This window comes from Salvelinus sp. IW2-2015, linkage group LG18 (genome assembly GCF_002910315.2).
Source record: "Salvelinus sp. IW2-2015 linkage group LG18, ASM291031v2, whole genome shotgun sequence".
In the NCBI taxonomy this organism is placed as follows: Eukaryota; Metazoa; Chordata; class Actinopteri; order Salmoniformes; family Salmonidae; genus Salvelinus; species Salvelinus sp. IW2-2015.
This window is the reverse complement of record NC_036858.1, coordinates 39,448,896-39,520,984: the sequence shown is the minus strand read 5'-3', so window position 1 is coordinate 39,520,984 and position 72,089 is coordinate 39,448,896. Positions and strand designations below refer to the sequence as shown.

Genomic DNA, 72,089 nt, shown 5'->3' with positions numbered 1-72,089 from the left:
TTGTTTTTTGTTTTTTCAAGATCCCTGAAATGGTGGCGATAAAGTAAATGCAAGACCCCAGAAAGAGGGAAGTGAAGGCAACTGCATGCATATTTTGATTTATGAGCAATAGAGTTAATTTTGCTATGGCTCATCGACAGGGGTTGCAGTGACTCATGTGCATCACTAACATAATTAACTTCTCTCTGATGGCAGAAATCCAACATCCATCACTTAATGTACTGTTTAACTTGAAAAAAAAGTGATAACCTCTTTTTCTTTTGTGTGCATCATGAATATTGGCAGGCTGTGCGTGAAAGATTATAAAAAATAATACACTGTATACAGTATACACCATAAAATCTGTTGATTGTGGGTGGATTATTGGCATGGTGTTTCCTCTCTACTGATAAGGACACGGTAGATGATTCAGTCTATCTTGCCCTGTGGGAACCCAGGTTATCTCTTTCTGTTGGCTCCTCTGGGTCTGTGCCTCTGTGCAATATGGTACATGAAGGAAACGCAGTTGTGTTTGAAACATGATTGTCCTTATTCAATAAGTAGAATGCAATGAAAACGATTAGAGTGCAGTGTTGTAAGTTTGAGTATTTGTTTTCTGGAACATTTACTTAATGTACAACAATACCCCTAAAACTCAATGGGTACCCCAACGAACATACACTGATAGAACATACTGTAAAATTGAATACATGTTTAAATATGTTTATTCATTATACATACATATGCTCCTTGTTAATCTGCACAGCTAATCGATTATGCATGACTGAATTATAGCCTACATAATAACATCAAGCATCCTCCATGGAGATACAAGCCAGCTGCCTCACTACATAAGCATGAAGTAATAAACATGGAATGTCAAATACATGTAAATGTATGTGGTGGGATTAAAGATTGGAATGATCTCAAAACTGTTGTACATTGACACACGTGTACAAAATTGATGAAACAAGTATTTCCCAATAGGTATATTTTCTTTCCATGAGAAACTGTACATGACTCCAACTTGTAAACAATTAAATCTGTATTCAGACAAGAAACAGTAGCTAGTCCAAAACAAGTATATTCATAGCCCTCTTCTATCCTTCTTGCAAAGGATTTTTTTGAAAGACCTCCTAAAGTCATTGTTGAAAATAGTGTAAATGACTGGATTCAGCGAGCTATTGCAGTATCCGAACCAGAAGAAGAAATTGAACAATGTCTCAGGGACACAGCAGGACTCACATATGGCGGTGAGTGTGTACGTGAAGAAGAAGGGGAACCAGCAGACAACAAACACTCCCATGACCACAGCCAGAACAAAGGTGAAGCGCTTCTCTCTGTTCTGCCTTCCTTTCCACCGGCTCACTTTCACACACTGGTGTGCATCATAATCTTTAGGGGACGGGTCTTCTAGTTTCACCTGACTCACTTTGGTCTTTCCCTTTCTCAGCTTCATTTTGATGGAGCACTGGTTCTCATTCCCATCAGACGAGGAGCACTCTTCCTCCACGTCGATTCCATTGACCTCCTCACCCTCCTCCACTCCATCTCTACGTCCTTCTCTGTTCCTTCTCTCCAGGGGGTCCTGCTGAACTAAGCCATACTGACTTTTATCTGGATTATTGTTTTCCCTTCTCCTTTCACCCGGAGGGGCCCTAGTTCTATTCTTTGCAACCTGGTAAATTCGAACGTACACCAGAATCATGATCACACAGGGGGCGAAGAATGAGGCGGTGCTGGAGAATATGATGTACCACTTCTCCTCATTGATCTTACATGTGGGACCCTCCTCTTTGGCCCCTTCCTTCTCCATTGAAATGAGAGGTGGGAATGATATAATAGCAGCCAGCACCCACACGAATAAAACTATACATTTGATCCTGCGTGGTGTCCTTTTCGAGTTGTACTCAATGGCTTGAGTGACTGACCAGTATCTGTCCAGACTTATGGCACACAGATGCGTGATGGACGAGGTGCAGAACAGAACATCCAGGGCCAGGTATATCTCACACCACACTTGACCAAAGTACCAATATCCCATCAGTTCATTAGCCAGAGAAAAGGGCATCACCAGAGTGGCCACTAGAATGTCTGCACATGCTAAGGACACTAAAAACAAGTTCTGAGGGGCTCTTAGGGCCCGGCTGGTGAACACAGCGATGACCACTAGGACATTACCGAACACTGTGAGAAGAATAAGGATACCCACCAGTATTGTCAGAGGCACAGAAGTCTGCACAGTGTAAGGGAGCCTGCCAGGCAAAGTCTTGTTGCTGTTGGTCAAGTTATCACACCCCATAAGGATGAAGCTGGGGTCCTTACAAGATAAGTCAACCAATCCACTATTATGGCACATTCGTTAATTAAGCGTCCCACGATAACGTAGCCTTTAATTTTTGCCCACTGGGGAAAATGTCATATCAACAATCTCACATACAAATGATCTCAAAATGTGGTTTTACTCCTTTGTTTTCCAGCATCCAAAAACGTAGTTTTCTCCATTTACACATTCAGGATAAAAGTGGTAATTCGTTATCCTCTGCCTTCGAGCTTCAAACACTTCAAATTGTCCCACGTTGTGCATGGAATAGCATCGACAGGATTATATTTCTCTGCCACTGAAACAGTAGTTGGTGAAGCAGATATGTATGTGGCAGAGGAGGGGATTGCCGCTTTTTATATGGTGTTGAGCCTCATCTCCCTAGTCAGTATATCTTAGTAGGAATAATGGGCGGGGTCCAATTACTATCGGAGCAACAGAAGAGTTTCATTGTTGCTTTCCAAATTGTACATTGACAAAATACCTTGTCATTCCAAATATTCTGCAGATATATCTATATATTTTGTATTTTGTGACTACGTCTAGGCTAGTGTTTATTAATGAACCACATGAGATATTAGTAATCTTATTTCATAATCTCAGGTAGCCTAGTTGTTGAGCCAGTAACCAAAAGGTCGCTGGTTCCAATATATACCTTTTTTAAATGTAACCTTTATTTTAAAAGGGAAGACATATTGAGACCTGGGTCGCTTTTACAAATGCACCCTGTATATACAACGCAAATATACACATTGAACCCAAACTATATATATATATATATATATATATATATATATATATATACAGTGCTTTCAGAAAGTATTCAGATACTTCACTTTTTCTACATTTTGTTAAGTTACAGCCTCATTCTAAAATGTATTACATTTTTTCCCCCTCATCAACCTACACACCATACCCCATAATGACAAAGCGAAAATAGGTTTTTAGACATTTTTGCTAATTTATTCAAAACAAAAAACGAAATGCCTTGGGGATGCTGTGGGGATGTTTTTCATCAGCAGGGACTGGAAGACTAGTCAGGATCGAGGGAAAGATGAACAGAGCCAAGTAAAGACATATCCTTGATGAAAACCTGCATTAGAGCGAAGGTTAATCTTCCAACAGGACAACGGCCCTAAGCACACAGCCAAGACAACGCAGGAGTGGCTTCGGGACAAGTCTTTCAAGGTCCTTGAGTCGGCCTGCCATAACCTGGACTTGAACCCGATCAAACATCTCTGGAGAGACCTGAAAAATAGCTGTGCAGCAACACTCCCCATCCAACCTGACAGAGCTTGAGAGGATCTGCAGAAAAGAATGGAAGAATCTCCCCAAATACAGGTGTGCCAAGCTTGTAGCGTCATACTCAAGAAGACTCAAGGCTGTAATCACTGCCGAAGGTGCTTCAACAAAGTACTGAGTAAAGGGTCTGAAAACGTATGTAAATATGATAAACGTGTCTAAAAACCTGTTTTTGCTTTGCGATTATGGGGTATTGTGTGTAGATTCAAAAACTATTGAATACATTTTAGAATAAGGCTGTAACGTAACAAAATGTGGAAAAAGTCAAGGGGTCTGAATACTCTCCGAATGCACTGTATATACACATTAAAATACAAAAACACAGTCATGCGAAGCACTAATAAACCATCACGAAACACCCAGAAAAACAGTTACATTACTCCACAAATAAGTCACCAATCAATACTTGAAATTTCCTGAAAGGACACCAGAACATTAAGATGAAATGCATTTTGAATTTTGTTCCAGTAATACGGTGCATTAAAACTAAAAGCAGATTTACCTGGCTCGGTGGAGACGCTAGGAACCTTGAGTTAATCCAAGATTCCCAGAGCCAACTAGGTGAAAGATCTGTTGATTTGCCCTTGAGCAAGGCACTTAACCCTAATGGCTCCTGTAAGGCTCTCTGGATAAGAGCGTCTTGTAAATGACTTATTTTCATCTTAAAAAATGCTAATGACAGCAAGTAGCCTAAGTTAATTGCTGCAAACAGTAGGCCTAAATAATAGCTTCATATATTATTATGCACTCTAATCTACTCCGATTTCAGAGCACTCTCTTCTGAGTGTGCCAGAGCACAGAATAACTGATTCATTTACGAAGGTGCAACACCCATTGAATATGACTTGTGTCAGTAAACCATTCTCCTCAGCCAGAGCGTCCAGTGTGCGCTCTGAACACTGAGAGCAAAACACTCTGAATTTATGAACAGACAATCTGACAATGCTCTGAATTTACTTTACGTAACAGACACACTGGAGGCAATTTACGAACACACCCTTATATGACTTGTTGAAGACATACTGACGGCTCTTATTTAATGATGCGTTTGTAAATTCATTCTGGCTATCTACTGTGACTTTAGAGTACTCTCGTCTAAGTGTGCCACAGTGCAGAATAACTTATGAATTTACGAACCTGCAACACTGGTCAAATATGACCGGTGTCAGTAAACGTTGGCAAAAAAACAGCACAGTTAACACTAACGCTCTAGATAACATGAAAACAGCCTAACCAGCTCTGCTAGTGGAGTAAAATGGTCAGAGAAAGGTGCTCTCTCATTTGTTTCTGGAGGTAGCTACTAACAAGCTAGCCAACTTTAGCCAGTTAGATTGGGTGCTCCTGGAGCGAAACACTCTGAATTTACAAATGGACAATCTGACAATGCTCTGAATTTACAAACGGACAATCTGGCAACGCTCTGAATTCCTAACGCCCAGAGCGCACTCTGGCACTCCAACTGGAAGTTACGAATGCACCCAACATATTATAGAATAACTGTGCGTTCGTAAATTCACTCTGGCTATCTACTCCGACTTCTGAGCACTCTTGTCTGAATGTGCCATAGCGCAGAATAACTGATGAATTTACATACACACAACACCGCTGAATATGATCGGTGTCCATAGTCAGCAAAAAAAATAAACGTCATTCAGCTGCAGTTACAGTCACCAATGCTCTAGGTAACATGAAAACAGCCTGACCACCTCTGCTAGGGTAAGTACAATGGTCAGCGTGAGGTGTTCTCTCGTTGTGTTGCTCATTTGTGTCTGGAAGTAGCTAGCAGCTAGCCAAATTTAGCTGACTGCCGTTGTGAGGTCAAAACGCTCTGATCAACCCTACTCCTCCACCAGAGCGTCCAGTGCGTACACCGAGAGTGAATCACTCTTAATTTACGAACGGGAAAAGATTGAATTTACGACCGACCCAGAGCGTACTCTGACACACTGGAGACAATTTACGAACACACCCTATGAGTTACAGTCAGAGTTGACCTTTTACAGTGAATTCGTTAGTGTCGATTCAAATACCAATTGTCCATTTTAAGTACCATGGACAGAATTTATTGGGATAAAGCCCCATCTGCTGACAAATAGCGATATTACACTTTGGCAGACTACTATCGCGAGAATAACATGTTATAAGAAATAATCGACATTTCCGGTTTATTTTTAAGATATTTATTTTTGCTGATTTATGAGAACCTATTTCAGTCAAATCTGAATATCGTTATTTATTCAGTTGAAACAAATACAGAAAGGTAAGATTATTAATGAACATTTAGCCGTTTTGAATGTGTTTTATTTTGCAAAAATGTCACTGTGTTGTGATGATGGCCTACAAATTAACTAACTTTAGCTATCTAGCGGTAACGTTAGTTAGCTGACATTCTTGCTAGCGATGCCTATTTGAAATGTATTTGAAAGTCGATAACTAGATTTGATACCTATAAGAGTAAGGAAATAAAGAGAACTAACGTTAGTTACCTGAGAAACGAGTGCTGTAAATGCGTTAACCCTCCACCGAAATGTAACTAGTTACGCCAGATAGCCAATTAAGCTAACTAGCCAGCTGGAATTTGTGTAGCTACACATGGCCAAAAGTATGCAGACACCCCTTCAAATTAGTTTATTCGACTATTTCAGCCACACCCGTTGCTGACCGGCGTATAAAATCGAGCACACAGCCATGCAATCTCCACAGTCAAACATTGTCAGTAGCCCATACTGAAGAGCTCAGTGACTGTAAAATGGCATAGTCATAGGATGCCACCTTTCCAACAAGTCAGATTGTAAAAGTTCTACCCTGCTGGAGCTGCCCCGGGCAACTGTAAGTGCTGTTATTGTGAAGTGGAAACATCTGAGAGCAACAGACGAGAAGTGGTAGGCCACACAAACTCACATAATGGGAGTGCTGAAGTGCGTAACACCTAAAAATCGTCTGTCTTCGGTTGCAACACTCTACCGAAGCAACATCAGCACAAAAACTGTTCATGAAATGGGTCTCCATGGCCAAGCAGCCGCACACAAGCCTAAGATCACCATGTGCAATGCCAAGCCTTGGCTGGAGTGGTCTAAAGCTCGCCACCATTGGACTCTGGAGCAGTGGGAACTCGTTCACTGGAGTGAGGAATCATGCTTCGCCTTCTGGCAGTCTGACGGACAAATCTGGGTTTGGCGGATGCCAGGAGAGTGCTACCTGCCTGACTGGAAAGTTTGGTGGAGGAGGAATAATGGTCTGGCGCTGTTTTTCATAGTTCGTGTGAGGCCCCTTAGTTCCGGTGAAGGGAAATTTTAACGCTACAGCATACAATGATCTAGACTATTCTGTGCTTCCAACTTTGTGGCAATAGTTTGGGGAAGGCCCTTTCCTATATCAAATCTTATTTGTCACATGTACCAAATACAATAGGTGTAGACCTTACCATTAAATGCTTCCTTACAAGCCCATAACCAACAATGCAGTTCAAGAAATAAAGTAAAATAATCAAGTCAAAAAGTAACACAAGAAAATTACATAACAATGAGGCTATATACAGGGGGTACCGGTACAGAGTCAATATGCAGGGGTACAGGTTAATCGAGGTAATTTGTGACTATGCATAGACGATAGATAGCGAGTAGCAGCAGTGTAAAAACTAAGGGGGGTCAATGTAAATTGTCTGGGTGGACATTTGATTAATTGTTCACCAGTCTAATTGCTTGGGAGTAGAAACTGTTAAGGAGCCTTTTGATCCTAGACTTAGCGTCTCGTTACTGCTTGCTGGGCGGTAGTGGAGAGAATAATCACTTGGGTGACTGGAGTCTTTGATGATTTTTTTGGGCCTCCCTCTGATACCCATCGCCTAGTATGTAGGTCCTGGATGTTAGGAAGCTTGTCCCCAGTGATGTACTGGGCTGTACTCACTACCCTCTAGCGCCTTTATGTTCAGATGCCGAGTAGTTGCCATATCAGGCGGTGATGCAACCGGTCAGGATGCTCTCGATGGTGCAGCTGTAGAACCTTTTGAGGATCTGGGGACCCATGCCAAATCTTCTCAGGCCTGAGTGGGAAAAGGTGTTGTCGTGCCCTCTTCACAACTGCCTTGGTGTGTTTGGACCATGATAGTTTGTTGGTGATGTGGAGACCAAGGACTTTGAAACTCTCGACACGTTCCACTTCAGTCTCGTCGAAGTTCGGCCCTCGACGCGTTCCACTTCATTCTCGTCCATGTTAATGGGGGCCTGTTCGGCCCTCCTTTTCTTATAGTCCACAATCAGCTCCTTTGTCTGTATCACATTGAGGGAGAGGTTGTTGTCCTCGCACCACACTGCCAGGTCTCTGACCTCCCTATAGGCTGTCTCATCGTTGTCGGTGATCAGGCCTACCACTGTTGTCGTCAGCAAAGTTGATGGTGTTGGGAGTCGTGCTTGGCCATGCAGTTGTGGGTGAACAGGGATTATAGGACTAAGCGTGGACCCCTGAGAGGCCCCAGTGTTGCGGATCAGCTTGGCAGATGTGTTGTTGCCTAACCTTACCACCTGGGGCTGCCCGTCAGGAAGTCCAGGATCCAGTTGCAAAGTGAGGTGTTTAGTCCCAGGGTCTTTAGCTTGATGAGCTTTGTAGGCACTATGGTGTTGAACGCTGAGCTGTAGTCAATGCACAGCATTCTCACATAGGTATTCCTTTTGTCCAGGTGGGAAAGGGCAGTGTTGAGTGCGATTTGAGATTGTGTCATCTGTGGATCTGTTGGGGCGGTATGCGAATTGTAGTGGGTCTAGGGTTTCTGGGTTGATGGTGTTGATGTGAGCCATGACCAGCCTATCAAAGCACTTCATATCTACTGAGTGCTATGGGGCGGTAATCATTTAGGCATGTTACCTTCGCTTTCTTTGGTACAGGGACTATGGTGGTCTGTTTGAAACATGTAGGTGTTACAGACTCAGTCAGGGAGAGGTTGACGATGTCAGTGAAGACACTTGCCAGTTGGCCCGCGCATATCTTGGTAATCCGTCTGGCCCTGCAGCTTCATGGCTGTTGACCTGCTTAAAGGTCTTGCTCACATTTGCTACGGACAGCTTGATCACACAGCTAGTATGAAAGCTAAACAGCTTTTATCCACAGAGCCCTTTTGCCCTTTGTTAGGTAACGTAACAATTAGAGGTCGACCGATTAATCGGCAGGGCCGATTTCACGTTTTCATAACAATCGGTAATCGGCCTTTTTGGACGCCGATTATGGCCGATTACATTGCAATCCATGAGGAAACTGTGGCAGGCTGGCTACCTGTTACGTGAGTGCAGCGTCAAAAGGACCTTGTGGCTGCAAGAAGCCAAGATACTTTGCTAGCTAGCATTAAACTTATCTTATAAAAAAAACAATCAATCTTCACATAATCACTAGTTAACTACACATGGTTGATGATATTACTAAGTTAAACTAGCTTGTCCTGCGTTGCATATAATCAATGCGCTGCCTGTGAATTTATCATCGAATCACAGCCTACTTCAACTTCGCCAAACAGGTGATGATTTAACAAAAGCGCATTCGTGAAAAAAGCACAGTCGTTGCACAAATGTACCTAACCATAAACATCAATGCCTTTTCTTAAAATCAATACACAGAAGTATATTTTTTAAACCTGCATATTTAGTTAAAAGAAATTCATGTTAGCAGGCAATATTAACTAGGGAAATTGTGTCATGGTATATGCAACAGTTCGGGCCACCTGGATCATTGTGAACTATGTGACCATAATTGATTTGCCAGAACTGTACATAATTATGACATAACATTGAAGGTTGTGTAATGTAACAGCAATATTTAGACTTGGGTTTGCCACCTGTTCGATAAAATACGGAACGGTTCTGTATTTCACTGAAAGAATAAATGTTTTGTTTTTTCGAAATGATAGTTTCCGTATTTGACCATATTAATGACCTAAGGCTCATATTTCTGTGTGTTTATTATATTATAATTAAGTCTTTGATTTGATATTTGATAGAGCAGTCTGACTGAGCAATGGTAGGCAGCAGCAGGCTCGTAAGCATTCATTCAAACAGCACTTTACTGCGTTTGCCAGCAGCTCCTAGCAATGCTTGAAGCACAGCGCTGTTTATGACTTCAAGCCTATCAACTCCCGAGATTAGGCTGGCAATACTAAAGTGCCTATAAGAACATCCAATAGTCACAGGTATATGAAATACAAATGGTATAAAGAGAAATAGTTGACATGTTATAATTCCTAAAATAACTACAACCTAAAACTTCTTAACTGGGTGTATTGAAGAACTGGGAATATTGAGCCACCAGCTTTCATATGTTCTCATGTTCTGAGCAAGGGACTTAAACGTTAGCTTTTTTACATGGCACATATTGCACTTTTACTTTCTTCTCCAACACTGTTTTTGCATTATTTAAACCAAATTGAACATGTTTCATTATTTATTTTAGACTAAATATATGTAATTTATGTATTATATTAAGTTAAAATAAAAGTGTTCAGTCACTATTGTTGTAATTGTCATTATTACAAATATATATTATATTATTACAAATATCTGCTTTTTTTGGTCCTCCAATAATCGGTATCGGCGTTGAAAAATCATAATCGGTCGACCTCTAGTAACAATTCTCTATGATGTGCAACACTTAATGATGTTATTAGGCTATGTGTGCTTGTTATTTGCTGTCATTGCTTTGTTTCAATTGTATCGTTTTACCCCCCTGCCCTCTCTTTCATTGTGAATTTTCAGATGTCAGAGGATTTGTTGAAACAGTTAGGCAGCTACAAAGCACAGTTGCAACAAGTGGAAGCCGCCTTATCAACCGACCCTGAAAATGAAGACCTTCTCAAATTACAGAAAGACTTATCGGTAACTAGTTGGCCATGTGTCACCTGTATTGGCCATGAACATTTGAGATTTTACATCATTTGTACATCATTAAGTGTCAATATGTTTCTTAGTGTGTCTGTTGTCTAATGTGATTATTATCCAGGAATTGAATGACCTCAATTACGTATCCTTCACAGGAAGTCATAGACTTAACAAAAGACCTCCTGACGTCGCAGCCCTCCGAAGGTACTGCTAGTGCCAACAGCTCAGATGCAGCCCCCCTGAAACATAGGTGGAGCGTTGGGGACAGGTGTATGACTGCGTGGAGTAAGGATGGACAGTGAGTATCACCCAGAAGCTCCTCAGTCCATAGTCAACCTGAATATTCAACTGTTTCGTTACCAATTTTACAATGTCATCTTTGTTCGTCTTGCTTGCACATATAGGGTCTTGACTTCATTTGACCTACACTATTCAGATGTATGTGAAGCAGTGATAGACATGACAAGACTATTTTGCAAGAAGGGCCTAGCCCATGAATAAGAACAATAACAGACACTCTCAAAATCTGTAATTCTTTATAATTGTGTAGAAGGGCTTGAGTCTTGCTTGTACTCACCTGCTTACAGCCGGGATTCTTTGACAGGGTGTATGAAGCTGAGATTGAGGAGATAGACGGCGAGAACGGCACGGCGGCCATCACCTTCTCCGGCTACGGGAACGCAGAGGTGGTGCCACTGCAGAACCTCAAGCCTGCCGAGGAGGGCAAGCACTCTGAGGATGACGGGAAATCCAAGTCTAGGTAGGAGAGACAGCGTATATGTTAATTAAATAGGTCCTGTGTTGGGTCAGGAGTTTCACTTGTTTCCAGTTCTTGATGTCCAGAAGAGTCCATGGCTGATCTAAAATCTTAATTTTGTGTGTGGGTGTGTGCGCCATGACAGGAAGGAGCAGATAGCAGACCAGAGGGAGTACAAGAAGAAGAAGGCCCAGAAGAAGGTGCTGAGGATGAAGGAGCTGGAACAGGAGCGAGAAGACCAGAAATCCAAGTGGCAGAGTTTTAACAACAAGGCCTATAACAAGAACAAGAAAGGACAGGTATATTCATTCATTCGCATATTCATCTACTTTACACACTAGAAATGCCGGGCCTTGAGCCACCCCGTTCTGAGCCAATAACATCCTAACAGTCTAATAAATACATTTCATATATTCTATTGCAAAAATAGTGCTTTGGTTGTGTTTATGAAGATCTTAGGTAACATTGGAATATGCATTTCCCCCCCCAAAGAATACAAAAGCATTTTCATTAGTTTGTTCTAAATCAAATCAAAGGTTATTGGTCGCATTCACATATTTAGCAGATGTTATTGAGGGTGTAGCGAAATACAGTGCAGTAATAGCTAACAATACACAATAATACACACAAATCTAAAAAGTAAAAGAATGGAATTAAGCAATATTAGGAAGAGCAATGCTGTAGTGTTAGTGGTTATGGGATGAAGAGACAATATGAATAGAATATGTAGTACATTTGAAGAATAGTATATGTACAGCAATAGTTAAATAGGATAGGCCTTGACTAGAATACAGTATATGCATATGAAGTGGGTAAAACAGTATGTAAACATTTTTTTAAGTGACCAGTGTTCCATGACTATGTACATAGGGCAGCAGCCTCTAAGGTGCATGGTAGAGTGCCCAGGTGGTAGCCGTCTAGTGATGGTGACTAAAATTCAGGCCGCTGGCTAGTTGTCACTGTCTAACAATCTGATAGCCTTGAGATAGAAGCTGTTTTTCCAGTCTCTCAGCCCCAGCTTTGATGCACCTGTACTGACCTTGCCTTCTGGATGGTAACGGGGTGAACAGGCCATGGCTTGGTTGGCTGAGGTCCTTGATGATCTCCTTGGTCTTTCTGTGACACCAGGTGCTGTAAATGTCCTGGAGCGCAGATAGTGTGCCCCTGGTGCTCTATGGGTAGACTGCATACCAGACGGTGATCTCAATGGTGCATTTGTAAAAGTTTGTGAGGATCTTAGGGGCCAAGCCAAATTTCTTCAGCCGCCTGAAGAAATTCACTACACTATCTGTGTGGACCATTTCAGATTGTCAGTGACGTGTACGCCGAGGAACTTGAAGCTTTTCACCTCCTCCACTGTGGCCCCGTCGATGTGGATGGGGGCGTGCTCCCTCTGCTATCTCCTGAAGTCCACGATCAGCTCCTTCGTTTTGTTGAAGGGAGGATATTTTCCTGGCACCACTCCGCCAGGGCCCTCACCTCCTCCCTGTATGCTGTCTTGTATTTGTTGGTAATCAGGCCTACCACTGTTGTGTCGTCAACTTGATTTTTGAGTTGGAACAGGAGGGGGCTGAGTACGCACCCTTGTGGGGGCCCTGGTGTTGAGGATCAGTGTAGTGGCGATGTTGTTGCCTACCTTCACCACCTGGGGGCTGCCTGTCAAAGTCCAGGACCCAGTTGCACAGGGTGGGGTTCAGACCCAGGGCCCCGAGCTTAATGATGAGCTTGGAGGGTACTATGTTGTTGAATGCTGAGCTGTAGTTTATGAACAGCATTCTTACATAGGTATTCCTCTTGTCCAGATGGGATAGGGCAGTGTGCAGTGCGATGGTGATTGCGTCATCCGTGGATCTTTTGGGGCGATATGCAAATTGCAGTGGGTCTAGGGTGTTGGTTAAGGTGGTGATATGATCCTTAACTAGCCTCTCTAAGCACTTCAAGATGACAGAAGTGAGTGCAGCGTGGTAATAATCATTTAGTTACCTTTGCTTTCTTGGTTACAAGAACAATGGTGGATGTCTTGAAGCAAGTGGGGACAACAGACTGGGATAGGGAGATATTGAATATGTCTGTAAACATTCCAGCCAGCTGGTCTGTGCATGCTCTGTGGACGCGGCTAGGGATGCCGTCTGGGCCAGCAGCCTTGTGAGGGTTAACATGCTTAAATGTCTTACTCACGTCGGCCATGGAGAACGAGAGCTCACAGTCCACAGGAGCAGTGGTGACCCACTGTGTTTCCCTCGAAGCGGGTGAAGAAGGTGTTTAGCATGTACGGGAGCAAGACGTCAGTGTCTTGCCATCTAACCACGGTTTTTGGTTTTAATAGGTTTTAATCGTCAGTGGGAACAACATCCCCTATACACTTCCTGACGGACTCAGTCACTGTGTCAATGTTATTCTCAGAGACAACCTGGAACATATCCCAGTCCATGTGATCAAAACAATCTTGAAGCATGGATTCCGATTGGTCAGACCAGCATTGAACAGACCTTACCACTGGTACTTCCTGTTTGAGTTTCTGCCTATAGGAAGGGAGGAGCAGGATGTAGGTGTGATCTGATTTGCCGAAGGGAGGGTGGGGCAGGATCTTGTAGCTTACCCCGAAGGGAGAGTAGCAATGGTCGATAGTTTCTGAAGCACGACTGGAGTGGGCGACGTGTTGATAGAACTTTGCTAGTGTTTTCCTCAGATTTGCTTTATAAATGCAGCTACAATAAATGCGGTCTCAGGATATGCGGTTTCCAGTTTGCACAAAGTCCAGTGCAGTTCCTTGAGAGCCATCATGGTATCGGCTTGAGGGGAATATACACGGCTGTGATGATGACCGAAGATAATTCTCTCAGGAGGTAATGCGGTCGGCATTTGATTGAGGTATTCTAGGTCGGGTGAACAAACAGACTTGAGTTCCTGTACATTAAAAACGTTAACACAAACGCCACAATTCAGTGTTATATCCATCGCAAAGAAATCCATTTTTTTTGGCATGTCTTAAATGTCCAATGCAGTCGTTAATTAATTAACGATATTACTGTGATTTCAGTTAAAATGTTCAAAAATAGTGTCTTAGCAAAGAGCAATTTCTCAAGAAAGAATTTTGTTAGGTATGTCTGAGTGGGAGGGGAAAACTAGAAATGAGCTGTTATTGGCAGAGAGGTTTGGAGCTCTTTCGTATTGGTTGATTAACTCATTTACTGCCTGTTGATGTCACCAGGCAGGCCAAAACTCCATCCCACCAAAACAATCTGAAATATCAGGTGGTCTTTTCAAACAGCTCTTACGCTAAAAGGGCATTATGATTTTCACAGTATTATTCCACATGATCCTAAGACAATGCATTTTAAAAGAACAGAATAGCATATTTTAAGTGTCATGTTACCAATCATTGCTTTGTAGCCTAGGCAATATGTTGCAGGGAGTGCTCACATGGTGAAAGCATGGATTTCTAGTTATTCATGGTAAAAGTTATCTTTAGAAATACAGCCCATCCACTCAAATTTGAGTTTTGTGAAAAGTTAGTTTTTTTTAAACCATAGATATGCTCTCTGATGGGTAATATTAATCTGAGCTGCATGAACCTCTCTGTAAAATGATTTGGAAAAGTAGCTTTTTGGTAAGCTCTGTTCTCTTTGTCAATTACACATGCCTCGCTGTTCATCAGTTTCTTCATTGACAATTGATAATATGGTCACCCATCAGACTTCTGTCAATTTAATCTTGTCTTTAGGTTACATCCAGGCTGTATCACAACCGGCCATGATTGGGAGTCCCATAGGGCGGCACACAATTGTCCCAGCGTCGTCCGGGTTTGGCCGGTGTAGGTCGTCATTGTAAATAAGAATTTGTTCTTAACTGACTTGCCTAGTTAAGTAAAATAAAATGTCTGTGTGAAGTTGGTTTAGCTGTAGTTTCGATGGGCTATAATCAGATGGGCAGCGAACTCTCATGTGAAGGAAGGGCAGGGGAGAAAGTGACATGTCTTCCTAAGACTTCTTATAACACGATCGGTTTGTAATCAAAATTCTAACAACGTCATTGTGTTGAATATTCCTAAATAAGTCTATTTAAGGATGGAGGGGGACATGACTTAAAAAATTGCAGAGGTATTACCATCTTAAATTCATATGAAATCAAGATGACTGTCTGCGCTTCGTGTAAAACGAAGTAACTTTTCAAATGTTATTTGCACATTTTCAGCTGTTGCTTTTTCGCAGGAGAAGTACCATCACATGTACCATTATATGGTTTTATATTGTTTATGTTGTCATTTATCTTTTTAGGTTTAGAGATGTAACAATTTACTGAGATTTCCATTGTCCGTTGCAGGTGAAGAGGAGTATATTTGCATCGCCGGAGAGTGTAAACGGAAAGGTGGGAGTAGGAACATGTGGCATTGCAGACAAACCTATGACCACGTATCACGACACATCCAAATATAACGTCAGGCATCTAATGCCACAGTGACCGAACATTTTATCTTGGTGTAAAAGTATCCTATTGTATAGTAGCAAGATCATTGCTTACCGTTGTGTTTTTATGGTTTGGGTTACCCCAGTAAAGGAGATTTGAAACAAATTGCTTGCTCACCATTGGTTGCCTCATTGGGAAATTGTCCTTACCAGTATATCACATAGAACAGCAGAATTCTTAATAAAATAAATTACCACTGTAATGGAGTTGCAGCACAAATAATGGTTGTGGTGAAATGAGTCTGGGTTGCTTTGTCCTTCTGAATGCAACAAAGGCCAAAAAACTATTTCCATGTTTTCAATGTTACACATTTATTATAGATTTATCAGGTTGAACTAGACTATAATATACATTTTTACAATTTAGTGATAAGACCCTTTTTTTAAAGCAAGTCATAAAGCTAATTTTACATCTCAGTTTTGTACATTTACAGGGAAACAAATAGTGTTTTTTGTTTAGAGGTAAGATGTTCCTCTCATTTTTCCCTGAACTTGGGCCTTAACTTAAGTCTGAAGAATGTTTCATATTGGTACTGAATGTTGTTTAACACAGTTCCTCCAGATGGCACTAATGTATTTTTTACCATCTTTGTTCTGTGATGTATGTCAATGACCTTATGCCACTGCTGGTGATAAGCTTTTTTTTAAAATTAAAATCAGGGATAAGTTGTGGATTCTCCTATTAAACCTTCATGTTTGTGTGATTTATTGTGAGGTTTTGTCTATGGTGCTTGTGCATAAGTGTGCAATCTGCAGATATAAATGTATTGTATAGAGAATACATGATTTCAATCATGAAGAGTATATATCTTATAGCTTTGGACACCACAATAACAAGGAATAACGGAACACTGTATAGGTACATATGGTGGTAGAGGTTTATTGATCAAGTTTTCAAGGGACCATTACCATGAACCACACAAAATAGTAGCAGGGGACCAGCAATATATTCTTTGTAAAAGTCACCTTTGATGGCTGATTTAGCACAGGAGAGTGTTCAGAGACACTTTCTTAGTCCAAGTCTTTTTCAAAATGCATTTGACAAATTACCCAAAACTGACATTGAATAAATTCCTGGAACTAAGAAACCTGTGCAAGAGTCAATTTAGCCACGTTAAGACACAGTTGGTGGTGATAATCTTTTTAGTTGTACCACAAAAATATGGGTATGGTCATACGATGAAATGTCCAATTTGGTTAGTGGAATAGTCTTGCAGTGTGATTTTTGTAGACAAATACTCAAAATATACAGCTTCAGGGTTTTAACTTTGGAATGCTTCTCAACTACAATACAAAAAATAAGTTACTAAATAAGGATGTGATTCAAAACTCAAATTACATTCTGCCATGTGCTATTGTTCATGCTACAAAGACATGAGCTCTCAAAACGGGTCAATCCAAAGCACATGACAATACAATTGAAAGTTACATTCAATACACATGCACCATTACTTTTTTGTTCCAACTTTTACAGCCATTTTATCTTACCATTGATTACTATTTGTAATTAATACATCTATTGAAGTTGCATACAAAACAAGCAAGTGGTGTTGGACGGACAAAATTGTGTGCCAAAAACAGCCAACTCAAGAGTTGACATAACTGTCAATAAGTGTTATTGCTTCAGAATTGTGCTTGGGAAGTGCGGGATAGCTTATAGCTGCCTACCGTATACAAACAATATTACTTTTTGAAATCTCAAGGGGGATTGATGTCAATCATCTCACAAAAGAGGCCACTGAGTGATACTTTTAGCCTGTCCTGTACCATTGCACTAGCTTTTGTCTGGGATAACTTGTCAAACAATGCTCAGTTCAAAACCACAACAGACTTAACTTTACATTTGTCAACACATCTAAATAATAATTCAAGTGTGACCAAGACATACAGTACAACACAATAAATATTGGAAAAATAAATACTACATTTCTCAATTATATTCTAATAAATTAGGAATAACATTGGTGACTTGTGTCAAAGATTTCAGGTGTAATTGTGGTTTATTCAACCTGTAGGTACCGTATTAGAGAACCGGTTTGGAGTGCAGATATAGAAGCGCGACTGACCTGCTTGGTGATTGATGAGAATAGTTTTTTTTATTAGAGGGTCATCTGCTAGAGGTTTCCAAAGTGGGGGGGAAAGTGGCACTGGTGAGCTTCTGGCTGGTTTTGTGGTTTTTGTGCTGGTTTTAGGAGGATACAGGTAACATTAGACTGTAAGTGCAGTCGCCCACATCAGGGGCAAGATTTACAGTTGTTGTAGTAGGATTAGTCCACTTTAAAACTGCAGGTGGGGTTTAGCTTTAAACTACTGGTTCTTGGGAGGAGAAGGCTAGTTTAGACTGCAGGTGGTTGATTTTTAGGCTGATTAATAAGAGTGGTCCAGTTTTAAACTTCAAGAGGAGTTGAACTTCAGGCTGGTTCTTTGTACAGTACCAGTTATAGACTGCAGGTGGAGTGGAGTTTTAGGCTGGTTCTTAGTAGAAGGCCAGTTTAGACTGCAGCTGTGGATGAGGAGCTTCAGGCTGGTTCTTAGGAGGAAAAGGTCTGTTTAAGACTGCAGGTGGAGTAGCCCTCGTCGCTGGCCAAGCTCTGCCGACTGCTGTGGTCATCCAAGTCACTGCAGCCACTGGTGCTGATACTGTCCAACTCTCCATGGGAGAACTCAGTGCTTTCCACGTCCACCTCGATCTCTTCTACAGAAATTGGGGTGAGATAAATGTTTTATTATGATCATCCCACACTTAGTAATCAGATAATCATATTGATTGACAACTAATGCTTGATGACACCAAATGCTACATTATAGACTGTAACAAATGTAAATTATATTTACTGGTTTGAAATGGAACTGAACCAAACCGTTTCTTAGTATAATATACAGTGCCTTCAGTAAGTATTCATACCCCTTGACTTATTCCACATTTTGTGTTACAGACTGAATTCAAAAAGGGTTACATTGATTTTGTAGGTTAGCCTGCCCTCTTGTGGATTCATGTATAACTACATGTATGAAACATATTTCTCTACATAAATTAAGTCTAAAGGCCTCCGCATGCTTCCCATCCGAAACAGTTCGGAACAGTTTCTGCGTATATTATGATGACATTTTGTGACATTTTTGTTCATTTTGGTCTTCACCAAAGGATCTCTCTGTACTTTGCTCCATTTGTCTTTCCCTCGATCCTGACTAGTATCCCAGTCCCTGCTGCTGAAAAACATCCCCACAGCATGATGCTGCCACCACCATGCTTCACCGTAGGGATGGTGCCAGGTTTCCTCCAGACGTGACGCTTGGCATTCAGGCCAAAGAGTTCAATCTTGGTTTCATCAGACCAGAGAATCTTGTTTCTCATGGCCTGAGAGTCCTTTCGGTGCCTTTTGTCAAACTCCAAGTGTGTCGTGCATTTTACTGAGGAGTGGCTTCCGCCACTCTACCATAAAGGCCTGATTGGTGGGGTCCTGCGAAGATGGTTGTTCTTCTGGAAGGTTCTCCCATCTCCACAGAAGAACTTTGGAGCTCTGTCAGAGGTACCATCGGGTACTTGATCACCTCCCTGACAAAGGCCCTTCTCCCCGGATTACTCAGTTTGGCCGGGCGACCAGCTCTAGGAAGAGTCTTGGTGGTTCCAAACTTCTTCCATTTAAGAAAGATGGAGGCCACTCTGTTCTTGGGTACCTTCAATGTTGCAGATATTTTTTGGTATTTTTCTGTGCCTCAACACAATCTTGTCTTGGTGCTCTACGGACAATTCATTCGACCTCATGGCTTGGTTTTTGCTCTGACATGCACTGTGAACTGTGCGACCTTGTATAGACAGGTGTGTGTCTTTTCAAATCATGTCCAATCAATTGAATTTACCACAGGTGGACTCCAATCAAGTTGTAGAAACACCTCAAGGATGATCAATGTAAACAGGATGCACCTGAGCTCAATTTCGAGTCTCATAGCAAAGGGTCTGAATACTTATGTAAATAAGGTGTTTCTGTTTTTTATTTATAATGCATTCTCAAAAAGAATATTAAAACCTGTTTTCGCTTTGTTATTATGGAGTATTGTGGGTAGATTGATGAGCATTTTTTTATTGATTTAATCCATTTTAGAATAAGGCTGTAATGTAACAAAATGTGGAAAAAGTCAAGGGGTCTGAATACTTTCCGAATGCACTGTACATGTACATATTACATTATCTCGACTATCCCGTACCCCTGCACATTGAGTTGGTACCGGTACCCCTTGTATATATCCTCGTTATTGTTATTTTTATTGTGCTACTATTTTTCCTTATGTATATTCAGCAAATTTTTCTTATTAACTTTTTAAAAACTGGTTATGGCTCGTAAGTAAGCCTTTCACAGTAAGGTCGGCGCATGTGATAAATACAATTTATTTGAACAGTAGGGATTATTCAATGAAGTGTTTGTTGATAATGAGACACATCATTGTAATGCAATTTTTTTACATGAGAAATACTGCACCAAACATCTAAGTTAGATTTGAAATTTCACAACTAAGACCTCGGGCAAAAACGTCAATATTACTGACAGATTTCTTGAGTTATCTTAGATTAATTCTGACTATTTTGAGGAAGTGTACAGTGCCTTAAAAAAATATGCACTTCCCTTGACTTTTCCCCCATATTTTTGGTGATACAGCCTGAATTCAAAATGGATTCAATTGATTTTGAAATACAGAAATATCTAATTCCCATAAGTATTCACACCCCTTAGTCAATATTTTGTAGAAGCATACCTTCTGGGTATGTCTCTATGAGCTTTCCACACCTGGATTGGGCATAATTTACCCATTATTCTTTTCAAAATTCTTCAAGTTCTGTCAAATTGATCATTTCTAGACAACCATTTTCAGGTCTTGCCATATATTTTCATTTAGATTTAAGTCAAAACTGTAACTCGGCCACTCAGGAACATTTACATTTACATTCAAGTCATTTAGCAGACGCTCTTATCCAGAGCGACTTACAAATTGGAAAGTTCATACATATTCATCCTGGTCCCCCCGTGGGGAATGAACCCACAACCCACAACCCTGGCGTTGCAAGCGCCATGCTCTACCAACTGAGCCACAAGGAACAGTCACTGTCTTCTTGGTAAGCAACTCCAATGTAGATGGACTCGTGTGTGGCGCAGTGGTCTAAGGCACTGCATTTCAGTGCAAGATGTGTCACTACAGTCCCTGGTTCATATCCAGGCTGTATCACATCCGGCCGTGATTGGGAGTCCCATAGGGCGGCGCACAATTGGCCCAGCATCATCCAGGTTTGGCCGGGGTAGGCCGTCATTGTAAATAATAATTTGTTATTAACTGACTTGCCTAGTTAAATAAAGGTTAAATAAAAACATGTAAATTAAATAAATTGTCCTGCTGAAAAGTGAATTAATCTCCCGGTGCTGGTGGAAATCAGACTGAATCAGGTTTTCCTCTAGGATTGTGCCTGTGCTTAGCTCCATTCTGTAAAAAAATGTATCCTGAAAAACTCCCTAGTCCTTAACGATTACAAGGACACCCATAACATGATGCAGCCACCACTATGCTTGAAAATATGGAGAGTGGTACTCAGTATTGTGTTGTATTGGATTTGCCCCAAACATAACACTTTGTATTCAGGACAAAAAGTTAATTGCTTTGCCACATTTTTTGCATTATTACTTTAGTGCCTCGTTGCAAACAGGATGCATGTTTTGCAATATTTGTATTCTGTACAGGCTTCCTTCTATTCCCTCTGTCAGTTAGGTTAGTATTGTAGAGTAACTACAATATTGTTGATCCATCATCAGTTATCTCCTATCACAGCCATTAAACTCTGTAACTGTTTTAAAGTCACCGTTGACCTCATGTTGAAATCCCTGAGCCGTTTCCTTCCTCTCCGGTAACTGAGTTAGGAACGACACTTGTATCTTTGTAGTGATTGGGTGTATTGACACGCCATCCAAAGTGTAATTAATAACTTCACCATGCTCAAATTAATATTCAATGTCTGTTTTGTATGTTGACCTATCTACCAATAGTTGCCCTTCTTTGTGAGGCATTGGAAAACCTCCCTGATCTTTGTGGTTGAATCTGTCTTTGAAATTCACTGCTCGACTGAGGGACCTTACAGATAATTGTATGTGTATGAGGTAGTCAATCAAAAATCATTTTAAACACTATTATTGCACACAGAGTGAGTCCATGCACGTTATTATGTGAGTTAAGCACATTTTTACTAATGAAGTTATTTAGGCTTGCCATAATATTTCAGCTTTGAATTTGTATGAATTTGTAAAAATCTCGAAAACATAATTCCACTTTGACATTATGGGGTATTGTGTGTAGGCCTATGACCAAATAAATCTCAATGTAATTAATTTTAAATTCAGGTTGTAACACAACATAATGTGGAAAAAGTACAGGGGTCTGAATATTTTCTGAAGGCACTGTAACATTGCCACTGTCAGCCGAAATATGCTGGGAGTAACTAAGCTCTGTGGAATGGTTGGCTCACCTCGGTCCGAGTGTTCTAAGGCCAAAGGGGAACCTACGCTGTCCATACGAACTCTGTCCCTGTCTCCGCCTCCAGGGGTCTGCAGGTGGACCAGCTGCCTCTGCAGGTGCCTCTGCTCACGCTCCAGGCTCTCCAGCTGGTGCTGACTCCTCCGGTCCATCTCCTCTAGTTTCTACACACAAACAGAGGAGAGTTAATCAACCTTAGAATTGTTTGGTATTTTATGGTGGTGGAAAAAGTATTCAATTGTCATACTTGAGTAAAAGTAAAGATACATTAATAGAAAATTACTCAAGTAAAAGTGTAAGTAACCCAGTAAAATACTACTGAGTGAAAGTCTAAAAGTATTTGGTTTTAAATATACTTAAATATCAAAAGTAAATGGAATTGCTAAAAGTAAAAGTATAAATAATTAAAAATTCTTTATATTAAGCAAACCAGACGGCACAATATATATTTTTATTTATTTATGGATAGCCAGGGGCACAATTGAACACTCAGACATAATTTACAAATGAAGTATTTGTGTTTAGTGAGTCTACCAGATCAGAGGCAGTAGGGATGACCAGGGATTTTCTCTTGATAAGTGCGTGAATTGAACCATTTTTCTGTCAAAATGTAACGAGTACTTTTGGGTGTCAGGGAAAATGTATGGAGTAAAAAGTACATTATTTTGGGGGGGAATGTAGTGAAGTAAAATTAAAAGTTGTCAAAATATAAATAGTAAAGTACAGATACCCCCAAAACGACTTAAGTATTTTTTACTTAAGTACTTTACACCACTGGTATTTTATGAATAATAATTGCATATAAATAAATGGTGTAGGATAAGGAGCAGCTATTTATCACATTTTGTGATCACATCTGCACATAGTATGACAAAGATATTCAGTTTTACTGTACAAATTATAGAATCTTCAACCGCTGCCATTTGCAAACATATTTAAAATCGAATAATGTTTTTATTTTTGTTTTACAAATTCTGCCCATTCAAGATTGAGGGACAGACTGTGTGTGTTCTTCTGAGCCTGAATAATCATATGTGAATTTATCCACATCAGACCAGGCTAAAAATACCAACAGATCCAAACAGCTGTAGTGGCAAAGTAATTCCTGACATTTTTGTTCAATGGCCAAATGTAGAGCTGGATTTGCTGCTTGCAGGAAAACAAGGGCAACGGCTGGGTTGGTTCAGGCTAAGCATACAAGTCACACTTTCTTTCACTTTTTATTTCTTTCTGAAACACAGCAATGTACCAAACATTTTTCAGATCAATTGGAAATTATTTTTCAGAGTTCACAAGGGGGTGACAAATAGGTCCCAGACTATATCTACACCTGGATAAAATGGGAAAATTCAAGCTTTCTAACCAATCATGTTTAATAAATCAGTTATACCCATTAAAGGTATATCCTCATTTCTGTTGCATTTGCTTGCGTTTCCAGGCCCACAAGTGTGCAGCCAGGAATAGCAAGTGATTTGTAGGCTGAGGAAGTAGACCACATTGTGTTTGTGTGCCGCAGTGCTGTGGCAGGTCATGGGAGCACACAGCTTCTCTATCCATATGCAAGGGGCTTCCATTGAACCATTCACTATTCACCAAATCCCATAACACCATGGTCCCCATGACACCACCATGGTGGCATTGTTGACTACAGTACCTTAATGTGCCCCTTGGCCTTGTTGAGCAACCCCAGGGTAGTGTGCCGACTGCAGTCTGGTCCCAGTGGGATCAGTGTCTTCAACCTCTCCAAACACAGGCGGAGATGTGCTCGTCTAAGAGGGCGAAGAAACAACAGACTACTCTTTAGTGAAACCAATAATAGGAATGGTCTCTCTACATCCAGACGAAATTCCTGGATTTGAATGACATGATCCCGCTCCACATCGATTGATGAATATCTTTGGACGTAATTAGTTATTGATCTGGTTATTATACTGAACAAAAATACAAACACAACATGCAACAATTTTAACGATTTTACTGAGTTACAGTTCATATGAGGAAATCATTTAATTTAAATACATTCACTAAGCCCTATTCTATGGATTTCACATGACTGGGAAAACACATACATTTTGCATCTGTTGGTCACAGATACCTTAAAAAAAATGGGCCTCACAATGGGCCTCAGGATTTCATCACGGTATTTTTGTGCATTCAAATTGCCATTGGTAAAATGCAATTGTGTTTATTGTCTGTAGTTTATGCTTGCCCATACCATAACCCCACAGCCACCATGGGGCACTCTGTTCACAACATCAGCAAAACCCTTGACATCAGCAAAACCCTCGCCCACACGACGCCATACACATGGTCTACGGTTCTGAAGCCGGTTGGACGTAATGCCAAATTCTCTAAAACGACGTTAGAGGCGGCTTATGGTAGAGAAATTAACATGAAATTATCTGGCAACAGCTCTGGTAGACATTCTTGCAGTCAGCATGCAAATTGCACGCTACCTGAAAACTTGAGACGTCTGTGCCATTGTGTTGTGTGACAAAACTGCACATTTTAGGGTGGCCTTTTAAATCTCCCCAACTTCTTAATATGCCACACCTATCAGGTGGATGGATTATCTTGCCAAAGGGAAAATGCTCACTAACAAGGATGTAAACAAATCTGTGCACAACATTTGAGAGAAATGTGTTTTTTGTGCATATGGAACATTTCTGGGATCATTTATTTCAGCTCATGAAACATGGTACCAACACTTTACATGTTGCATTTCTATTTTTGTTCAGTATAGTAATAGATTGACCTACAAAAGCAGACCATTTATATTATTTTCCATTTTGTTGGATAGAAAGATTTAATAGTCTGGGCCCAGAGCTGCTGAGGTCAGCCAGACTGACAGGCATACAGACAATCTTGTTTTAAGGTCATGGCCTTTGCTCCATAAGAACTGAACATTCTAGTGTCTAGAAAACCCCTGTGTAGTGCAATCTGAGATTAAGCTATTATCATCCAGAGGCCTGGGCCTTCCCTCTTCTGTGTTCAATGATGATTCCCTCACTGGCAGCTCTCTACATATTAGCTCTCATCACTGCACAGAAAAGCTTAGTTTACGGGGAGGGAAGCACACTGTCTGAAACAAGCAGTTCCAGTTCCAACTGTGAAAACATTGTATGGTTGTCTTCCAAGAACAACCTGTACTGGACTGCACTCCCTGATTTGCCTTGCAAAACAGACATCTCTGTTCTACCACCAGGATGCTAGCATGCTAATGTACAAACAAACTTGAAATTGTGAAGGTGTTGATAAAATAAGTCCAGCTGTAAAATATGCCGCTTTATTAGCCAGCATTACATTTTCAAATTCTGGGTCAATATATTTAGAATAACATCAGGATATGCTAAATAAATCTAGCCTTCACAGTATTTTGGATTATCAGCTTGAAGTTCCATTTTGAAAAGACAGTTGGAGATAAAGTCCCCGGATATAACGATTTGCCACACCACATAACATGTTACGAAATTTGCAGCATAACAACATCCCTGTATATGTATTTATTATGGATCCCCATTCGCTGCTGCACTCTTCCTAGGGTCCAGCAAAATTAGGCAGTTATACTTCTTTTTGTTGAAACATTACAATACATTCACAACAGATTTCACAACATATTAAGTGTTACTTGTGTACTATCAAACCATGTATCAGTCTGCACAGTTGAATGATTATGTGGATATGATGTTTGATATGCACCAAGACAGGTTATGCACCATCAGATATATTAGGCCTATATCTCTTTGACTAATTCATTATTGTGTAACTCAAGTGTTTTACACCATGTTACACAGTTATGGACCAAATCACAGTCGGGTGGGGAATCAGAGTAGAGAAGAAAATGGTAGATGAGTGCACATTCAGTACTTGCAGAGATCTTCAATTGATCAACAATAACTACTGTCAATGGAAATACTCGCAATGGCCTCTAACACAGAATGACAGTCACAACCCCTTCTGACTCACCTATTTTTTTCCAGCTCATTGTGTGCTGATCTGGGTGTAAAACAAAATGGACAGATTATAGACCATAGACTTAGATAGACATTGCATCATTGTATATATCTTATTATGGCATCTGTGAGAGCATGGGCAGTGCCATTGAGGCCATTTCCATTTTGAAGTTGTCCATTTTCTTCTACTACTTCTATGAGTTAGCAAACAAACTGAAACGGTGCATACTACCACCTAGAGTGTGCTGTTTGAACAGGTATAAGGCCAAGGTTTGCGGTTTACTGCCAGCTGCAGTTATGGAATGTTTGCTCACAAGTATAATTCATTGGCTGATCCCTCCTGATGACCCGGATGGAATCATGTGATCCTTTCTTAACCCATAGGACAACCCACCCAGTTTACTACTTCAAAATGGTGACAGTGGCGCTGCCCATGCTAAAACTGGCTTTTGGGCACTAGAGTCTTCTATCTATTTCTATGTTATAGACAAAAATCTAAGGACAAGATATGTTACCAATAAGCTTTATAAAATACTAGTTTGACAGATTCTGTCTTGGTGTACTTTGTTTCTTCCAAGTCCAATAATGAAGAAAGGGTAAAAACGAAATGTTATCAAATCAAAATGTATTGGTCATGTCCAAATATTTGCAGGTGTTACAGCAGATGCAGTGAAATGCTTATGTTACTAGCTCCAACAGTGCAGTAAACTGTCTCGTCAATACAATACAAATACACAAATAATCAAAGAGTGAGCATGCAACTGTAATAACATGGGTATTTGTAATATCACAGTTATAAATAATTTTGACAAGATTCATTTACCTGTTGTGAATATTGTCAATTTTCTTATTCTTTAATTTCCGTTGTCTCTGATGATGCTTGTTCTGAGTTGCAGGGCATGTTGAGGCATATCCATGTTCACATTCTGTTGATGAAATGTATATTTTTAACACATTAGGCCTTACATTATAAATCTGTAATTTCTGTCAGACAAATACTTTTTTTTGTGACAATAAACTAGTCCCAAAACAACAGGGAATGAATAAACAACATCTCATATAGCCTACCCCTCCCTCCTGTCTATATGCTGCAGCTTCCAATAATCTTACAATGTTGGCAAACAGTAATGTAGTCATACTGTTGATTATTGTAAAAAATATATATATAAAGAAAAAAGTTGTATTTTTAAGTTTAGTAAAACTTGGGGAAATGCTTATAGCTTCACCCAACACTGTCTTTTACTTTCTCAACAGTATGGTTTATTGGTTTATTGGAAAATACCAACAAACTTTCTTCAAGACATAGGCCTATTCATTCATTACCAATTTTGAAATCTCACTTAGTAGGCTATATTAGGCTACATTAGACAATAAAATGCATATAGAAAACTATAATATGTATAATAGGCTAACATAGGCTATAAACGTTTTTACCTATTTCTAAGTATAATAAAATGTCCAATATGAGATTGATGACAACAGAATTGTTTTAATGTGATATATTTTTTGATCTAATCCTAAATTGTGTATACACCTACAAATCCCACAGAATACATGTGACGTCAAAGTTTAACCTGGGTTTGATTGGGTATCTGCAAGGACTCTAGACGGGAACATGGGTTTAGTCCAATCAAAACGGACAATTTTGCTCCATGTGGAAACCATGTGAGCAACAGTGAAGATACGAGGAAGCGCAATTGATTGAAATAAAGAAAGAATAGGGCTGGCATTATAGAGCTTCTCTATTCAGCCTCTGCACAACATGCCGACTTTTCAACCATTTTTTTAAAGGGTTTATTTGCCTCATTTCACAGTTCGATTTGGTCTGAGATAAATAAGCATAGGCCTACGAATTATTTGCTTTTCTTCGGCCTGCAGGCGTCCATATCCACTGCCAGAAATGTAATGAAAACCTATGCTCAGTGTTGAGTAGGCTAGGCTATGTTTAAAAATAAGGTGAGTGAGAGTTTGATAAATCGACAAGCCTATTATGTAGCCTAAATATTTTAATAAGTAGCCTACATTTTATGAAGACATAGCTCAAAGGAAGACAGTCCAACGCACACAGGGCAACCTTCATGGATACCATTAGGATATGTTTAGTTTAGACATATTCATGTCTCTAAGAAAATGAATTAATGGGGCCATAGTCAAGTCTCATCCAATTGGAAAATGCGCACTTGAATAGCCATTTAAATTATGCTACCATTCGTAGAAAATGCCATAACGGGTGAGAGCATAATTCTGTTACGGGTTTGCTTTTGATCATGGATTGTTTTTTTTGTAGGCTATATCTCATTCATAAACCAATCAAAATATGTTCAGTCCAAGTGATTCATTTGAAAAACTTACTGGCATTATCTCAACAAATGTGCATTGGCAGAATAGGTTGAAATATTAGGCCCATTCACAATCAGACAAATGGAAGCAGGGGAGTCAGACAGTTGCCTCTCATGTTTACGCGTCTTTTGTCGCCCTAACCATCTCGGTCCATTGTTGTCTGCCTTGGCGAGTCTGCCTCTGAAATCACCAGAATAGCCTACATTACTTACTTCCGTTGTTCTTTTCATTGTTCTCAATGTAATTTGCTGCATCCAGCAACACCTGAACGTTTTTCATAAAAGTGTCGATTTGGTCCATTGCGGAACATTCGGAATATAGAATGTCGGAATATCCAGACATATCGCTAAAATCCTGTTGGTCCATGGACGCACCCGACTCCGAAAGGATCTCGTCTGATTTCAACTCGATCTGCTGTCTCATATATTTAACCATTTTATTTTATGAGAACTGCCAGCAGTCTGAATTTGGTCTCCTTGTCCAAACTGTGCAATGTGCAGAATGAGGAAGATACTGCAATGAACTGGAGTAGATGGAATTGTGCAGTCCTTGAGCCACTTGCCCTAGTTGGCGGTTAATCCCTCCCACCAACGCATGCACATTGCATTCACCATACTCAACTGTATGCAAGCCTTGTCTTCAACATATTGCAGGAAAGCAACATGTATATATATATATGTATGTATAGTTTTACACAGCACCACATCAGTATTCACAATATAGCTAATCCTGATTATAACTCCCCAAAATGGACTGAACGTTTGGCTCACATAATGTGTAATGCATGAATGTCATTTGTTTTAGACTAGTTTACATAATTTCTCTACTTGTACAGTATATTGTTACTCTGCTTATGACTGGCATCTGCATCAAAGCATTTACTAGTGATGGGGTAAAAACAAATGAGGCTGGGGTGCAGGTGATCATATCAGTTTAAAGAAAATCCATAGTGTGACCTGCTTAACAAGGACAGAGGTATTTAACCTATTGAAAATGTCTTCCTCTACCTATCACATCAAGTCCTCACATAAAGTGCATTGTCATCCGGCCTCAATCACTTTAATGTATTGAAGTAGGATGCTCTGCAGGGCCTTGATATGATTGGGAATGCACCTCCAAAGTCATAGTTTAGAGTTTAAATGATTTCCCAATAGACAAAGTTTAATAGAATGCATTTATTTAGTGTACACTGTGGAAGCACTTGGTTTTTAAGTGATAATACCCGAAAAGCCTGTGTTTGGAGGATATAGTGGCACGGGTGTGTTGTTAGGCCCGAGACGGAGTACAGTCATTCAGTCTTTTTGTTCTGTATCTATGGACGCAACCCAGTTGTTCGTTCTAAATGTTCCATTGCCATACTGGCTGGCAACGTTCTTATCCCTTGCTTGCTAGCTAGCCAACTATGGCTAACTTACATTCACGAATACGGCTAACTTGCAGCCAGAATAACAGCGAAGTAGCCGCATTTGCATTTGTTTAAGCTGTTTTCTAGTGACATATATTTGTATACATCCATAACAATAAGCTAATGATGCACGATTTTGCCTGGCATAGAAAATGGGCTCACTTGTCAGGAGTGGTTAGCCAACAACACAGCTAACACAATCACTTCAAACTGAAGCTGGAAAGACTGCAAACTAGCAGCACTTTGTTTCGTTTTACCTTTTTTCAATGGACATTTCTTTGTATATATCCATAAAAATTAGGCCAGCTGATTCATGATTTCCACTGGCTGAGAAACGCTGCCTGGCTGCCTCGTCCTGACTCACGACACGTTCATTACTATGGGACAGCTGGAGATCAAATTTGAATATTGAAATTTTGTTGCAAATGTCGGAGAGACAGACACTGCAAGGTTTATACAAATCTCCGCTGTTGAAAACTAAATGTTAGTCTAAAAGAAATGTGCGATAATGGTGGATATAGTGGAAATCATGTTTATAAAGTGCCTGGCTGGGCTGATGAGACAGTGGATTGCGCAATTAGATGGAACAGAGTAAATAGGCATTTTAATGTCATAGATTTAGCCGGTGGTAATTTGTGGAATAGACACTGGCTAGAATGCGGTTTTAACCAATCAGCATGCAGGATTACACCCACCCGTTGTATAATATATAATATCCCACATTCCTTCCACAAGGTTTAGTCACTTTAGCACCCCCTGTTGCTACTTTGAATACATAAACATACCATTTTCTGGAGACAAGCATTCTTTTCGATGTTAACATTTTGTATTTGTATGTTTGACTTACAATAACCTACTTCAATAGACTTGACTTCTGAAAGAGTCAACTCTAAATAAATTAATCCATTGTGTGACCACTTCAAATGAACTATACAATAATCTTTATTGCTCCGTATAAAGCAAGGGTGTCAAACTCATTCCACGGAGGGCCGAGTGTCTGTAGGTTTTTCTTTTCAATTAAGACCTAGACAACCAGATGAAGGGAGTTCCATCCTAATTATTGACCTTAATTCATCAATCAAGTACAAGGGTAGAGCGAAAACCCACAGACACTCGGCCCACCATGGAATGAGTTTGACACGTGATATAAAGGATACCATGAAGTTACCATATTTCATCATCTGATGTGAAAGCCCCAGAGCTATACAATAAAGCTTACCTTGAAATTGAATGAATTTCTAGTTGGACGGTCTATTACTATTGTGCCTTTGATTGATTAAGAAGTCATTTTTTCCTTGGCAGAGAAGGAGGGAGGAGGACAGAGGGTAGAGGGGCTGCCTTTAGGGGGGCAGTCATGCGTGTGAGCCTGTGTTGTGCCTCTGAGACAATGGGTGCAGATGGCTGCCTTACTGCAGATGTGGCCATGGCTGTAACGGACGCCTGGGAGAGAGAACACCCTCCCATGGAGTCTATTTCAGCTGCTTGGCAAGGAGTGATGCACACACACACACACACACACACAAACACACACACATACAAACACACAATTAGAGAAAGAAAGCGAGACAGATGCTCATGTTGAAAGCATATGAGGACTGGGTTTAGGTATCTGTCCATATTACATACTGGGCTCGTGGACAGACTGTCAGCTCTCTGCTTTGACACAGACAGCATAGAAAGCTGACCCATTGTAGGATAGTGTAGAATGTGACCCCAACTGGAGTAATCTGAAAAGCCTGAGGATTATACCAGTCGGCTCAGCTGTCACAGAGGAGGCAAAGTCACACGTTGTGTGTGTGTGTCAGTCAAACCATGTGGCAGCAGTGCCTATGGTTACCCTCAGTAGGGAGTGTATTGCATGTAATGTTCTGAACAGCAAGATTTGTATTCTTAAAGAGGAAGAAAACTGTGGATAATAGGCATGTGCAAATCCGATTTCTGTCTCCAGACATTTTATCATCAGATAGTCACCAAAAATAACATATTATATGATTCAAACATACTGTCTCCTGTTCTGAAGACTGGTACATGAAGTAAAATGTTGTGTAAGAGTGTTCTAAGATATTGTATTTTACTTTGAAGAGTAAGATATTTCCTATATAACCTTATTGTAACATATTGTCTACTCTATATGACTATGTTATTACATACCATGGTGGTCATCTGCTCTGAGATGCTATCTATATCTGTTTGCAGTTAGGTATTATGCAGTTGTGCCTATTGTCAGAACACAATGGTTGTTCGTTACCCTGAGGTCACATCATGCGGTCACTCCACCAGACCAGAGTGTGTCACCTGTTCCTTAAAGCAAGCCCCCACCAACTCCTCCTCTCATTAACACTCATTAACACAGGCAGGAGATGGAAGAGCTGCTGAACACTAAGCTTTGTACTCCACAGACACAGCGAGGGTTCTTGATCAGAAAACCTTAGGAGGTTTATCACCTACTTTTTCTGGTGAGAATAAAACATGAATCATGTAGGCTACTGCTTAATACAGGGTCATCCCAGTCCCAATTATAGTCAGTCGTCTAATGTCACCTCCTGAGAAGAGATGGGGTGGTGGTATGATCGTCTCACATCCCTGACAGGAACACCTGTTGGACGGCAAATCCCCTCTTTGTCTCCACAGCCCTTCTCATTCGATTACCATGGCAACCTCTATTCACAGACAATGGCAATAGACCTACTGAATATTACATTTTATATTTACATATAGAGGGGCTTCACATAGATAGACAATTATCAATCAGGAAGATGCATTGTTTTTAGGTGACACCACCGTTTTTTAGTAGACTACTGTGTAAATACACGTTTTAAAAGAAAGCCTTATTCCCTGTGTGTGGGTGTTTTTAAGGAGAACGCCTGCCAGGATTATTCTACCTGGAGCCTGTTGATAGGAGGATGCAACGTTACAGAATGTTTAGCTCTTAATGTATGGTGTAGAACCTATATGATTTTCTGCCAAGTAGAATAGGCAGCTCTATTCATTAAAATTCAATTAGCCTTGTATTAAATGCATTATGAAGAAAATTGTGTAATGTAGGCTCCATAAATTATGAAACACGGTATGAAGAAAATTGTGTAAGCCTACTGTTGAGTACACGGAAAAAAGGGCCTTTCTGACTACAAGCTCACAAGTATCCCAAAGTATTAAGTGAAAACGAGCATAGAAAACAGCATTGGCATGAATAAAAAAAAAAAAAACGTAAGGCTACTATTTTATTATAAGTATTTCGGTGACAACCTGGTTGATTAACAATATTGGTTTCGTTCGTTTTTTAATATAAATACACGTGGACACAAAAAGCAGCCTAGAACACCATTTCCCAAGATGCATTGCTCCAATAGCTTTCAAAAGACTGATTCGAAGTTTGCCCCTCAGAAAATGATTTTCTATTGAATGACGTCGCACAAAAATGTGTCCTTTTCCCTACGAATTAAGTGGCACAAAATTGTGTGTCTTCACACAAATTAAGGCACACAAAAACGCACGAAATCTGCTGAAATTCTTTCTGTACATATTTGCACGAATTGAGTGTGAGATTGTGATGATGTATGCCATGGGCTCTCCAGCCTTGTTCCTGCAGCTACCCAGTGCCTAATTTGGGAATCCATGTGAAATATGTTCGGGAACATACATAGTAACATGTTTTCTTAACGAAACACATTTCACTAAACTGTTGACAATCCGTCTGCGCGCTCGAGAAAGGAATAAAAAAGAGAGGAGGAGATGGAAACGCATGGTGGTGAGATATTCTGTATAACTACAGGTAATGTGTCACCCAATTCATTATGAAAATACAAAAACAAATCTGTTACTAGGCTATTCAAAATCATATCCAAATCCAATAATTTTAGGCTAACTGTAAGCCGCCCTGCACAATCAATGAACCAACAGCATCGCTAAAGGCTATACGTTCTCCCAAACTCATGGATAGACATTTTGGAGTGTAGCATAAGGTAACCAGTCCATCCAGTATGCATAATAATACAGTCCACACTCAAAGGTTAGACCAATTGTATCAAAGACATCTTAAATCAGTTTTGTTTTATGTTTTTCTGCCATGCATACTATGCGGTAGGCTACATTATGTACTGTATAATGGCACAATCAGAATTTTAATACAGTTTTTTTTTTGGGGGGGGGGGGGGGCTCATAAGCCTATGTATAAGCTAATATGCGTATGGGTGTTTTTAATTAATTGTCACATTAGAAAGCGCTGTTGAGTTAGGCTTTGAAACAACATCCACAACAACCATGTTTTACTTCTTTCTTCAAATTGATCATCACAGTGAGGTGTTTTAAAAGTACGATAGGCCTACTGTTTTGATAAGTGTTTGATGTGATTTTCGGTTAGATTTGCAGACCTGTTAGACCTGTTGGTAGTTAACAAGTTGGGTACTACCAAAGCATGTCCAGAGTGCATAAAAGGATATTACAGTGGAATAGTACTGTGGTCATGACTGCCGCAACAGCCCTATCTGAGACCAGGTTGCTTAATGGGGTGTTGGGCCACCACAACAGCTTCAATGCACCATGGCATAGATTCTACAAGTGTTTGGAACTCTATTGGAGGGTTGTGACACCATTTTTTCATGAGAAATTCCATAATTTTGTGTTTTGTTGATGGTGGTGGAAAACGTTGACTCTGGCGCCGCTCCAGAATCTCCCATAAGTGTACAATTGGTTTGAGATCTGGTTACTAAGACAGCCATGGCATGTGGCAGGGGTATTCAACTCTTACCCTACGAGATTCAGAACCTGCTGGTTCTCTGTTCTACCTGATAATTAATTGCACACACCTGGTGTCCCAAGTCTAAATCAGTCCCTGATTAGAGGAACAATAAAAAAAGCAGTGAAACTGGCTTTGAGGTCCAGAGTTGAGTTTAAGAGCAAAATGGTTTACATCAGTTTCATGCTTATCAAACCATTCAGTGACAACTCGTACCCTGTGGATGGGGCCATAGCCATGTAGCCAAAATAATGGCCTGCCCAGCATTGTTTTACATGACCCTAAACGTGAATGGATGTTAATTGCTTAATTAACTCAGGAACCACACCTGTGTGGAAGCACCTGCTTTCAATATACTTTGTATCCCTCGTTTACTCAAGTGTTTCCATTATTTTGACAGTTACACGTATGTCAATGTTTGTTGCATGATTTAATGACATAAGAATGCAAAAAGATTGTAAGCGACACTGTTTCAATCAACCTTGGTAAAATAATACAATCATGTAAACACACTGTTTTTATTACATATGGTGAAATGTAATCTCATAAGGAATGTAATGAAATGCTATGAAGCTGCTATACAGAGCACACATTACAAAAGCTCAGTCAATATAAAAGCAATTCAAACAAAATAAGCATTAGTAATACAAGTTAACTGGGACTGTGAACATGATATACTGCGTATATTCAATTCAGTTAGCTTGTGATACTTAATTTCTTGTATTTTACCCCCCTTTTTTCTCCTCAATTTCGATCTTGTCTCATCGCTGCAACTCCCCAACGGGCTCGGGAGGCGAGGGTCAAGTCATTTAAAAAAAAAATCCCTTTATTTAACTAGGCAAGTCAGTTAAGAACAAGTTCTTATTTACAATGACGGCCTAGTCCGGCCAAAAATGTACYACGCTGGGCCAATTGTGCGCCGCCTTTTGGGACTACCGATCACAGCCGGTTGTGATACCGCCCGGGATCGAACCCAGGTCTGTAGTGACACCTCTAGCACCGCGATGCAGTGCCTTAGACCGCTGCGCCACTCGGGAGGCCTGCTTGTAATACTTTAACAGAGCATAAACTGACAAGCATCAAAACATACAACATAAATGTTAAAGCAACCGTTGCAAATTAATCAACCTTCATTTCAGTATTGCATTTAAAACTGCTTCACAAAACGTAGTATCTACAAAGAAAACCATGTTTCTCCCTTTGGATCGAAGAAAATCATTCACATTGCTAACTGGAATAAATCCTCGATTTATATCGTCTCTGGATGTTTGACTTTGTCTTCAGTTTAACTCCGGTCCAGAAAACAGCTTTCTATAACATATTGCTATTAATCTGCCGTAAGGCCATACAAATGTAATTTAATGTTTTTGAAAAGTGAGACGAGTGAGCGAACCTTACTAAGCAATCTTAGTTCAACACATAATCAATAAATGTAAGCCTCTTGGGGAGGCAAAAAGAGGCATAGTTCAGCCATAACCTGAGAGGAAGTTGTTTTCTCCATAATCTTGCATTTCTTTCTTAATTTATGGGGAAATGGTAACATTAAACATTTTATTACTTTTGTATGGCCAACTTTCAAATTATCTATCAAAATACTGTCTCAACAAATCTTTAACATACACAACACATTCATATTACATTTTATAGTCTGATATAAGCCTATTTCATATCTTTACATTTGCAATTTAGCATTCAATAGTAATATCCATGCCAAGATATCAGTGAATGCGGTAAAAAAAAAAAGGATTCAGCAGTATTGAGCTCATAGAGATTGGAGATTTTTCAAATCTTCACACTTTCAGTTCATTTTGTCACAATAATGAATAAGTAGCAACCACTAAAATAATCACTGGCATAAATAAAGGTTTCTGCAAAACATGCCCAGCTAAAATTGCCTTCTCTGTCTTACATTGTTAAAAGTATTATGTATAGTACATTTATTATTAAGAAGACATGTAGTGTATATCAAAAAGTTAACCGAATACTGAATAATTATAAACACTACTACAACCCATACTTTAGCCTACTTTTAATCAACTAAAACTAAGACTATTATGAATAGGTCCAGATAAAAACCAACCACACTCCTTAAGGCTTGACCTCATATACAGTTGAAGTCGGAAGTTTACATACACTTTAGCTAAATACATTTAAACTCAGTTTTTCACAATTCCTGACAGTTAAACCTAGTAAAAATGCACTGTCTAAGGTCAGTTAGGATCACCACTTTATTTTAAGAATGTGAAATGTTATTTCTTTCATCACATTCCCAGTGGGGTAGAAGTTTACATACACTCAATTAGTATTTGGTAGCATTGCCTTTAAATTGTTTAACTTGGGTCAAACGTTTAGTCTAGCCTTCCACAAGCTTCCCACAATAAGTTGGGTGAATTTTGGCCCATTCCTCCTGACAGAGCTGGTATAACTGAGTCAGGATTGTAGGCCTCRTTGCTCGCACACGCTTTTTCAGTTCTGCCCACAATCCCCTTCTATAGGTTTGAGGTCAGGGCTTTGTGATGGCCACTCCAATACATTGACTTTATTGTCCTTAAGCCATTTTGCCACAACTTTGGAAGTATGCTTGGGGTCATTGTCCATTTGGAAGACCCATTTGCGACCAAGCTTTAACTTCCTGACTGATGTCTTGATGTTGCTTCAATATATACACATAATTTTCTTTCCTCACGATGCCATCTATTTTGTGAAGTGAACCAGTCCCTCCTGCAGCAAAGCACTCCCACAACATGATGCTGCCACCCCCATGCTTCACGGTTGGGATGGTGGTCTTTGGCTTGCAAGCATCCCCCTTTTCCCCCCAAACATAATGATGGTCATTATGGACAAACAGTTCTATTTTTGTTTATCAGACCAGAGGACATTTCTCCAAAAAGTACGATCTTTGTCCCCATGTGCAGTTGCAAACCGTAGTCTGGCTTTTTTATGGCAGTTTTGGAGCAGTGGCTTCTTCCTTGCTGAGCGGCCTTTCAGGTTATGTCGATATAGGACTCGTTTTACTGTGGATATAGATACTTTTCCTCCAACATCTTCACAAGGTCCTTTGCTGTAGTTCTGGGATTGATTTGCACTTTTCACATCAATGTACGTTAATCTCTAGGAGACAGAACGCGTCTCCTTTCTGAGCGGTATGATGGCTGCGTGGTCGCATGGTGTTTATACTTGCGTACTATATTGTACAGATGAACATGGTACCTTGAGGCGTTTGGAAATTGCTCCCAAGGACGAACCAGACTTGTGGAGGTCTACAAATTTTGATTTTCCCATGATGTCAAGCAAAGAGGCATTGAGTTTGAAGGTAGGCCTTGAAATACATCCACAGGTACACCTCCAATTGAAATACATCCACAGGTACACCTCCAACTTCCTGACTGATGTCTTGAGATGTTGCTTCAATATATCCACATAATTTTCTTTCCTCATGATGTGATCTATTTTGTGAAGTGCACCAGTCCCTCCTGCAGCAAAGCACCCCCACAACATAATGCTGCCACCCCCGTGCTTCACGGTTGGGATGGTGTTCTTCGGCTTGCAAGCCTCCCCCTTTTTCCCGCAAACATAACGATGTTCATTTTGGCCAAACAGTTCTATTTTTGTTTCATCAGACCAGAGGCCTTGAAATTCATCCACATGTACACCTCCAATTGACTAAAATTATGTCAATTAGCCTATCAGAAGCTTCTAAAGGCATGACATAATTTTCTGGAATTTTCCAAGCTGTTTAAAGGCACAGTCAACTTAGTGTATGTAAACTTCTGACCCACTGGAATTGTGATCCAGTGAATTATAAGTGAAATAATCTGTCTGTGAACAATTGTTGGGAAAATTACTTGTGTCATGCACAACGTAGATGATGTTTATATGTCTCACCTTCATCTATGGCCTACTGTTCAATGATGAGCTGAATGGAAAAAGTATCTGACCACAAATACATAGCAGGCAATGTGGTATTTTATCTTTTAAAGAATGAGGTTCTGTATCTGCACAGTATATTATTATTGTTTTTGGATTACAGAATAGCGAATTGGCTATAGTAGATACTAAGAACAATGCAGCTGATATACTACATGTTTAACCCATCATGCATGGAGCCCTATTCATGTGTGGAGCCCTCAGAGGAAGTGATTGAGGAGATTGTAATAACAGGCTTATTGTCACAGTTGCTCCTTCCCAAAAGCTGGAGATCTATTAAGATCTTAGTGACTCATACATTTCCTCTCTAAGGAACACATCTCATCCCATGAGCTCATCTCATACCAAATAAGCTGACCTGTCACTCTTCAGTGTCTCTCCCTCTAGGCCTCAGCCTTCTCCTTTTTTAAATTCATTTTAAGGAAGGAGGGAGTGCGAAACTTATTTTTCTTCTTGGGGGACTTGGTTTGGCTGTCAGGGGTCTTGTCTCCCCCTGATTTCTCTGAGGTTATGGATATTTCAATCGTTTCTGTGGTGCTTATACTGAGCTTGGATACTTTGATGTTTAGTTTCTCTTCCAGTTCTTCCATATAATCTTTCCCATTGGGTATGATCTCTGTTAATGGGAAGAAACCAAGTCAGTGAGGAAAGATGGGGGCTTGTAGAAAAGTGTATAACTGCAGGAAGAATGAAGATTACCATTTTGTCTATAGTGCACCCTCTCCATAACTCCAAAAATTTGAACGAATAAAATGTTTAAGAAGGAATGCCCTGATTTAGGAATTCATCTTCTCATGGAAACTTTATTGGACACACCGGTCTTGCTCCTTTCTTATGAAATACTACCTTTGGCAGGAGACACGAGTGGAGACAGGGACAGTGAGATGGAGGACTCGTCAAATGTTGTCATCTCATCTGTGTCTGTGACATCAGCATCTGCAAGTTCAAGGGTTATCAATAGGGCCTGGAGTTTTCCTGACCATGTGACCTGGCCAGATAAAACATTGGTCCCTAGTCATCACAGATTCAGCAACACAAATACAGTAGCAATACTGTAGATAACAGAGGTGAGAATGAAATGAAATGTTGATGAAGTGAGTGTTCTACATCATGATGACAGTGTTGATATTTGTATGGGATAGGGGAGTATCGTACCATCCAGGCCCAACTGCCTTCGCTCCACAACGCTCTTATACTCTTCTAGCACCTTCTCTGTCAGCTCACTGAAGGGGTTGGGAGGAAGAGAGCTCATCTGCTCCTCATCCTCAATGATAAAGGCCTGAGGGGAGCGAGAGATACAGAACAATGGGGTTAAACTTAACTGCTATACATACTGCTTAGTGACTAATGAGCTCCACAAATGCCCAGTCTTAAACCAATGGGAAGGTCCATACCAGTGAGCTCCAACCCAACTATGTCACCGAACACAATATAAGGATGGACCAACGAAGACCCACATTACAGTCTTCTGATCATGACAGTCATGGAACTCACCACCATATCATGTTAGTGTTGTGTGGTGTGAAGCTGACCCAAGTACTTACTGGTCCTGGTATGGTGTCCACAACGATGCTAGCTAGAAGATGGGACTTTGGTCCTGGAGTCATGTGATCAACAGTGTTCTGTTGCCTTATCTAAAATACAGATTTCCATTACAAATTCTTTTAAGTTCTGTTAAGCGTCCATAAAAATGTATACAAATGCTTTATGACTGATTGGACCATCCAGTTGTCATGCCAGAGGGAGACAGGCTGCATCCTATAGGTCACTGCAATCAACACTCATTTGCTTGGGAGGAGAGTTCAATAGTACCTCCTTTATAATGTGTGTAGCAAATGGTCAAGCTGTTGAACTCAATATGTATCCCAGCCCAATATGTCTGAACATGTCAATAAGGAACATGATTAGAGAACATGATGTTCTAGCTCACCCGGTTCCTCTTCTCCATAACATCAGTGGGGTTTGTATTAAGGGGAACAAACTGGTTGGGGTCCTCGATCTTTATGGAGGTGCCAGTGCCATTGCTGGTCTCTTCAGATTTCATCCACTAAAAGGAAAGATACTGGTTTAATAAAGATATTTCAGTCTGGAGCTCATTAAATCCTTTTTTTCTGAAAGGTGAATTTATTTCCTAGTGTCTGGTGGAACCAGGTTTTCCTCTAGGATTTTGCCTGTGCTTAGCTCCATTCCGTTTATAATTTATCCTGAAAAACTCTCCAGTCCTTAACAATTACAAGCATACCCATAACATGATGCAGCCACCACTATGCTTGAAAATATGGAGAGTGGTACTCAGTAATGTGTTCTATTGGATTTGCCTCAAACAACACTTTGTATTCAAGACAAAAAGATAATTCCTTTGACACATTTTTTTGCTGTATTACTTTAGTGCCTTGTTGCAAACAGAATGCATGTTTGAACTATTTTTATTCTGTACAGGCTTCTTCTTTTCACTCTGTCAATTAGGTTAGTATTGTGGAGTAACTACAATGTTGTTGATCCATCCTCAGTTCTCTTATCACAGCCATTAAATTATTTAACTGTCACCATTGGCCTCATGGTGAAATCCCTGAGCCATTTCCTTCCTCTCCGGCCACTGAGATAGGAAGGATGCCTGTATCTTTGTAGTGACTGGGTGTATTGATACACCATCCAAAGTGTAATTAGTAACTTCATGCTCAAATGGATATTCAATGTATGTTTTTTTGAACCCATCTACCAATAAGTTCAATTTTTTGCAAGGCATTGGTAAACCTCCCTGGTCATTGTGGTTGAATCTGTGTTTGAAATTCATTGCTCGACTGAGGGACCTTACATATAATTGTATATGTGGGGTACAGAGACGAGTTAGTTATTCAAAAATCATGTTAAACACTATTATTGCACACCGAGTGAGTCCATGCAACTTATTATTCAACTTGTTTTTACTCCTGAACTTATTTCAATACTTATTGACTCAAGACATTTCAGTTTTTAATTTCTTATGAATTTGTAAACATTTCTCAAAACATAATTCCACTTTGACATTTATCTGGTATTGTGTGTAGGCCAGTGACCAACAATCTAAATGAAATCCATTTTAAATTCGGCCTGTAACACAACAAAATGGGGGGAAAAAGGGATGTGAATACTTTCTGAAGGCACTATACACTTCCTCAAAATAATCAGAATTTATCCAAGATCACTCGAGAAATGTCCTTAATTTTGACGTTTTTGCAGAGGTCTTAGTCGCAAATGTTTGGTGGAGTATTTCTCAAGTGAAAAAATGTGTATGAAAATGATTAATCTCTCGTTGAATGGCAGCAAACACTTCATTGAATAATACTGTTCAAATAAAATTTGTCACATACGTCAAATACAACAGGTGTAGTAGACCTTACCGTGAAATGCTTACGAGCCCTTAACCAACAATGCAGATTATTTCTTAAGTAAGACAAATTTGCTAAATAAACGAAAGGAAAAATGGTAACACAAAAATAACAATAACGAGGATATATACAAAGGGTACCGGGTCAATGTGCAGGGGTACTGGGTAGTCGAGGTAATGGAGGTAATATGTACATGTAGGTAAGGGTAAAGTGACTATGCATAGATAATAAACAAAGAGTAGCAGCAGCTTGACCAATTGTTGACCAATCACAAAACGAACAAAAATGTCACAAAACGCCTTCATAATATATGCACAAACTATTCCGGGTGGGAAGCATGCGGACACCTTTAGAAGATGTTATGTAGGGAAATATGTTTCATACATGTAGTTATACAAGATTCCACAAGAGGGCAGGCTAACCTACAACATGTGATATTTCATCTCTGCTATAGGAAGACATATTGTCAGGTGGAAGCAATAGAAGTGCAATACTGCATGTACACAATGTAGTCTACCGGTATACAAGGTAGATTGAAGAAGACTGGTTTATAGCAGCTCACCGTGGTCTTGGTTCTGGGGCTACACTCTCCACTGAGTGAGCGTTCAGGCACATTGACCTTCAGGTAGCTGTTGGGAGAGTTGAGCCAGCGCGCCCTCTCCCTCTGCTGTTTCTGCACCAGGAAGTTAAAGGGGTTTCTCTGACCCAGATCACTGTCCTGCAAAGGGACAGTGTAGACCGTGGCAGGAATCTCCACATCATTTTTGGTCCGAATCTTTTCCCTCACTATGGGGTGGTGGTACATATAGCCTGTACGGTAACCCTAGCAACACAGAGAGACAATGTTTCAGTCCACCTGTCAAAATAGATTCCACGAAAACTCGGACACCTGTTATCCATCAACTGGAAAGTCTCTGTTAGTGTTGAGAATGTTTATTAGATTTTCAAGGAAAAGGTTTGTGCAACTTAATTATGCTCAGAACCAATACAAGGTGTTCTCTGTTAAGTGAATGGCCCTCGACAGCATATAAAAACAATCTCCCAAGGACACGTTTTCAAACATTGGTCCTGCAGTTTCCCATCACAAATTTGTAAGATTATTTTCATCTTTAACAATGTGAACATACACTTCATATCAGTGACTAAAGCCTGTGGTTTAAGGGGATCCTAGACCACCCAATGTTTAGCCTCCATTGTTGGAACACTTTGTACAGTACATTTAAACAACACTTTCAGAAGTGCCTGATTTCATAGGGAATAGATTACGCCTGGTAACACAGTGCAGTTGGCAGGGGAACTGTTGTTAGGGACACATCAAAGAAAAGGGGGGACCGCAAACCCCAAACCCAACCATGTTGAGCGGAACCCAGGGAGTGTGTTGCGTTTTCCAGTCAATTAACTCTGAAGGATTGTGTGGTCTGTGCTCTTAACTCCACACAGCATGGCCTGGCATCTGGAATCCATGATGGGGGAGGCGGGCTATGATCACACAGAGCTGTACAAGCTAACACAGCTGTAGCCTACACCAGCCCCAGTCCCCAGCAAGTGGCATGTCATTAGTAGATTCAATAGAGAGATCAGGCTTGCTCATTGTCTGCTGTGCCCACAGAATGTGTCTGGCCCTAGTCATTAGCAGTGTTGTTGAGATAGTATTGTTTAAAGGGGAAGCACTTTGAACATCACACAGTTATCTACAGTGGAGGTTAAACACAGACCCATCGCTAACAAACAGCCTGATAGCTACAGGCTAAGATTAGATGCTCATCTTTGATAAACACGCAACGGTCTTTAATAAGGCACATTGGGACAATAATTGTGCATTTGTTCAAGGAGCTACAGCTGGCCTTGATGATCTCCAATGTTTGATTCACAAGTTAAAAATACTACTTTCCGGTTGGGATTATGATGTCAATATATTCACACACATCCTCAGGATGTGCATGGGAGAGGAAACCCAAAGCATTGTGGGAAAGGTCAGATATAATGGTCAGGTCACCTACCAGGTTGTCCAGCATCCTCATGAGCGACTCAAACTCTGCCTCGCCCACTTTCCACTTGACTTCGCTGTCCACGGTGACCCCAGCAGCAGCCACTCCGTGGGTCAGGGGCTTGAGCCTCTCCCTGTCCAGGAGCACCAGGTTCTCTACTCCTGCAGAGCCCCGCAGAGCACTGACCTGAATGACCACATCAAAAACACATATAGTCAAGGTCAGGAATTTTTCCTGACCATTTGAATTCACCAGGTTAGCCGAATAATGAGTAAAGTCTAAAACTAGCTATTATAGTGAAAATATGAGGTAAAATGTGTCACGAGGCATCACTAGAGTGCAGTAAAGAAAACACAGAGGAATCCCAGACTGACCACACATGGAATGACCTGCTCAATGGAAAAACCAACACTATCCCAGACACATTTTTATTTTACTAGGCACGTCAGTTAAGAACAAATTCTTATTTACAATGGCGGCCTACCCTGGCCAAGCTCTCCCCTAACTCGGATGACGCTGGGCCAATTGCGTGCCGCCCTATGGGACTCCCGATCATGGCCGGTTGTGATACAGCCCGGGATCGAACCAGGGTCTGTAGCAACGCCTCTAGCTCTGAGATGCAGTGCCTTAGACCGCTGCGCCACTCATATGATGATAAGAGAACATATTATCTGTCTGCTCCACATAGAGCTATGAGTTACATGGGGACTCAACCAAGTCCTAGAACACTGAACTCCACCTGGTGCTGTTTGAGAACAGTGGTTTTAATCACACAGAGTATTTGATTTAGCTTTGTTTTAACAGATGTTTGACTTCTTACTTGTTTCTCTCTCACGCAGGGAATGTAACACAATATCATTCAATTGAAAAATGACCAACACCAAGTTTGATTTGTTTCCAAAAACCTGGGACCATTTTTATTCACATGTAATACATGCTGGTGGGTTTAGACCACACACGTTTACTGAGGCAAAGTAAACACAGACATCTTGGATTGCAGCACGCCAACATCCTATTTCCAAGGTAAGAAAAAAGAAATAGCAGTGAACTATTCCATGACCTATACAATAATGTGGTAGAAAAGGTGTGGCTGATGAATTCAAGTGTTACCTGGATTTCACAAGCTTGCTGTGAGTGGTAAATGTAGTGGAACGCCTCCTCAATAGTCTCCCCCAGAGCAACCAGGCCATGGTTCCTCAGAACAAGCACCTGCAACATGATTAAGTGTGGGATAACAACATCTAAAAAGGTCATATGAATGCATAAGTAAATACAAAGACATGAAAGATAAAGCAGTTTAGCAAGTGGATACAACTTCCTGTAATGTGAAAATGCATGTTAAATGCTCTTATACCTGTGTAGAAAGAGCAATTACTACAGTAACAGAACAGTTTGATTAAATGCACTGTGTTCTGTTTCTATGTTTGGCACACACTACAGTGAGCCTGTTGTTGTTAAGGAAACCCATCATTCTGCGTTACCTTGGCAGTGGGCCCTAGGGCTTTCTGGAACTCCACCTTCTCTTCTTGATCATCCAGACAGCCTTGGTAACCGAAGTAGGCAACATCGCCCAGAACCAGAGCCTCTTGGGAAATGGGCAGGATGCCACATTTCATCGAGGACACCTGTGAGTTCAGGATAAAAGCAACCGTGGCTATGCTGTGTCAACAACAACTAACACAAGTTATTTCCGGCTAGTAAAACATCAGACATATAGCAACTATAAACTAGTAACTATAAACTTTAGAAGGAAACAGCACAATTACATTAGGTGCACTTACTGTACATACAATAATGAAACAAAGATGAGATGGTAAATAAACTTTCAGAGGTTGCTCTTAATTCAGTCATGAAGGGACATGGCCACTCATTGAGCTTTAGTTTAAAGTGTACTCACAGCAGCAGTGGCAGAGGTGTGGATGTGTATGATACACCTGACGTCAGGGCGCATGGAATAGACAGCAGCGTGAGGGCTGAAGCCAGAGTGGTCCACCTCCAGGTAGGTGGATCCCTGGTCGACAACATCACCAATCATGTTCACTTTCACCTGGAAACAGACCAGGACGCAATATCTCTAGGTCTACTATGGCAGCAAGATACTGAGTCGGATACAAAGTCACACTAATGTATTGGGTATTATTCCAACTCATTGTGCTGTTACTCACTGTATTCAGTTATTATGATGAAGAGGAATCTAGTTATCCTTCTATTGGGACTTCCATCGATACTGTATTAAGGCATCTACACGCTGACAACAAGCTAGGAAACATCCATTCAACACAATTGTCAATTCTCCTTGACCCCTTGCTGAAGTAGTGAGGCATGTCTCTCAGCACAGCCAGAGGTTGTTTGAGTGGCTGGCTATTGATTATGAGGCCCTGTCAATAGTCTGAACACATATTCTGCACAATTCACACATCTGAATAGGGTTGTTTTGTATTGTTAATGATTGTGTTGTTCACCCACTGGAGATGAGCACAAACTGTTATTTTCTAGGGTAGTTCTAAGCCATGAGTATCTGGAATATGAAAACGCATGGACCATTATACCTACCAGACTGCCAGCCGTCACTTCAGTGAAAGAGAGCCCTTGTGGGATGATAAGAACATGGTCTTGTTCTTTGCTAACCCGGACCTGTACAAGGAAAAGGAAAACGTATATAACAAGCAAATGTCAAAAGGCATGCATTGCCAAGAGCAACATTGTACCAGCTATATAATTTGCAACTGCATATAGACAATTATCCAGATAAAAATTTCTAGACTATTTATACTTTAACAATGCTTGCCAATTGCAAAAATAGAATGTGTATTGGGTGACTGAGAACTCCATGTGTCATTTTGACATGCCTACAGTAATCAAAATTCATACTGTGCTTATGAGTCTAGTGGTTAGGGCGTTGGGCCAGTAATCAAGAGGTTGCTGGATCGAATCCCCAAGCTGACAAGGTAAAAATCTGTTCTGCCCCTGAGCAAGGCAGTTAACCCACTGTTCCCCAGGCGCCGAAGACGTGGATGTCGATTAAGGCAGCCCCCCGCTCCTCTCTGATTCAGAGACTTTATACTTTATAAAGGGCATTCAACAATACTGAACCCTAATCTTTTACAACCACTTCAACAGTGACTGTTGGTTTATAAAGAGACAGTGCTGCCTCCATCACCTCAAAGCCATAGGAGACAACCGTTATGTTTACATTTCCTAACAGTTTCAGTAAACATTCCTAGTGTTTTTAAAACACTACTATAGTATAAATACTATAGTATTCACTGTAGTATACTGTAGCCCCCCCCGCACCTCTCTGATTCAGAGGGGTTGGGTTAAATGCGGAAGACACATTTCAGTTGAATGCATTCAGTTGTACAACTGACTAGGAATCCCCCTTTCCCTAATGCTACATTAAGTTGGTATAATACGTTTTTTTAATGTGGGTTCTACTCACAGTAATGTATGAGCTGGTGAAATGGGCCCAGCTGAAAAGGTCCACCAGTCTGTAGACACTGGCTAGCTTACAGCGACACTGTTTCTCCCCTTTGGTAAAGGATGGAGACTCTACCCCATAGAGGTCATTGACTGGGGCGACCATCCCTGGGCCTGGAGAGAAAACGCATTGCATTCATGGTGAACTATTGTGACCGAGAGCACAGTCACTGACACCCTACAGCCTTCGTGACAAGCACCACAAATTTCTAAACGGCCATCTTTGTTAAAACTAAACAAGCTAAACCATTCATAATACTTCAGAGATATAACATTTATGAATGTTCATGAAACAAGAGCTTTCTTTATGTTCATGTTGCATTATAACATGGTCAATGGAATTAGCTTTCTCTTTCTCCATGACTACTCATTCAACATGAACAGCTCTTAAAATGTTCGGCCTCTCTCTTTTCAAGTTCCTCTAACAATATTTAGCTCAAACGATTGCTATAAAAAAATGACTTTCTCATTAAATCACTACATCACAGCATCCCTTGCTTAACTTTTGGATCATAATAGTGGCTGTTCTCAGAACTTCTCATGAGTTCTGAGTAGTATATCTTTTTTGACTTTATACTTTATAAAGGGCATTCAACAATACTGAACCCTAATCTTTTACAACCACTTCAACAGTGACTGTTGGTTTATAAAGAGACAGTGCTGCCTCCATCACCTCAAAGCCATAGGAGACAACCGTTATGTTTACATTTCCTAACAGTTTCAGTAAACATTCCTWGTGTTTTTAAAATACTATACTATGGTATAAATACTATAGTATTCACTGTAGTGTTTTTACGGACTAAAGTCAGCAAAAACACTACAGGCAATACTGTAGTATTTACTGTTGTATACTGTAGTATTTACAGTTAAAGATGCACTATGCAGAAATGGCTCTGGTTGTTAAAATTCTAATAGTTTGCCAAATTTCACTTTATGTGACAAAACAAGCAAGTATAGTGTAGAGAATCACTGTACCATCTAAACCGCTGTGAAATATATTTTCCATAACCAAAAATATTGTATTTTCACATGTTTGAAGCCGGGGGTTAAAAACTGAAAGTAAATAAGGCAAAAACTAAACTTAAGACCGGGAAGCATAAATATAGCGCACATAGAACAGATCTACCACTTCTTAGACTTGCTTTTAATGAGTGACAGATCTATTAATACATTTCTATGTGGATTTGGTCAAGTTGCTCAAAAAGTTGCATATTGCAGCTTTAACAATAGTATACAGTATATTCTGAAAATATTCAGACGCCTTGACTTTTTACTGCCTAATTCTAAAATGGATTAAATTAGGTATTTTCCTCATCAATCGACACACAATACCCCATAATGTCATAGCAAAAACAGTTTTTTTGATTTATGTAAATTTATCAAATAAAAACTGAAATATTACATTTACATAAGTATTCAGACCCTTTACTCAGTACTTTGTTGAAGCACCTTTGGCAGCGATTACAGCCTTGAGTCTTCGTGGGTATGACGCTACAATCTTGGCACACCAGTATTTGGGGAGTTTCTCCCATTCTTCTCTGAAGATCCTCTCAAACTCTGTCAGGTTGGATGGGGAGCATCGCTGCACAGCTATTTTCAGGTCTCTACAGAGATGTTCGGGTTCAATTCTGGGCTCTGGCTGGGCCACTCGGACATTCAGAGACTTGTCCTGAAGCCACTCCAGCGTTGTCTTGACTGTGTGCTTAGGGTCGTTGTCCTATTGGAAGGTGAACCTTCTCCCCAMACTGAGGTCCTGAGCGCTCTGGAGCAGGTTTTCATCAAGGATCTCTCTGTACTTTGCTACGTTCATCTTTCCCTTGATCCTGACTAGAGGTCGACCGATTAATCGGCATGGCCGATAAATTAGGGCCAATTTCAAGTTTTCATAACAATCGGTAATCAGCCTTTTTGGACGCCGATTATGGCTGATTACATTGCAATCCACGAGGAAACTGCYTGGCAGGCTGATCACCTGRTAAGCGAGTGCAGCAAGGAGCCAAGGTAAGTTGCTAGCTAGCATTAAACTTATCTTATAAAAAACAATCAATCAATCTTCACATAATCACTAGTTAACTACACATGGTTGATGATATTACTAGGTTAACTAGCTTGTCCTGCGTTGCATATAATCAATGCGGTGGCTGTTAATTTATCATCGAATCACAGCCTACTTCAACTTCACCAAATGGGTGATAATTTAACATTGACGAAAAAAAGCACAATCTTTGCACAAATGTACCTAACCATAAACATCAATGCCTTTCTTAAATTAATACACAGAAGTATATATTTTTAAACCTGCATATTTTGTTAAAAGAAATGCATGTTAGCAGGCAATATTAATTAGGGAAATTTGTGTCACTTCTCTTGTGTTCAGTGCAAGCAGAGTCAGGGTATATGCAACAGTTTGGGCCGGCAGGCTCGTTGCGAACTAATTTCCCAGAATTTTACATAATTATGACATAACATTGAAGGTTGTGTAATGTAACAGCAATATTTAGACTTAGGGTTGCCACCCGTCCGATAAAATACGGAACGGTTCTGTATTTCACTGAAAGAATAAACGTTTTGTTTTCAAAATTATAGTTTCCGGATTTTACCATATTAATGACCAAAGGCTCGTATTTCTGTGTTTATTATATGATAATTAAGTCTATGATTTGATGTTTGATAGAGCAGTCTGACTGAGCAGTGGTAGGCAGCAGCAGGTTCGTAAGCATTCATTCAAACTTTACTGATTTTGCCAGCAGCTCTTAGCAATGCTTGAAGCACAGCGCTGTTTGACTTCAAGCCTATCAACTCCTGAAATTAGGTTGGCAATAGTAAAGTACCGATTAGAACATCCAATAGTCAAAAGGTATATGAAATACAAAATGGTATAGAGAGAAATAGTCGACGAGTAATAATTCCTGTAATAACTACAACCTAAAACTTCCTAACTGGGAATATTGAAGAACTGGGAATATTGAACCACCAGCTTTCATATGTTCTGAGCAAGGAACTTAAACGTTAGCTTTTTTTTACATGGCACATATTGCACTTTTACTTTCTTCTCCAACACTGTGTTTTTGCAATATTTAAACCAAATTGAGCATGTTTCATTATTTATTTGAGACTAAATAGATTTTATTTATGTATTATATTAAGCTAAAATAAAAGTGTTCAGTGTTCATTCAGTATTGTTGTAATTGTCATTATTACATATATATATATATATATATATATAAATCGTCCAATTAATCGGTATCAGCTTTTTTTGGTCCTCCAATAATCTGTATCGGCGTTGGAAAATCATAATCGGTCGACCRRWAATCCTGACTGGTCTCCCAGTCCCTGCCGCTGAAAAACATCCCAACAGCATGATGCTGCCACCACCATGCTTCACTATAAGGATGGTGCCAGGTTTCATCCCGTCGTGACGCTTGGCGTTCAAGCCAAAGAGTTCAATCTTGTTTTCATCAGACCAGAGAATCTTGTTTCTCATGGTCTGAGAATCCTTTAGGGTCCTTTTGGAAAACTCCAAGCAGGCTGTCATGTGCCTTTTACTGAGGAGTGCTTTCCATCTGGCCACTCTACCATAAAGGCCTGATAGGTGGAGTGCTGCAGAGATGGTTGTTCTTCTGGAAGATACTCCCATCTCCACAGAGGAACTCTGAAGCTCTGTCAGAGTGACCATCGGGTTCTTGGTCACCTACCTGACCAAGGCACTTCTCCCCCGAATTCCTGGTTTGGCCGGGCAGACAATTCTTGGAAAAGTCTTGGTGGTTCCAAACTTCTTCCATTTAAGAACAATGGAGGCCACCGTGTTCTTGGGGACCTTCAATGCTGCAGAAATGTTTTGGTACCCTTCACCAGATCTGTGCCTTAACACAATCCTGTCTCGGTGCTCTAAGGACAATTCCTTCGAGCTCATGGCTTGGTTTTGGCTCTGACATGCACTGTCAACTGTGGGACCTTATATAGACAGGTGTGTGCCTTTCCAAATCATGTCCAAACAATTGAATTCACCACAGGTGGACAACAATCAAGTTGTAGAAACATCTCAAGGATGATCAATGGAAACAGGATGTACCAGAGCTCAATTTCGAGTCTCATAGCAAAGGGTCTGAATACTTACAGTTGAAGTCGGAAGTTTACATACACTTAACTAGTTTTTCAACCACTCCACAAATTTCATGTTAACAAACTATAGTTTTGGCAAGTCGGTTAGGACATCGACTTTGTGCATGACAAGTAATTTTTCCAACAATTGTTTACAGACAGATTATTTCACTTATAATTCACTGTATCACAATTCCAGTGGGTCAGAAGTTTACATACACTAAGTTGACTGTGCCTTTAAACAGCTTGGAAAATTCCAGAAAACGATGTCATGCCTTTAGAAGCTTCTGATCATTTCAGTCATTTGGAGGTGTACATGTGGATGAATTTCAAGGCCTCTGGTCTGATGAAACAAAAATAGAACTGTTTGGCCATAATGAACATCGTTATGTTTGCGGGAAAAATGGGGAGGCTTGCAAGCCGAAGAACACCATCCCAACCGTGAAGCACGGGGGTGGCAGCATTATGTTGTGGGGTTGCTTTGCTGCAGGAGGGACTGGTGCACTTCGCAAAATAGATGGCATCATGATGGAAGAAAATCATGTGGATATATTGAAGCAACATCAAGACATCAGTCATGAAGTTAAAGCTTGGTTGCAAATGGGTCTTCCAAATGGACAATGACCCCAAGCATACTTCCAAAGTTGTGGCAAAATGGCTTAAAGACAACAAAGTCAAGGTATTGGAGTGGCCATCATAAAGCCCTGACCTCAAAGCTATAGAAAATGTGTGAGCAGAACTGAAAAAGCATGTGCGAGCAAGGAGGCCTACAAACCTGACTCAGTTACACCAGCTCTGTCAGGAGGAATGGGCCAAAATTCACCCWACTTATTGTGGGAAGCTTGTGGAAGGCTACCCGAAACGTTTGACCCAAGTTAAACAATTTAATGGCAATGCTACCAAATACAAATTGAGTGTATGTGAACTTCTGACCCACTGGGAATGTGATGAAAGAAATAAAAGCTGAAATAAATCATTCTCTACTATTCTCTACTATTACTTTTCACATTCTTAAAATAAAGTGGTGATCCTAACTGACCTAAGACAGGGAATTATTATTAGGATTAAATGTCAGGAATTGAGAAAAACTGAGATTAAATGTATTTGGCTAAGGTGTATGTAAACGTCCGACTTCAACTGTATGTAAAATAAATTCTAAAAACCTGTTTTCACTTTGTCATTATGGGGTATTGTGTGTCGATTGACAAGGACATTTTTTATTTAATACATTTTAGAATAAGTCTGTAACATAACAAAATGTGGAAAAACGGAAGAGGTCTAAATACTTTCCGAATGCACTGTAATTACTGTCTTTAAAAAACTGTAGTGTATATACTACAGTAATTAATTAAGTGTCTTTGCAGATTGTAGTATACTGGTGGTAAATTGTGGAATAGACACCGGCTGAAATGCGGTTTTAACCAATCAACATCCAGGATTAGACCCACCCGTTTTGTAATATTCTACAGTATAGTACATTTTACTACAGAATTCTATAATAAGTACTGTAGTATTCTATAGTAAACTGTAGTATTTTTTTTATGTGGACGACCTCCATTGAAAGACGGAGGGAAACATAATTGACACTCCAGACAGCTGTAATTCATTATAAAGTCCAGGACATGTGGCCAACTTATTAGAAACATTTGGAATGTGGAATGTGGAATGTTGTCAACAAGTACTTGAGCAGAATTTTGCTGCATAAGGGCTCTCAATGTCACAGGTTTTTGTGATTTCCGTGTTCCAAAACATTGACAATGCAGAGAATCAGGATGCATCACTGAAAGACTATGCAGACCCACATGTACTCTCTCACATGTATGCGCACACACTGCTACTTACTGAGAGGAGATGTGAAGGAGCCTGTCCCTCCCACAGAACTGGCCATGATCAGATCAGCTACCTGCCTAAGAGCCAGCAGTCCTGTTGGATTACTGCCCTTAGTCATCTGATCCTGGACCAGGCCTTCCAGCTCATCCTTAAACACCTGCAAACCAAACAATAACATGTTAAAATGACTGAGTGAAAATAGTCCCAATAGTCACTGGCTTACATCTATTAATKTTTACCAGTCCAGGATAGTGGTCACTGATCACAAAGAATAAGATGAGGGAAGGAAGTAGAGCGGAAGGTAGCCTAGTGGTTAGAAAGGTGAACCAGCAACCGGAGGGTTGCTTGGTAAAATCCCGGGTCTGCTGGGAAAAATCTCCTGGGAAGTGGGCTAGCAACTGGAGGGTTGCTGGTTTCAAATCCTAGATGGCATTGAGCAGGACCCTTAATGTCCCACAACAACAGCTTCCTGGGCGCCCAGTGTGGCAGCCCCTGCACCTCTCCAAAAACCTGTATGTGTGTCTTTCAGAAGGGTTGGGTTTAAAGTGGAAGTCTTGTGTACAATTGACCAATAAAGTTATCTTAATCTTACAACTCCTGGGATGGTCTACTGTATGTGTAGTTATGCAATTCTTCTCACCTTGACCCTGTTCCAACTCCCTGTCTATTCAGCCGTTCACATTAGGACTATGTATTTCCAGTGTACTCTCAGGCCTAAAGAAGCCTTCCTGAATTAAATCACATTAGATTCTTCTAAAACCCTCTTTGTGCCAATGTCACTAGAGGTAACTGGGAAGTGTCCTTCTCATTAAGCCAGCCTATTAATTTATACCCAGTGTCGTTGGATATCTTGGGTATTCTTCCCAAAAAGACGATTCTCCTGCAAGCCTCTTTGGTGGAACGCCAGCATTCCGCCCCATCTCAGTGCGGTTCCCATGGTGATGAGCTAAGTTCCACTTGTTGGGGTCTGTTATGCAATCCCAGACATGCGTGGGCTCATCTTATTTCCATGCACTTTTACGGGCATGTGTTTGTTGCACCTCCTAACAGCATCTCTAACCACATTTTACTGCTCGATTATCTATGCCTCCGATTCACAATTGCATATATGCATTTATCATGGGTGCATATAGGCAACATTTACTGCTTATACTACAAAAATATAAGTATATATATATATATGTGTACATACAGTGGATGCCCAAAATTACGTTCATGCCTATATTGTTCTGTCTCTCAAGAATTCAATTTGACAAAAAATGTTTCATGAGCTAAGCTGTGAACTTGACAAGGACATTTGGCAGGCAAAGTATAATAAGGCTAAAATCTATTCGGACTGGTTCATATTTAAAACCACAGCAGTGGAGCTTGGCTATTTCCTCTGACAGTAGCACATTGTACTGCATTGCAACAAAGATGTACACTGTACAAACACCTTGCTACTTAATATGACTGAGTTGCCTAACTTGTCTTACCTAGCTACCTCAAGATGAATGCACTAACTGTAAGTCACTRTGGGTAAGAGCATCTGCTAAATGTCTAAAATGTAAAAGTAATAGCCTCTTTATTTGCAGATCAGTTCAAATGTAGCCATCAGAATGAAAACTGAAGACATCAATGATGTAGTGTCTCTACTAGAGCCAATCACATAGGCCTGGACCTCGAAGAGAAAAACTTTTCAGGCCTTTTGATGGTCTGCAGCCAGATAATGAAAATGGCTGTACTGTGTACACACATTAACATAGACATAAAGAACAAGAGACATACTGGACTCTGTAGGATCTGAGTGACTCTCTTCTTTTGCTCCATCATGTTGAAGTCCTGCTGTATTTCAGGTGACATGTTCCTGCTGCGGAGGTACTCAGGGTCACTCTCGTCCACCCGGTCAAAGTACCTCTCCTTGGAGTCTGTGCTGGATAAGGACAGGGTCATGGACCCAACCGTATGTCTGATCTCCACCAAACTCATACTGTCCAAGTCTTCACAACAACCTCACTCTCTCTGATCCTCACCTGCCCCACTCCAGGACTGCTGGCTCTGGGAATCTGTTGGGGACAGACCAAAACGTTAGTTTTCCACCAGTGCCGATGATGCAACAAGTATGGCCAGATGTTAGACATAAAAAAATGTTCCACAGGAAACACGATTCATACTAAATCAATTATTTTATTGCTGAGGTAAACTAATAGGCTTGCACAGTTGTATACAAACACACAGGGAAGGAAAAATACACAGGACCCCATAAAGAGTAGCTGCTGCTTTTACAAAAGCTTATAGGGATCCTAATAAAAAATAATAATAATAATAAGTTTACCATAACCACCTCTATCTCTGCAGACAAACAGAGAATCACCTGTGTGTCTACTGTAATCTGTGGGGTGGGGGAAGGGAACATCAATCACCAATGTTTACTGTCATGCAAACAGCCAGAAAGCATGTCAATAGAATATCACAGGGGGCCTTTGCATTATCGCCTCATATAAAATCAACTAGTTTGGGAGAGCATTTAGCACCTATTGTGTACACCTTTAGGGGGGGGGGGGGATCAACAGGGGGTAAGTAAAGGGTTAAAACAGTCTGTGACCTGGATTTATTTTGCTCTAATATGCCTGTTCAATATCTCACCAAGTTCTTATCAACACAACTACAAATTGGTCTGGTCTACATGTGATGGAGGCTAGACAAATAAATTATAACAGATATTCTACCCATTTTAAGGTGTCAAAAGTGGTCTATTCAATGTGCCTTTTCTGCAGTGAAAAGCCAGATACAGATAACTTAAACATGTTATCTGAAGATAATATACAGAAAATGTACACTACAGAAAACATCAGCAGAACATTACTGTCCAGAAAATCGGTAAACTTTCTTATTTCTATAGACATCTAATCAAAATAAATAGTAGGGCTAGGCTACAAGAATTCAACCATATGTTCAAAGAGTCAAAGATATCGAGGTCTGCTAATACGAACCGCAAGGAGCACAAAAAAGGCACCCAGGTCCCGTAAATATACCATTACGTAAGAGTTAACACTTTAAAATCAGATCCAACAATGTGATATGATGAAAGGAACAACAGAAGAAGAGGAAAAATGTGCTGCATGATGCATCTTACGCCTTAATCAAAGGAGATACTCAACTCACCGATGAAATAGGATACTCCATTGAGGAGCACCACGACTAAAAAGTTGAGCATGTACAGTATATGTCATCATTGAATTGACCATCGACTCGTAACTTTAAACTTCCATGAGTATTATCAAGACGCTGTGCTACAAAGTAAACTTAAAACCTTTGCACTAAACCAGTCCACAGGAAATAGGCAACATTTTATACAGTAACTATTTGAAACATCAAACCTTTTTGGCAGTATCTCCGTAGCCTATATAACGACAGAACCCCCCCACAAGTCCTGGACAGAATTCAAAGATCGAGACTAAAAGTGTTAAATGTATTCCAGATTTCGATGCATTCTGCAAACGTGTAAAATATTACTCCGTATGTGCGCCCTATGTCATTGCAGTAAGCATGTAAACAGCTGTGTGTGTTTCTAAATTTGCAGGGGCGAATTCATTAAGCCGATTATGTCGCAAAACGTTTCTTAAACGGAAACAAACAGAACGTAACGTGGTGAGACCTACTTGCATTTGTCCAATAGACGCTCTCGTTTGGACTAATGAAGATTACACCCCTGAACGCAAGCAAGTCCGCATGTTGTGAGTGGGTGTGTTTGTGTGGGAAAAAGTGAGAACATGTGACTTCTCATATCCCCCCAATACATCCATATATGCTAAGGTCAAACAGATCATGACTACATCCATTTGTATTCCTGATTAACTGATTTCCTAAACACTTTTATACCAATGGGAACACAGGAATAATGTCACTGTTTTCTGGAGAAGTGTGTGAGCTGGAATACATAAGTGTATGACGATCTTGAAAATATTCACTAGCATACTAGATTTTAACTAATAATTGAGAAATCTGGCATTCCCATGGTTGGCATCAAATATTTGGCAGTCTAGACATCATGGGGCACTTGATCTGTTAATTTTCTTGAATAATCTAGCTGTTCTATAAACACGATTGACACCAAGTCTAATTCTCAAGGGTATTTTCAGTCAGATACAACTCAGAAATGTAAAGATTGGAAAATGATGTATTGAATGGACAAAATGATATTTCCTGTACTATAGAGAGCACACATACAGTGCCTTCAGAAAGTATTCACACCCCTTGACTTTATCAACATTTTGATGTGTTACAGCCCGAGTTTACAATGGATTAAATTGAGATTTTTTTTATCACTGGCCTGCACACAATAACCCACAATGTCAAAGTGGAATGATGTTTTTGGAAATTTTTACAAATTCATTAAGAATGAAAAGCTGATGTGTCTTAAGTMTCAATAAGTATTCAACCCCTTAGTTATGGCAAGCCTAATTAACTTCAGGAGTAAACATTTGCGTAACAAGTCACATAATTAATGACATGGACTCACTCGGTGTGCAATAATAAGGTTTAACATGATGAATGACTACCTCATCTCTGTACCCTATATATACAAATATCTGTAAGGTCCCACAGTCGAGCAGTGAATTTCAAACAAAGATTCAACCACAAAGAACAGGGAGGTTTTTCAATGCCTCGCAAAGAAGATTTTTTTACACTGAATATCCCTTTGAGTATGGTGAAGTTCTTAATGACACTTTGGATGGTGCATCAATACACCCACTCACTACAAAGATACAGGTGTCCTTCCTTGCCGGAGAGGAAGGAAACGGTTCAGGGATTTCACCATGAGGCCAATAGGGACTTTAAAACAGTTACAGAGTTTAATGGATGTGATAGGAGATAACTGAGGATGGATCAACAACATTGTAGTTACTCCACAATACTAGCCTAATTGACAGAGTGAAAAGAAGGAAGCCTGTATAGAATACAAATATTCCAAAACATGCATCCTGTTTGCAGCAATGCACTAAAGTAATACAGAAAATAATGTGGAAAATAAACTTTTTGTCCTGAATACAAAGTGTTATGCTTGGAGCAAATCCAATACAACACATTACTGAGTATAGTGGTGGCTGCATCATGTTATGGGTATGCTTGTAATCATAAAGGACTGGGGAGTTTTTCAGAATAAAAAATAAATGGAATGGGGCTAAGCACAGGCAATATCCGASAGGAAAACCTGGTTCAGTCTGCTTTCCACCAGACACTGGGAGATGAATTCACATTTCAGCATGACAATAACCTAAAACACAAGGCCAAATCTACACTGGAGTTGCTTTCCAAGAAGACAGTGAATGATGCCGAGTGGCCAAATTACAGTTTTGACGTAAATCTGCTTGAAAATCAATGGCAAGACTTGAAAATGGTTATCTAGCAACGATCAAAAACCAATTTGACAGAGCTTGAAGAATTGTTAAGAGAATAATGGGGAAATATTGTACAATCCAGGTGTGCAAAGCTCTTAGAGACTTACCCAGAAAGACTAACAGCTGTAATCACTGTTCAAATGTGATTCTAACATTTATTGACTCAGGTGTATGAATACTTATGTAAATGAGATATTTCTGTATTTCCTTTTCAATAAATTAGCAACATTTTCAAAAAACATGTTTTCAATTTGTCATTATGGGGTATTGTGTGTAGATGGGTGAGAAACAAAAATAAATGTAATCCATTTTGAATTCAGGCTGTAACACAACAAAATGTGGAATAAGTCAAGGGGTATGAATACCATGAATACTTTCTGAAGGCACTGTACATCACATTTCGAACAGCAACATTGTGATAAGCCCCTAAAGCACTGGTGTGATTGTGCACATCTCATGCTTAGTTGATTAGCCTACAGACACAGTCAAATTTATTCTAGTTCTAGCCAAGGGTTGAATTAATGAAAGAGATTTTCCGATACTTTGTATACTTTTTAGCATGTCGTTTTGAAAGTAGAGGTCACGAGCCAAAAGTGGTCACCAAAAATTGCGTACTACATCACCTATGTGCAGATATGTGCACCATGTCATTGCTTTCTCTCACTCGCTCTGCTGTGTGTGCATCTCTTTCTAGCTGTCACTCAAATGGCGAGGGGCTGCATGCTCGTTGGCTAGAACTCAAATTGCTAGGGGGCTGGCACATGTGGGGAAAATGTATGGAAAGCTTCCAGAAAAACAGCTGCTTTCAAACTAGGAATTTCGTGGCTAATTGAGGTAAGACAGTAATTCTGCTCACAGATTATGCATTCATGAACTACACATTGACACATCCAGCTCAAAGAGGGAGGTTTGAAAAATATTTAGTAGTCACCAAAGTTCCAGAGAATGTTTTTAAAGAAAAAAAAAAAAAAAACTAGAAATTACAGTTTATTACGTATTCAGATTCATGTCAAAATTGAATTCCTTACTTGAATGAAATGTAATTGTAAATGCTGGCATCCGTTTAAAAACTGTTATGTGATTAAATGTGTATCTCTGTCCCCCGTTTTGGTCACTTGGGAATGTGATTCACTAGTCTATTCAGGAATAATAATATTGAACTGTTAACTCTCTTAATGGAATCCCACTGTGGGTTGTTCCAACCACTCATTATCAGGAATCAAGTCAGACCCAGATGCAGACACGTCGAATAGACAATGGTTTAATATTCCAACAGGGGCAGGCAATAGACAGGTCAAGGCAGGCAGGGGTCAGGAACCAGAGGTGGGGATGGTACCGGACGACGACAGGCAGGCTCAGGGTCAGGGTAGGCAGAGGTCAGGAAACCAGAGGTGGGGCAACGGTACGGGACGACAGGCAGGCTCAGGGTCAGGGTAGGCAGAGGTCAACAATCCAGAGGTGGGGCAAATGTACAGGTCGACAGGCTCAGGGCCAGGGGCAGGCAGAGTGGTCAGGCAGGCGGGCTCAGAGTCAGTACAGGCAAGAGTCAAAAACCAGGAGGGTGAGAAAAAGACACTGAGAAAAGCAGGAGCTGATACAAAAACGCTGGTTGACTTGACAAACAAGACGAACTGGCAACGGATAAACAGAGAAAACAGGTATAAATACACAGGGGATAATGGGGAAGATGGGCGACACCTGGAGGAGGGTGGAGACATCACAAGGAAAGGTGAAGGTCCTGTGGCTCAGTTGGTAGAGCATGGCTCTTGCAACGCCAGGGTTGTGGGTTCATTCCCCACGGGGGGACCAGGATGAATATGTATGAACTTTCCAATTTGTAAGTCGCTCTGGATAAGAGCGTCTGCTAAATGACTTAAAATGTAAATGTGAAACAGATCAGGGTGTGACACTCCCAAAATGTTTTTGTTTTGAAACATGAAATTGTCTTTATTGCAGAAAACTAGAGATCAATCCATTCAACACAAAGACAGAGACACAGAATTCCAACAAATCCCACCATGAACTCATGCCAACTTTTAAGAGCAGTTAATAACATAAACTTACTATACGAATGCAGATGCAATAACTTCCGCGCAAACACACAGAACATTTATAGTAAAATTTGGTCTCCCAATGAACCAAATGTAAACATTTCTTGCTGCCCCAAGGACCTCTAACTGATCGGTCCAAAAGATGTCACACACACACACACACACACACACACACACACACACACACACACACCACACACACACACACACACACACACACACACATAACAACACACCACACACACACACACACACACACACACACACACACACACACACACACACACACACACACACACACACCTAGCTGCAACCCTACGGGGACTGGCAGAGTTCCTATGGAACCCCACACTAAACATATGCACTCACAAAAAAATGTGGTGCACATACACACACATACTTTCAACATACTCTTACTGAACCCCTACATTCTCTGTAACTCTATTTGGATATTTTTTGGAAGGGCAGTCCTTCTTGTGTAACATTGACCAGATGTCTGGTGTTATTACTAGAGACCTAATTTATATGGTGCACAGTAAGATACAGTACATACAGTACCAGTCCAAAGTTTTAGAACACCTACTCATTCAAGGGTTTTTCTTAATTTTTTCTATTTTCTACACTGTAGAATAATAGTGAAGACATCACAACTATGAAATACCACATATGGAATCATGTAGTAACCATTTTCTGGATTGACTGACCTTCATGTCTTAAAGTAAAAATGGACTGTCATTTCTCTTTGCTTATTTGAGCTGTTCTTGCCATAATATGAACTTGATCTTTTACCAAATAGGGCTATCTTCTGTATACCACCCTTACTTTGTCACAACACAACTGATTGGCTCAAATGCATTAAGAAGGACAAAATTAACTTTTTACAAGGCACACCTGTTAATTGAAATGCATTCCAGGTGACTACTTCATGAAGCTGGTTGAGAGCATGCCAAGAGTGTGCAAAGCTGTCATCAAGGCAAAGGGTGGCTACTTTGAAGAATATAAAATATAAAATATATTTTCATTTGTTTAACACTTTTTTTGTTACTACATGATTCCATGGGTGTTATTTCATAGTTTTGATGTCTTCACTATTATTTTACAATGTAGAAAATAGTAAAAATAAAGAAAAACCCATGAATGAGTAGGTGTGTCCAAACTTTTGACTGGTACTGTATTTATATAGTATATCAGAAAAACAAGCACACCTTTCTTATGATTGATTTCTAAGCGCCTAAATACAATACCCCAAAGCACTTGATTAATAGTTAATAGACATGAAGAATACCACACTGTCTTAGGACAACACCTAGAGTGATAACAGCAAAAGTGTTCATGAGATCCTACGTCATCAATGGCATAAACTTGACATCACTCCTTCGCAGAGGGAACCATATAAAAGGCTGCTTTATATAAAAGGATGGGTTTACAGAAATAAGTCCTGCTGCTCTTCCAAAGGCTTCCAATGACCTTCCAAAATGTCCACTCTAAGAATAATAACAAGTAGACTAGACTCATGGCCAGGTTATGTATTTACATCCACTCCAGAGGATGCAATATGCTGCATGTTGTTTGGCACAGTTACAGTATGTCGTTTTCCTTTTTCTCTTCTCATTACTACCCGACAGTATATTTTTACAACTCAAAGAGTCATTGTGAAACAGAAAGTTAAGCTGGAATTTAATTCGATTTAATGAGCTACTGGACCAGAGCTCTGGCAGGCAAGACATAGTGCTATAGTACATACTATATCATGATAAAATGACTGTAATGGTAACTAAAATCATGAATTCATATCTTTTTCTACATTTGGTTTTGTCACYATGTGTTCATTTTCCCTTTTATTTTCCTTAGCTGTTTTTCCATCAGAGACCATCTACTGTAAATCAACACGAACAGGAATGCTTTTTTTTTGGTCAGTTTTTGTTCGATTGTCAGAAGCACCCTTAATAATTTTTTGTTCTTCAATTTTAGTGTTCAAATTGAATTCTCATCATTCTCTAATGGATTTGACTTTTATTTCTCAAGCTATAGTAATCGTAATTTCTGTACCAATCTGAAATGTAACACAACATTAGTTATCACTGAAGCTAATCATGGAATCTCCTTCACCACTCTGCCAAATATTTCCAGTTGACAAGACTTCTGGTTCGTTGGAGGGAGGCCTTTAGAGTTTACAGGTATCATTAAGAAGTCTGTTGCTCAAACACAGGAAATAATTTCTGCATCATAGTGCCTTTCTAATGAAGGGATAAAGAGAAAAACTCTTCACAGGAAGTCCAATGGTGAAGTCCGGACTTCCAGACAGAAAAATAATCTGTTTGTCATCTCAGAGAAAGGGAGAAGAGAGAGAGTGAGAGAAAAATAATCATCTGCAGATCAGCAATATCTTACCCCAAACTTCACTTTTAGGAGGTGAACACATCCTATTCTCATCAGACAAAATTACAGGTTATATTGCCTTCTTGACTGATTATTCCTTCTGTCAGAGCAAAATGTTAAAGGTCATATCCTCTCATCAGCCAATCGCAATCACTCTACATCATATCTGTTGATTTTCTCGTGTCTAGTTGACTATTTAAAGATTGAAAGGGGAATGGTTCTCTCTAGGGTCTATGAAATATTGCCAGACACTTTTACATCCATGTCTGTCCCCTCCCATGCCTACATTTATGTTAATTTTCCTGTGGCCTCTGTGATGGGGAACCCCATATTTTATTATCAACAAAATGACTTTTGACCCTKACCCCAACGAATTGATACCAACTGTTTAGAACCAACAGAACCACAGTCCTCTTGTGAGAATAAAAACATGTGTTGTTTATGAGTTTATTCGATACAGTAAAATATCCTACCACATAGTTTCAGAGTTTGAGGAAATGYATACCTCGTCTAATTTCACCAACAGTGRCTTCAAGTCGGTTCCACGGAGAAAAAACATCCATCAACAGCAGTTCTTTGAAGAGAATACAGCCATGGACAAATGTTTAACAAATTCACATCACTTCACAACTCCCTAGATATGCATAAAAATGTAACTTTAGAAACATTTGCTTTGATACAGCGTCTTAGCCACTGAATGTTTTACCCACTTCAAGGCTTTTTGTATGTAATGAAATACTCTGTAATCGTGATTAAATTGGTACCTCACTGTAAATGGGCGGTGCACAGCTTTCTCATATCATGGACATTTAGGTAATTTTCCCTGAGAGCCTAATGTAATAACCAAGTCAGTGTCAAAGGCCTGAGAAACGTCTATTTCTGAAGCCCTATTTCAGGATTTTGAATGCTGCATAGCTTTACTGAAGGCTACTCCTGCCTTTGGTCTGAGCTATTATTTTCCCTTGCAGTGTTCTAAGTTTACTGATGTCAAATGTGCAAAAAAGAGGACCACTGTTTTGAACAGTTACATGTATGCAAAACTTTCTATAAAATGAAGAACATGCTATATGACGAACATAATCATATGGAATTTCTAAATCACAAACCCTCTGATGGCAAGTCCACAGTGGAGCAATGTTTATCTTTTCAATACTATCACAATACTTATGAACATGCTCTGCTATTCACTTTAGCAGTGTGGGTGGTAAGTAACACTACATGTACAGGCAACTAGGGACCTGGAGCAATTTACATTGTTGCAGTAAAAACAGTATTTTCACAGCTTTATATAGAATTTGAAACWTACAGAGATTAATATTGAATCAACACATAAACTGAACAAAAATATTAATGCAACAATTTCAAATATTTCACTGAGATACAGTTCATAGAAGGAAATCAGTCAGTTGAAATAAAACAATTAGGCCCTAGGCTATGGATTTCACATGACTGGGCAGGGGTGCAGCCATGGGTGGGCCTGGGAGGGCATAGGCCCACCCACTTAGGAGCCAGGTCCACCCACTGGGGAGCCAGGCCCAGCCAATCACAATGAGTTTTTCCACACACTTTATTACAGACAGATATACTCCTCAGCAAGCCCCCCCCCCCCCCACCCCAAAAAAATACCAAAAAAGAAGAAGCCAAAAAAGGAGAAACCCAGATGCTGTTGTGATGCCGGTTGGATGCACTGCTAAATTCTCTAAAACAGCGTTGGAGGTCGGCTTATTGTAGAGAAATTAACATTCAATTATCTGGCAACAGCTCTTTTGGACATTCCTGCGGTCAGCATGCCAATTGTACACTCCCTCAAAACTTGAGACATCTGTGGCATTGTGTTGTGGGACAAAACTACACATTTTAAAGTGGCCTTTTATTGTCCCCAGCACAAGGTGCACCTGTATAATGATCATGCTGTTTAATCAGCTTCTTGATATGCTACACCTGTCAGGTGGATGGATTACCTTGGCAAAGGAGAAATTCTCACTAACAGGGATGTAAACAAATCTGTGCACAAAATATGAGAGAAATAATATTTTTGTGCGTATTGAACATTTCTGGGATCTTTATTTCAGCTCATTAAAAATAGGACCAACTCTAAAAACGTTATATATTTTTGTTCAGTATACATAACGGCTAGGAGAGAGGACTGAGCTGGATGAAGAAGAATTACAAGAGTGGTCAAACTTTGTTCATCTACAGTACATGGAGGACCTGGCCGAGACTGTTTTGTGGTTTTCTTCTGATTGCCTCCACCCTAAGATGTGGTTTAGGGTGTGGTTGACTATGAGGCTGGAGTAAGAGTCTAGAGTCTAACTCGTGCTGGGTTTATCATATAAACATAGGCAATGAGAATACAAAMCTGAGGATATACTGTACACCTGCTCTTTCCATGACAAACTGTACACTGACCAGGTGAATCCAGATGAAAGCTATAATCCCCCTGTTAAATCCACTTCAATCAGTGTAAATGAAGGGGAGGAAACAGGCTAAAGAAGGATTTTTAATCCTTGAGACAATTGAGACATGGATTGTGTATGTGTGCTATTCAGAAGGTGAATGGTCAAGACAAAAMATTTAAGTGCCTTTGAACAAGGTAAGGTAGTAGGTGCCAAACGCACCGGTTTGTCCCAAGAACTGCAACGCTGCTGGGTTTTTCCACGCTCAACAGTTTCCCATGTGTATCAAGAATGGTTCACCACCCAAAGGACATCCAGCCAACTTGACACAACCGTGGAGCCAATATTTGGTATACTCAGTGTATACCTAAATAACTTTACTTTTAAGAACATGGCAACTATTTGAGTTAAATTCATSGCTAAAATAGACTTGTTTTGTGTAGAAAATATCCAATATGTTCCAAGTAATCACTTAAACATGACAAATTAATTGCTAACGCTCAATTACATGGTTAAAATGGTTTGGGTCACCACCCACTGCATGTGACCTTGATGGGTTTCTGAAAACCTACATTAAAGTACCCAATTACCCAATGAAATCTTGTATGCCTCAATTCCACATCTAAAGTAAACACACGCTTACCCAGTGTATAATGTTTCTAGAGAGAGAGACATTAATTGAAAGCAGCTGTTCGTGACTTAACTCAGCATCTGGAACTGATGTAGTTCTGGTCTATTACAGCCAAACAATAAAAATATATCTCGACAACATTGTAAAAACAGCATTTACTATCCTAAGAAAGTGTACTATAGCATACACAGGACTATACACACAGTATTGCTGTATAGAGTAATACAGAATAAGATAACACATCTGGTAAGTGAAAGCCTTATCAGTCCAACATTTCCTTCTAAACAGACTCACAGGTGATTCACTCCATCCACCCATGAAAGGGATTTTCATTTTGATACATCATTGAGCAAGTCCTTATAAAGTCCAAAGTAACTGCTTAAAATGAGAAGCTATTTTCAAAACATTTCCTGATTCACTGATATTACATAAAATATCAAGTACCTTGCCCTGTTTGCAGTTACAAACAACTATTCTAGTTCAATTGACTTGTCTCAACAACCACCATTGCAAAAACGTAAAAAATGCTGCTCCACTCACCTTTTGAGGTCAAACTCGCACAGTTCTGCCAGTTGCCAGTCTGCTGTTTACATTATCACAATAGGAAGGGTCATCATCTAGCTCCAACTAGGATGAGTGACTGATGCTTTGCCTATCATCTCCTACTCCCTCTGTTCCTCAATGTCATGTGATGCACATTCGCACAGCTTGCTGGGAAAAACTTCCAAACTTGTCAGAGGAGGTTGTGGAGACAACAATCTGTTGTATGGGACTGTATCGCCCAKAAGTGGGAGGAGCAAAACAGTCACACACCCACCAGATATGTTCTGGCATACATGTATATAGATTACTCGAAAATAAATATTCRGTTTTTGGAGAGCGGGATTTTAACTACTAAATACTCCATATCAAATTAGAGAAATTGTAGTGGAGTGTTGCACATAGGGATCTATGAAATTACAATAAAGAGGGATTACCAATGGACTAAATCATCTTATCAATTTATACGTTATGGCTATATCCACTTTCAGTTGTCTAGATGAGATATTTTCAACCTTTTCTGCGTGCAGATATTTTGTACATTTATTGTGCAGCTCGGAGGACATTGCAGAGAGTGCTTACCCACTATCACTTCACACTCCCACACATTTCAAGAGTGGATGAGTAAGAGAGTACTGCTTCCCCTCTCCACTGTGCTGCCTGCTTGAATACATCAGTCACATGGTGGAGAATAATAATCATCATGACATATAGCACATTTTACTCAGTACATTGTGGCATAGAGACTGTCTCTTATACACATCTAGATGTGTATAAGAGACAGACTCAGTACATTGTGGCATAGAGAAGTAGTATAACAATGCAGACAGTAACAAAAAAACAATAGCAGAGAGAGAGAGAGAGAGAGAGAGAGAGAGAGAGAGAGAGAGAGAGAGAGAGAGAGAGAGAGAGAGAGATGGTCAAAAAGTATGCTAGTGTGGGAGGAAACCGAGAGATAGAGACAGAAATGTTATTTTTGACATAAGAGACATGAACACCTATCATATAGGGTACTGGGTATTCTCACACTGTTAAAGGGGAAGCCAGTACTGTAGATATTGTGTGGACAGTGTCTATTACAAATTACGAAGACAATAGAATACATGTACATATAGCATAAACAAGCATAGACAATATAACTTTAACACAAAGAACCAACATTGATAATGAATCACAATCTGTAAGGAGAGAAAACAGGAATGGTATAAGTAGTGATTTTATTTAAATTGCGTTAAATTTAGATTTGGAAACTCCAGCACCTGCAAAAAGTAACTGGATGTCAAATCAAATGCGCCACATGCGCCGAATACAACAGGTGTAGACTTTACAGTGAAATGCTTACTTGCAAACCCTTAACCAACAATGCAGTTTTAAGAAAAATAAGTGTTAAGTACATTTTTTWWATAAAAAWAWAAAATAATTAAAGAGCAGCAGTAAAAGAACAGCAGCGAGGTTATATACAGGGGGTACTGGTACAGAGTCAGTGTGCGGTGGCACAGGTTAGTCGAGGTAATTGAGGTAATATGTACATGTAGGTAGAGTTAAAGTGACTATGCAGAGATAATAAACAGAGAGTAGCAGCAGCGTAAAAGAGGGGGTGTGGGACAATGCAAATAGTCTGGGTAGCCATTCGATTAGCTGTTCTGGAGTCTTATGGCTTGGAYGTAGAAGCTGTTAAAACCTKTACAGGATTGGTGTCCCCCCTGTGGGACGGTTGAGCTAACGTGCGCTAATGTGATTAGCATAAGGTTGTAAGTAACAAGAACATTTCCCAGGACATAGACATATCTGATATGGGCAGAAAGCTTAAATTCGTGTTAATCGAACTGCACTGTCCAATTTACAGTAGCTATTACAGTGAAATAATACCATGCTATTGTTTGAGGAGAGTGCACAGTTATGAACTTTAAAATGTATTAATAAACCAATTAGGCACATTTGGGCAGACTTGATACAACATTTTGAACAGAAATGCAATGGTTCATAGGATCAGTCTAAAACTTTGCACATACACTGCTGCCATCTAGTGGCCAAATTCTAAATTGTGCCTAAACTGTGGCCTTTCTATTGCATTTCAAAGACTATAAAAAAAAWATATATATTCTCCTACATTCATTTCACATTTCCACAAACTTCAAAGCATTTCCTTTCAAATGGTATCAAGAATATGCATATCCTTGCTTCAGGTCCTGAGCTACAGGCAGTTAGATTTGAGCATGTCTTTTAGGTGAAAATTGAAAAAAAGGGTCAGATCCTTAATAAGAAGCCTTTTGGACCTAGACTCCAGCACCCCTTGCCGTGCGGTAGCAGAGAGAATAGTCTATGACTTGGGTGGCTGGAGTCTTTGAAAAATTTTAGGGCCTTCCTCTGACACCGCCTGGTATAGAGGTCCTGGATGGCAGGAAGCTTGGCCCCAGTGATGTACTGGGCCGTACACACTACCCTCTGTATTGCCTTAAGGTCGGAGGCCGAGCAATTACCTTACCAGGCAGTGATGCAACTAGTCAGGATGCTCTCGATGGTGCAGTTGTAGAACTTTTTGAGGATCTGACAACCCATGCCAAATCTTTTCAGTCTCCTGAGGGGGAATAGGCTTTGTCGTGCCCTCTTCACAACTGTCTTGGTGTGTTTGGACCATGATAGTTTGTTGGTGATGTGGACACCAAGGAACATGAAGCTCTCAACATGCTCCACTACAGCCCCYTCGATGAGAATGGGGGCGTGCTCGGTCCTCCTTTTCCTGTAGTCCACAATCATCTCCTATGTCTGTATCACGTTGAGGGAGAGGTTGTTGTCCTGGTACCATATGGCCAGGTCTCTGACCTCCTCCCTATAGACTGTCTCATCGTTGTCGGTGATCAGGCCTACCACTGTTGTGTCGTCAGTAAACTTAATGATGGTGTTGGAGTCGTGCCTGGCCATGTAGCCATGGGTGAACAGGAAGTACAGGAGGGGACTGAGCACACACTGCTGAGGGGCCCCTGTGTTGCAGATCAGCTGGGGCAGCAGGTAGCCTAATGGTTAGAGCATTGGGGTAGTAACTGAAAGATTGCTGGATCTAATCCRTTAGCTGACAAGGTAAAAATGTGTTGTTCTGCCCCTGAACAAGGCATTTAACCCACTGTTCCCTGGTAGGCTATCATTGTAAATGGGAATTTGTTCTTAACTGATTTGCCTAATTAAATAAAGGCTACCTTTTAAAAATCAGCGTGTTGTTACCTAGCCTTACCACCTGTGGGTGGCCCGTCAGGAAGTCCAGGATCCAGTTACAGAGGGAGGTGTTTTGTCCCAGGGTCATTAGCTTAGTGATGAGCTTTGAGGGCACAATGGTGTTGAACGCTGAGCACGTAGGTGTTCCTTTTGTCCAGGTGGGAAAGGGCAGTGTGGAGTGCATCATCTGTGGATCTGTTGGGGCGGTATGCAAATTGGAGAGGATCTAGGGATGATGTGAGCCATGACCAGCCTTTCAAAGCACTTCATGTCTACAGACGTGAGTGCTATGGGTCGATAGTCATTTAGGCAGGTTACCTTAGTGTTCTTGGGCACAGGGACTAAGGTGGTCTGCTTGAATCATTACAGACTCAGTCAGGGACAGGGTTGAAAATGTCAGTGAAGACATTTGCCAGTTGGTCAGCGCATGCTCGGAGTACATGTCCTGGTAATCCGTCTGGCCCTGCGGCCTTGTGAATGTTGACCTGTTGTTTTTAATAAGCTGATAAAACGTTATTTTCCTGAATGTTCTCCAATCAGTAAACCACACTGCAGGATAACACCCCATCCCAGGAACACAACCTAAAAGGTCAGTGTCACAAAGTTAAGAGTGGTTATGTTGATATAAAACTAGAAATTCAGCATTTGGAAACAGGCCCATGTCAATGGCTGAGATCTCTTTAATACATGAATGATAATGTAAGCAACACTTGCTCATTAGAGGAGCCTAAACACAAAGTAATACAACACTTGGACTCATAAGATTTTGCATTTAGTTTGGGCCTATTACTTCAGTTGGAAAAATCTGTAACTCCAATGCTTGCTTACACTGCCATCTAGTGATTTTTTTTTGTGAAAGGGCTATAGACCCACGATGCACTTTTCAGTTGTACCACTCTCCGGAATCTCTATTTTTAAACATTTATTTAAAAAAAGACAGGAATAGAACATTTATGTATATAAAGCCCACCATATCTTTAAAAGATGCATTATTAATGCTCTTGAAAAAAAGATGATGATCATACATCCCATAGGCAGAACACGTTTGTAGATGGGGCATTGGCTATGGTGAGACTGTTCATTGTTATGTGTCAATTTCTTTTCAGCCTTGAAAAGATCTAAACAAGCCAAAATCAAATCAATCAATCAATGAACCCAACTATGTTGTTGAGGTACTGTGTACTTCAAGATCAATAGACCTATAAGGCTGTATCACAACTAGCTGTGATTGGGAGTCCCGTAGGGCGAGCACAATTGGCCCAGTGCCGTCTGGGTTTGGCCGAGGTAGGCCGTCATTGTAAATAACAAATTGTTCTTGACTGACTTGCCTAGTTAAATAAATAAAATAAAATAGATAAGATTAATCAATATATGCTCAAATTAGGGAGTGTGTGTGTGACGATGAAAGATTCAAAGTCAATATCATTTAGGGCAAGCTAAGGTAAATACAGCTACTGAAATACATATTTTTAGAGCTGAAAACTCTCTGCCCCTCCCTCCCTCCCTCCCTCCCTCCCTCCCTCCTTCCCTCTTCTTTCTCTTTTGCTCTCTCTCGCCCCCCTCTCTCTCTCTCTCTCTCTCTGCAAAAGCTTTTTACTTAGATTTTACTGCACCCAAGGTACAGCCAGGAGACTTCCTCCATGTCTCTACAGGAATCTGCATACAGATATAACCTGGGGGCTGCATTTTACAGGCTGGACATAAACTCCTGACAATTTTGCTCCTTCAGTTTGAGACAAATTTGATCCCACTGTGCTTTAAAAAAAAATCTACTTGTGCTGCAAAATTATTAAAAAATCCCCAAATATATTGGTGGTCAGTTTATATTGTGTTTCAATATGGATAAGGCAGATGATAACGCATTTAATCATGTTGTTATAACGTTTTCAATRAAATTATGTCCAGGGCCCCTGGAAAACATTTGTTGAGGCGGCATATGACACAGCACTTTTTAAATCACCACTTTGACAGATTTGCCTCATGATTTGTCAACTTGCACACAATTTATCTGTCCTTCACATCGGAGTGCTGCTGCAGGCTTTTTGAGAAGGGTGCAATTGCGGCCTGTAATTCGGAGCGTTCCTGCATGTGGGCATTCCCAGTGGTGGAAAAAGTACTCAATTGCCAAACTTGAGTAAGAGTAAAGAAACCTTAATTGAAAATGACTCAGTAAAAGTGAA

General features: G+C 40.2%; 4 protein-coding genes across 10 annotated transcripts; 1 reads left to right on the top strand and 3 right to left on the bottom strand.

Annotated features, from left to right (window-relative positions):
- Nucleotides 1-778: 778 nt before the first annotated feature.
- LOC111978602 (alpha-2A adrenergic receptor-like) lies at nt 779-2,543 on the bottom strand. The gene has a single exon (XM_024008738.2). It carries the CDS (start codon nt 2,336-2,338, stop codon nt 1,067-1,069), a length of 1,272 nt encoding a protein of 423 aa, XP_023864506.1. The 5' UTR covers nt 2,339-2,543; the 3' UTR covers nt 779-1,066.
- A 2,747-nt stretch (nt 2,544-5,290) lies between these two features.
- On the top strand, nt 5,291-16,179 carry LOC111978038 (survival of motor neuron-related-splicing factor 30). Of its 2 annotated transcripts, none has more exons than XM_070448482.1 (6): nt 5,291-5,320; nt 10,339-10,458; nt 10,617-10,759; nt 11,066-11,221; nt 11,364-11,517; nt 15,542-16,179. In XM_070448482.1, the coding sequence occupies exons 2-6, from the start codon at nt 10,339-10,341 to the stop codon at nt 15,677-15,679; spliced, it is 711 nt and encodes a 236-aa protein (XP_070304583.1). In that variant the 5' UTR covers nt 5,291-5,320; the 3' UTR covers nt 15,680-16,179. The 2 variants fall into 2 exon arrangements, with proteins under 2 accessions (XP_070304583.1, XP_023863569.1); XM_024007801.2 differs by lacking the exon at nt 5,291-5,320 and adding an exon at nt 5,704-5,864.
- A 1,497-nt stretch (nt 16,180-17,676) lies between these two features.
- Nucleotides 17,677-29,068, bottom strand: LOC111978037 (max-interacting protein 1-like). 2 transcript variants are annotated; one of them, XM_024007799.2, is made up of 6 exons: nt 28,703-29,068; nt 26,974-27,076; nt 26,164-26,193; nt 23,852-23,966; nt 22,190-22,361; nt 17,677-18,379 (listed from the first exon to the last, which is right to left on the bottom strand). In XM_024007799.2, the coding sequence occupies exons 1-6, from the start codon at nt 28,923-28,925 to the stop codon at nt 18,216-18,218; spliced, it is 807 nt and encodes a 268-aa protein (XP_023863567.1). In that variant the 5' UTR covers nt 28,926-29,068; the 3' UTR covers nt 17,677-18,215. The 2 variants fall into 2 exon arrangements, with proteins under 2 accessions (XP_023863567.1, XP_023863568.1); XM_024007800.2 differs by lacking the exon at nt 26,164-26,193.
- A 6,066-nt stretch (nt 29,069-35,134) lies between these two features.
- On the bottom strand, nt 35,135-66,877 carry LOC111978758 (gamma-adducin-like). Of its 5 annotated transcripts, none has more exons than XM_024008996.2 (15): nt 66,700-66,875; nt 55,089-55,366; nt 53,334-53,478; nt 47,353-47,504; nt 46,467-46,547; nt 45,811-45,960; nt 45,395-45,538; nt 45,024-45,122; nt 43,926-44,099; nt 42,488-42,748; nt 40,488-40,604; nt 40,102-40,191; nt 39,713-39,836; nt 39,404-39,493; nt 35,135-39,173 (listed from the first exon to the last, which is right to left on the bottom strand). In XM_024008996.2, the coding sequence occupies exons 2-15, from the start codon at nt 55,287-55,289 to the stop codon at nt 38,941-38,943; spliced, it is 2,061 nt and encodes a 686-aa protein (XP_023864764.1). In that variant the 5' UTR covers nt 55,290-55,366; nt 66,700-66,875; the 3' UTR covers nt 35,135-38,940. The 5 variants fall into 5 exon arrangements, with proteins under 5 accessions (XP_023864764.1, XP_023864762.1, XP_023864765.1 ...); XM_024008994.2 differs by lacking the exon at nt 66,700-66,875 and adding an exon at nt 56,681-56,957; XM_024008997.2 differs by lacking the exon at nt 66,700-66,875 and adding an exon at nt 55,636-55,694.
- Nucleotides 66,878-72,089: the final 5,212 nt, after the last annotated feature.

Excerpts from the sequence above, each read along its gene's own strand:
- LOC111978602 (XM_024008738.2), bottom strand. The coding sequence starts at position 2,338 with ATGTGCCATAATAGTGGATTGGTTGACTTATCTTGTAAGGACCCCAGC.
- LOC111978038 (XM_070448482.1), top strand. The coding sequence starts at position 10,339 with ATGTCAGAGGATTTGTTGAAACAGTTAGGCAGCTACAAAGCACAGTTG. Across the intron at positions 11,222-11,363 it reads GACGGGAAATCCAAGTCTAG|GAAGGAGCAGATAGCAGACC; the intron begins GTAGGAGAGACA and ends GCGCCATGACAG. Across the intron at positions 11,518-15,541 it reads ACAAGAACAAGAAAGGACAG|GTGAAGAGGAGTATATTTGC; the intron begins GTATATTCATTC and ends TGTCCGTTGCAG.
- LOC111978037 (XM_024007799.2), bottom strand. The coding sequence starts at position 28,925 with ATGGTTAAATATATGAGACAGCAGATCGAGTTGAAATCAGACGAGATC. Across the intron at positions 27,077-28,702 it reads CAATGAAAAGAACAACGGAA|AATGTGAACATGGATATGCC; the intron begins GTAAGTAATGTA and ends TTTCATCAACAG. Across the intron at positions 18,380-22,189 it reads CTTAGAACACTCGGACCGAG|AAGAGATCGAGGTGGACGTG; the intron begins GTGAGCCAACCA and ends CAATTTCTGTAG.
- LOC111978758 (XM_024008996.2), bottom strand. The coding sequence starts at position 55,289 with ATGAGTTTGGTGGAGATCAGACATACGGTTGGGTCCATGACCCTGTCC. Across the intron at positions 46,548-47,352 it reads TCACCAGCTCATACATTACT|GTCCGGGTTAGCAAAGAACA; the intron begins GTGAGTAGAACC and ends TTCCTTGTACAG. Across the intron at positions 40,192-40,487 it reads TTATGGAGAAGAGGAACCGG|ATAAGGCAACAGAACACTGT; the intron begins GTGAGCTAGAAC and ends TCTGTATTTTAG.